The 54,887-nt window shown below is 48.6% G+C and overlaps 2 protein-coding genes across 5 annotated transcripts in view; both read right to left on the minus strand.

Moving 5' to 3' along the window:
• CPEB1 (cytoplasmic polyadenylation element binding protein 1) overlaps window positions 1-8,255 on the minus strand; it is a 95,070-nt gene extending 86,815 nt beyond the window's left edge. For 2 of the 4 annotated variants that reach the window (XM_008582837.1, XM_008582836.1), the window contains exon 1: window positions 8,094-8,206. In XM_008582837.1, the coding sequence (XP_008581059.1) occupies window positions 8,094-8,108 (15 nt within the window). In that variant the 5' untranslated portion in view covers window positions 8,109-8,206. Of the gene's footprint in view, window positions 1-7,599; window positions 7,710-8,093 lie in introns of those variants that run through there. The other 2 variants (XM_008582838.1, XM_008582840.1) reach the window with 2 other exon arrangements.
• A 10,759-nt stretch (window positions 8,256-19,014) lies between these two features.
• AP3B2 (adaptor-related protein complex 3, beta 2 subunit) lies at window positions 19,015-45,701 on the minus strand. The gene is made up of 25 exons (XM_008582841.1): window positions 45,630-45,701; window positions 45,416-45,490; window positions 44,834-44,929; window positions 40,649-40,809; window positions 40,338-40,404; window positions 40,053-40,235; window positions 39,686-39,969; window positions 39,431-39,485; window positions 39,008-39,079; window positions 37,689-37,751; window positions 37,211-37,343; window positions 36,809-36,918; window positions 35,566-35,742; window positions 30,183-30,369; window positions 28,777-28,895; window positions 28,200-28,308; window positions 27,745-27,868; window positions 27,160-27,340; window positions 26,921-26,981; window positions 26,484-26,590; window positions 25,983-26,211; window positions 25,469-25,553; window positions 25,126-25,223; window positions 19,588-19,726; window positions 19,015-19,444 (listed from the first exon to the last, which is right to left on the minus strand). The coding sequence occupies exons 1-25, from the start codon at window positions 45,684-45,686 to the stop codon at window positions 19,294-19,296; spliced, it is 3,123 nt and encodes a 1,040-aa protein (XP_008581063.1). The 5' UTR covers window positions 45,687-45,701; the 3' UTR covers window positions 19,015-19,293.
• Between the last annotated feature and the right edge of the window lie 9,186 nt (window positions 45,702-54,887).

Here is a 54,887-nt window from a genome sequence, read left to right on the forward strand (position 1 = left end):
CGAAGGGAGAGAGAGAGGGAGGGAGAGAGAGGGAGGGGGAGGGAGGGAGGGGAGAGAGAGAGGGAGGGAGACAGACAGACAGAGAGGGAGGGAAGGAGGAGGTGCCAGGGTCCTATATACAACAAGCTCTCGTGGGAATACAGGGAGAACTCACTCACTACCCCCCCTCCCCCAGGGAGAGCATTAATCCATTCATGAGGGATCCGTCCCCATGACTCAATCAGTTTCCAATACTGCCACATTGGGGATCAGATTTCCATGAGTTTTGGAGGGGACAACACATCCAAACTCCATCATACCTGTTTTCCCTAGACTTTGCCCCATGCACCTTTTCCCTTTGATGGTCTTCCTCTGTATCCTTTAACTGTAATAAATTTTAGACATATGTACAACTATATGCCAAGTCCTGGGAATCCTCCTAGTGAATCATCTAACCTGGGCGTGGTCTTTGGCACCCTTGACACAAAGGGTGATTTTTGGTTTTTTTCCCCCAATTTTTAATATTATGAATAAAACTTCTGTAAATGTTCTTGTGCACGCCTTTTTATAGTCATATGTACTTATTTCTGTTGCACATAGCGACACAAGTGCAACTGCTAAGTCAGGATAGTACCCCCTTGCACTTAACGTTCTATCAATATTGTACTTGCGGGTGCCTAAAAGCAGCCCTCTGGTTTATAACTCCTAGTCTTTGTACACGTTGTTCCTTTCCCCTAAAATGCCCTCTCTGCCCTCTACTATGCCTGTTTTGGCAAAACCTTTTAATCTTTTACCTGCCTACTACCCATGTTAACTCTATATATATTTATTGCATGGCTTACAATATAACTTGCTTATGTGCTTGTGTTCCTATTAGACTATTAACTCCTTGGGAGCTGAGACTTTATTCTCAGTCTGCAGAGTGACCACTGGCATATAATTAGAAAATAAATATAAATGTAATATTTGGAACCCCAACATCAGATTATATTGTTCATGGGTTTTTTGTTCATGTAGAATTCTCTCTGGTCCAAACTTAAAATTCCAAATCCTAAAATGACTTTGAATGACCAAGAGCTTTGACAGTGAGAAAAGGTAGAATAATATTCACCTTAACCTTGTGGGGGTGGAGGATAAGAAGGATCCAGGAAAAGGCCCTTTCATCCAGTGCTCACCATCCAGTTTTGGAAATACAACAGCCCATTAACAGCCAAGGACCAAAGAGAGACATATCAGAGGAGACTGAAAATATCCACCCAAGGGGAGACCTGAACTAGTGAACTAGCAGTGAAAACTGAAAAGGAATGAAAGGATTCAGGAGCCAAGGGAGACACAAAATCAGGATCATATTGAGGCTTTATAGTTACAGGGAAGAGGTTTCCAAAGGAAAGCCGAAAGCAGGTACTTACCTAGCATCCCCCTGAACTGGGGCCTCTAGTGGTTAAAAAAAAAAAAAAAAAAAAAAAAAAAAAAACCCCAAAAAAACTACCACCCAAACACAGTTCTTGCCCCCAAGAGGACACTACAGGTTAGTTGGAAAAAATTAGACTGACTAGGTAGAGGGGATAGACTCAGATTAGCCCCAGGAGATGAGGAAAGGAAAGAAATTAGTGCTGTTTTTAGTCCTGCTGGATTTCACATGCCTCAAATACATATATGCATTCAGTGCCTCAATCTGAACTATACATCTTGAGAACAACCAGTGATAAAGACCTCAGTCTAGGGCCGGCCCGGTGGCGCACTGCTACAGTGCGCCGTTTGGGAAGCGCAGCGGCGCTCCCGCCGAGGGTTCGGATCCCACATACAGACCGGCCGCTCACTGGCTGAGCGAGGTGCGGGGGCAACACCGAGGGTTGCGATCCCGTTGCCGGTCCCGGTCCGGTACGGGCGCGACACTGAGGGTTGCGATCCGTTGCCGGTCACAAAAAAAGAGACAAAAAGGGAAAAAAAAAAAAAAAAAAAAAGACCTCAGTCTAAAACTTGGTCACACAGAGAACTTGTGCTCCTCTATGAATACATGGGCCCCTGTATAAAGAGACAAGAATGATGCAACAGACTGAATTGCAGGGAATGTGGCATTCAAGGGGAAAAAGAAGCACATAAATACCAAGACAAGAAAAGACTGATCAGACAGGAAAAAAGAAAAAATAGGAAACCACAGTCTTATGAACCAAATATAAATTTTAAGTAAAATGAGACAATCGGAGACCAAAAAAGCAGGGATCAAGGTATATGAATTCCAGAAATAACAACTAATCTAGAAATGAGGAAACCTGGTTCCAGTTCTGGCTCTATCACTCACTCATTGTATAAAATTACAACAATCACTTCTCATTCTAAACTTAATTCTCCTCGCCCATGAAAGAAACTCCCAGTTAAGAGATTATAATCCGAGTTTGGTGTCAACTCTAAATTATTCGTGGGAGGCAGGTCTCTAATACATTTGGGCTTCAAAACAATTCCAAGATTACAACTTAAAAAAAATAAAAAGTCTCAGGAGAAAGGGGAGACTCAGGAGACAGATGGTGTCAGAGCCAGAACCCAGGAGCATAAAGCCAGAATACAGAGAACACAGGCGTTAAGTAGTAGGAGCTTAAGTGTTCTGTCAAAGGACAAAAAAAAAAAAAAAAAAAAACCCAACCTGCTCTTCAAGGTAACTGCTCTCTTCCAAAGACGACAGCTACTCCCACCTTTATCAAAAGAGACTGCAGGCAGTGGTGCTCAACCCCTCAGGATAGTATATTTCAGCATATTACACTGGCCAAGAATAAAGAAACCATTTACAGTATTAATCAATTTACTCCCAGAATCAACAGCTACTTGCAACTGTGACCCATTTTTAAGCACACAAATCAACCTTTAGACCTGCTCTCTGGGGATTCTCCAATTACCTCAAGGGAAGTTAAAAAAAAAACAAAAACAAAACAAAGAGTGTTAACTCACTATAATCTAGAAGGATGCCCCAAACATACTAAATACTTAAAAAAAAAAAAAAAGTAAAGTAGAATTCAAATATTATTCACGCCTAACTCATGAACTACTCCTGAAAGCAAAGCTCAAACCCATTTAGTTAGGAATCCTCCTGATACCCATGTTATTTAAAAACATACATTATAAATTAAGGCGGCAACATAATCCCTAACAGGAGTCTTTAAAAATCCCAATCACAAAACTCACTGGAAATTACATCTACAATGTAAATTTAACACTTTGAAAATTGGATATGCACTTTTTACAGAAGGTCAGATAATTTTCCTGCAAAAAATATGAGATACTACATACATCATGTACCTTTTAGTTCAATCTTTTCAGCCAATGTGATATAATTGAGAAATGCCCAGTTTTGGGGTCCTAGCTTCAACATAAAAACTTACAGCATTTATAGTCTGTGCTTACACAATGAAAAACTCTCATAAGTAGTTTTAATTAAAAACAGGCTCCAACGAAGGCAGGGAAAAAACAAAGGGCATTTCCAAAGCTGCAATGTGGAGGGCAAAGGATGCAGAATTAGCAGTATCCAAAAAGGGTTAACAAACACTGAAAGGGTGCAATTAGTACTTCTTGGTTTTGGGCTGGCCCAGTGGCGCACCGCTACAGTGCGCCGCTTGGGAGTGCGGTGGCGCTCCCGCCGAGGGTTCGGATCCCACATACAGACCGGCCGCTCACTGGCTGAGCGAGGTGCGGGCGCAACACCGAGGGTTGCGATTCCGTTGCCGGTCCCGGTACGGGCGTGACACTGAGGGTTGCGATCCGTTGCCGGTCACGAAAAGAGACAAAAAAGAAAAAAAAAAAAAAGTACTTCTTGGTTTTAACACAAACAACAGGTAAAAGCAAAATTCACGTAACCTCCTCCATCCCAACCTCTAGGTCCAATCCCCTTTCTACCCTTCCGTCCCAGGGGCTTTCTGGCAATTTCTCCCCAGAATGAGTACAGCTTAGATACCGCCTAGGAAAAGATTTGCAGAACAGGATGAGATTAGCACAGCTCTTTCGTAGCAGGGAAAATAATTTGCTATTTGATCCCATGCTTCTCTTACTAACCTCCACCACTTCTACTGAAGATAACAGTCTAAATATTAATATCTGGGTTTGGCGTACAGTCCTGTCCCAAACTTTAAACCAGAAGTACAAACAAACCCACTAATTAATTTGCCCTTTAAACAAACAATTTTAATGAATGGTGATTTAGGTAATGGACCTGAAACCAATGTTTGAGAAACTTTGCACAGACAATACCTAGCATATAAACAGAAAAATACCAGCAGAGCACTACTTAAGTCAGCTCTCCCTTCAACACCCCACCCCAAATCCATAAATATCGAACTCAGAACAGCACTCAGCTGGTAAAGGTTGCTAGAGAAGTGGCTAGGGACAGGTACCATTTTAAAGTTTCCATCTTTCCAAGAACTTCCCAGGCCACAGGTAAGAAAGCTTTCCAGCTTGTATTTGAGTGTGCATTCTCACAGAAAAATCCGTTTGGCCAAGGCTCTGAAAATGCTCTCTAGTGCTTTAAATCCTTGAGAATAAGCTACAGAAATAAATGCACACACCCCTTTAAATCTACTAGTGTGGCTGTGTATAATACTAGGATTCTTAGTTTTACCCAGAATTGAGACTGCAGCCCCTTATTCCTGGGGCAGGGCCATTTTATGCCCTGGGAGCTCATCCTAGAGAATTTTATCACATATTACTTAAAAAAGTTTAATAATTCTTCCTGGAAATCTAAAAGACAGCATTACGGGAATTTTACCTAAGACAGAAAAGGTGAGATTTAGATGGCTCCATCCTGTCTTTGTACGTTTTAAAACAAATACATAACTTCAAATTTGCCTTGTCTCAGAAGGAAAAAGTTATTGAAATTTTAACTGTCCTGAAATAGGAAAGTCTTTTGTCCAGAGGGTTGGGAGGGTCACCCCCACAGTGGGAGGAGCCTGCTTTCTCCAGACCTCTGGCTCTCTCAGGATCAGCTAACTGCTCTGACACACATCATGGAATGATAGACACAGCACATTCCTCCTGACATCAACACTGGTGCACTAATGCTCAGAAGACCCACACTGACTTTTACAGAAACCAGAGATTCCCGCCAATGCAATTAAGGTTCGCTTTCATCTATAAATATGACCAACCCACAGACCACTACTTTTTTCCTACAATATACACTATTCCTTAACCCTGTGACATACTAGAACACACATGTAATAGATTGGGGGGGGGCTATGGCACCAGAAAGACATAGGTTCACACCTGATTCCATCTCTTAATAAAATTGTGACTTGATTTCTAAGCCTGTTTCCTCACCTGCAACACGGGGGAAAATCTAACAGGGATGTTTTTAGACCCCTAACTAATCCTCAGGTTGAATTCAGTATTAAAGACCCGTTACACTTGGTCCATACAGTGTTTAAAAAATGTTAACTGCTACATTTAAAAGTGAGGAGATGAATCAAAATAGAGATTACCAGCTTAACTAGGAAAAAAGTCGAAGATCCATCAACTCCGGGCCGTATTTTTGTTTGACAACAATCAGCTGGTGGCTGCTCCCCTTAGAGACGCACCTACTCTGTAGTTCAGTATGGCACTAGTTTTCCTTCCTTCCTCTTTATTCATTTGTTACCTCAGGCCCCTGTAGGGTTTGAGTTTGCAACCCATTTTAAGGATCAAGAACAAAATTAATAGCTTGTGCCCAGTGAAAACACTTATTAAGACAGCTATTATCATTAGCTCGCTGTTAACAAGGTTGGTGTTGAGCTCAGAGTCTTACAACTTTATCATCCTCCTCCATTTTCTACCTCATGGACAGTGGTACGTGGACCACAGAACCATTCCTATAGCAAACGCCTATGGGCCAATCCGAACTGCAAACGTTTCCGTGATCATTCACCACACGCATCAGCTCTCTAACCTCCTGTTCGCTGTACAGGCTAACACAACCTCCCTTCTACACATGTGAGCCTAGGCCAAGCAGCTGTTCATAAGACAACCACTGGGACGGGAGAAGGCAAGTATATTTTATATTACAAAAGTTGACTTTCACATAGGGTAGTCAACTTCCAAGTTGTTTCTATAAACTGAGTGTGCACTGCCAAGCCACTCAAGTTTAAGTTAAATCCCTGTGACAAAAACAACAAAAACACAACTCTACAGCAACGTGTTCTGGGAGCATAGTTCTGCTCCAAGCAAGCGCAAAGAGGAACGATGGAAGACCAGCAGTGATCCCCGAACACTACTGTACTTAGGGAATCCCGACAGCCCAGAGCCCCACTGAGCTCCAGAAGCATAACTTCCAGCCCTTTCTACCTATGATAAAAACAAACCAATCATGAAAACATTCACCAATTTGGAGTTTCCAAGGTTTTGTTGTGCCTGTTTGGATTTATTTTTATTTTTTAACCAAGCATGTGTCACTAGCCTCAAAGAGAACCTGAGCCTAAGGTTGAACCTATCCCCAACACTCTTTCAGCTAGCACAATGTCAGCACTGTCATCTGAGGGGCAGCTAAGAGGCAGGCAGTACACCTGTGCCTTCCAAAGAAGCTATTCCGACCCACTTGCCCCTCGTCCCAGCAATGACGCAGGCCAGTGGGTTATTCGGATGCCAGAAGAGAGAGTGCGGAGGTAGAGCGGTAGCCAGGGAGACCAGAGGCAGCAGTTGCGAGAAATGCAGTGTTAATGAGAGCGAGACTGGAACGTGCCAGGTGGGGGAGGAGGGATTCCCGAGGCCGGGCAGCAGGCAACCCCCACTCCTAAAAGCTGATTTAGTGTCTTCTCTGTTTCCAACTTTTTCCCCCAAGAGTCATTCTATCGAGAGCACTATGCAAAGGAACAAGACCTGAAGGAAGCAAATGCCACCGAAAAATAAAGCGCACATCCCCCGAGTAGTACTCCAGAGCCTAGGCGTCCGCTCCATCGATCCCGTTCCCTTGGGCAGCGCGGGGCCAGTTACAGGAACTTTGGCCTTCCTGGGCCCTCTAGCAATGAGGCAACAAACTCACGGTCAACCGCAGAAAAAACCACGAGAGGAGCAGCAGCCCGGGGACTAACGCCAAATGCGAGAACCAACGACCAGGACCCTTTTCTTGCTTGGTATGAGTCGCCACTCTCTCGGGTGACTCCAGCACGGGCCTTCCTAACCAGTTGTTGGTCAGTGAAGCGACCAGTCCTGTTCCCCCGCCACCGCGCCTGAGGCCAGCGTTGGAGGACGCACCGCCCGAGTTTGGGCAACTGGCCTTATCCAGGACTGAGGAAAATGACTGGGCAGCAACGCCAGGCCACACGCACACCTCTCGCCAGGCCGCAGGGTCTGGAAAGCAGACTAACGCGGCCTACGCACGCTCCACGCCTGCGCCACCTCCGCGGCCAGGCTGTCTCCCCGCTCCGCTGCCCATCCTCTCAAGACCCACCTCAAAGCCGCCAGACCTGCAGGTCTCACCTACTTGAAGCCCAGTCGCACGCGACACTACCTGGCCAATCCCTCCCCCACGTCTCCAGGTCCAGTCAAGCGAAGGTGTGAAGCCACGTGATCCCCCCGGGCTAGGGAGGTGCTCAGAAGGCACGAGGGGCCCGATCCCTCCGCCTTAAAGGGGCCATGCCCGCCACCGTCGCTGCGCTTTTCACTGACCGTAGGCCCAGCGCGTCATCGCCGCCAGCCGCCCCGCCCTCCCCGGGCCACCCGCCCCCGCCTCCTGCTGGGGGCGTAAGCTTTCACTGCCAGCGGCTTCGGATCTCACGTGCGACGGCTGCGAGAGAAGGAAATGTTCTGGGCGCCAGTGTTCCCTTCAGTCCCGTCAGCTCCCGTCTAGACATACTCTCAAGCCCACCGGGAGTCTGCACTGCAGATTAGAGGCCCCACCAGCCGCCCCCAGAGGGCCGCGGCGCCTTTAAGCCCAAAGGCCCTGAGTCACGAGGAGGCTCCCTGCCCCCCTCGCCAAACACCCCTCCACGAGGCCCCACGCCCGCGGGCACGTGACCCGCGCCCCGCCCAGGACACGCGCGCTCAGAGCGGGGGAGGAGGTATGGCAGGGCCGGCCGGAGCTGCGCGCGGACCGTTAGCTGCTGCGGCCGGGACCGCGGCCCCGCCCCGACCTGCCCAGGCGGGCGGCTGGTGGCTCTTACCAGTTGGAACGCCATGGGGCTGGCGTGGCCCTGCGGGACTGACGGACCGGCCGGCGGCGGCGGGCCGGCGCGGCGAGGGATGCGCACACACGTGGGCACTATTTTTTGCAGCGAGCCGCGTGCCGCGCCGCACCCCGGGCGGCTTATAAACCTCCGCGGAGCCGCCCCCTCCCCCCCGGCCGGATGCGAAGCACCTGTGTCGGCCCCGCCCGGGCCCCCGCCCTCGCCCCCGCCGCGCCCCGCCCCTTCTAGGAGGCCCGGCCGCCCACCCGAGCGGGGCGCTGGAACCAGAACGTGGGCGGGCTCTGCGGCCGCAGCTGCTGCTGGCCACAGCCACCCCTTGGGAGACCACGGGCTCCAGCCGGTGCTAGCCACTCGTCTAGTGACCCTGGCCAAGTTACTTATGTTCCTTGGGTTTCAGAAACGGGGCGCGGTTTACAAGCCCCTGCGTCGCTGCGCCGATCGAGGTGCTTTGTCAGTGAAGGCCTGTACCCACGCTCCTCCTCCTCTAGTGACCGCTCCAGGGCGAGAGCCAACTCTGCACGCCCGTGTCGGAACCTTAGCCCCCGGGCTCCGGGAGGCACGCTCACTTTAGACCGAGTGTCCCGAGTGCTGGAAAGGAGGGCACGGGCGTCAGGGGATTCCGGAAAGTTCCAAAGACGCCAGTGGTCTTCTTTGGACCACGGTTCCCTGGGGAAACCGCTTCCGACAATCCCTCCAGACTGCGATAGAAAACTTCACAGGGGACAAGGGACAGGGCGGGGGAGACCACCGTGGGCCGGGCTGTTGTCAGGAAAGGCGCCCTGGGGCCAATGGGGCAGGAGCGACCGGAAGCCCTAGGCAAGCGCAGAGGTGGAGATGGCGTTCCAGGCGGGGAGACCGAGAAAGGACGGAGAGGGAGGACTGAACAACACAGCTAACTCTGACCAGGACGGAGGACAATGCGTGCAGATACCGCAGGACCCAGTTTGTGAAGGGCCTTTATTCTGCAGACAGCAGGAACCTAATAAAGAATTGTAAATGGGTTGGCAGTTGTCAGGTCTCTTTTAAGGTGTTACTGGAGACCTAGTAGAGGTTGAACAGAAAGAGAGGAGAAACAACGGAGTGGGGAGGAAAGGGACCAGAGTTTGTTGAGCATTATTAAGTATTTTCCATGTGTTATCATCATAATACTAAGTAGGCACTTATGGTCAAGGCTCCTCCTGAGAGTTGGGGAAGATGGGGCTGCTGCATTTGTGGTAGACTGGTGAGGCTGACCTGAATCTAAGGGCTTAGGGGAGGAGACCAGGTAAGTGTAGGTTTTTGGCGGGGGTGATAGAAGAAGAGGAAGTCGATTGTCTAGCGTAGTGTTTCAGAAGGGTTAATGGGGGGGAGAAGGTGTCAAGGGTAAGGACAGACGTTGGAGCTGAAGTCCACAAAGGAGCTGAGTGACAGAGTTGGTCAATCTCCATCCGCGCACGGGTCCTCATGCAGGAGCTTCCTTGGTTTTTGCTGAGGTCATGGGCAGAGAGAGTAATGGCTGCAGGGACAAGGCGGGAGCAGCTTCTCTGTGACCCTCCTTCCTGGACCCTTCTCCCCTCCAGTAGCCTATCCCCCAAGACTTCCCCCTGCACATACATACAGCTGCTCCCACATGGTATATCTTAACAGTCCTCTCAGGGGGTGCCACATCAAGCTGCCTACAGCACTGGAGCCAAGTGAGGGTGAGGGAGAGCAGTGAAGGCCCAAGTAACATCTAAAAGGGCTATTAGCTAATTGACATTACCTGGGAGCCAGGGGTCCCAGCCCAGCCAGATCTTTCAAGAAAAGATAAGTGCTGGCTGGTTAGCTCAGTTGGTTAGAGCACAGTGTTGATAGCACCAGGGTTAAGGGATTGGATCCCTGTACTGGCCAGCTACAAAAATAAAAAAAAAAAATGCTGGAAATACAATTTTTTAAAATATGCAATCTTTAATATGAGTTTTAATTTGGTTACTAATTCAAATTAAAAGAACCAAGCCCAGGATGTCTAGGGGCCCCATGCTGCTCTCTGGTTGCCAATTTGTGATCCCTTGCATCCTTTCCCCGTTCCTGGAAAGCTGAGCAAGATAAGAATCTGAAACCTGGAATAGTGCCCAAGGGAACGGGTGTCCAGGAGCTCTTTCATATTTCAAAACTCCCAGCCATAAGAAAATGAAGTCATCTTTCAGGTGGCTTAGAACAGGAATGCATGCTGCCTAAAATCCCTATTCCTAAATTTTCTGTTGCAAGTAATAATAACCATACCTCATCCCCACTGAGCACTTTTATGTGCTTGGCACAGTTCTAAGTGCTTTACCTATGTTAACTCATTTTGCAGATGAGGAAACTGAAGCTCAAAGAAGTTAAGTAACTTGTCTGAGAACTCTCAACAAGGAGGCGGAGATCAAGTGGCAGAACAAGGACTCAAGTCCAGGCAGTCTTCTGGTTTCAGAGCCTGAAGTCTTAACCAGATGAGAACAGAGCTTCAGGCACCCTTGTGTGTACATCTCTGTGAATGACCCCAGAGCTCTCTGCAGATAGTGAGGAAAGAGGTGACTGAGTCCAAACACAGTCATGGCCTCAGGTGTGGGGGAGTCCTTGCTCCCTGCCAACACTTGGCTAGGCCTGCAGGTCATACAGGAAGAACAGTTCCTCCAAGTAGAAGGTGTTCACAATCCACAGCGCAGGTTGCAGAAAGCAGCAGAGGTGGAGATACTAAATGACTTGGTCAAGTCCCCACAGCTGGTCACTGGCAGAAGCAGCAGGAACAAACAAGCAGCATTATCCATTCTCCCAGTCAACAAACAGCCTTTGAGCCCAGCTATACCTGGTACCATCTCTTCAGTCAAGCCCCAGATTTTCAATACAGGTTTTAAGTGTAACTGTAATTGGCTGGACTAAGTTTTAAATACATGTACTAGGGAACAGGAGGGGCCTGGTATTCTTTTTTGTGCTCAGTTGTTCAGTGCTTCCACAGCAGGCAAAGAGCTGAAGAAAGGAGACTGCTGGAAGAAAATAATTTCCTGGTTGCAAAAAATCAGAAGGGGGGGCCGGCCCGGTGGCACACTCGGTAGAGTGCGGCGCTTGGGAGCGTGGTGGCGCTCCTGCCGAGGGTTCGGATCCCACATACAGACCAGTTCCCGCTCACTGGCTGAGCAAGGTGCAGTCGCAATACCGAGGGTTGTGATCCCGTTGCCGGTCCCGGTCCGGTACGGGCGCGACACTGAGGGTTGCGATCCGTTGCCGGTCACGAAAAAAAAGACAAAAAGGACAAAAAAAAAAAAAATCAGAAAGGGAATTCACTTAGGAACTCAGGACCATGAGGTAAGATGGACACACAGTCTCTGCTCAAGTTTTGCCAAGTTCTGTACAGAAGAAATCATGTTCTTCGTCTTTTTCATGTCCCTTTAAGTGAGATAAGAGAGTAAATCAGCCTCACCTTAAAAGGGTTAAAGATATAAATGTGGAAAGCTTTACTTGGAATTTTTTAAAGAAGAAAATATAGGAGAATATTTTTATTACCTCAGCCTGTGGACACATTTTGTAAATTAGAAACAAGCAACACAGGATATAAGGGAAGGTAATAAATTCAACCACACTGGAATTAAAAACTTTGGTTTATCAAAAGATGTTATTTAAAACTTTAAAAGACAAGCCATAGACTGAAAGGAGATATTTGCAATATATATATATCCGCAAAGGACTTATTTCCAGAATATATAAGAGCTTTTACAATCAATGAGGTAAAAAAGACTCCACAGAAAAATGGACAAAAGATGAAAACAGACAATTGACAGTGAAAACACAAATAAACATATCAATACATGCCCACCATCACCAGAAACCACACCATTGGATGCCATTTCACACTTGTCAAATGGACAAAGTGAAAAGGTCTCACTATCCCAATAGTGAGATCACTGCCAGTGCGTGTGTAAACTGGTTCAGCCACTTTGGGCTCTTTTTTTTTTTTTTCTTTTTTACATATTTTAAATGGAAGGATGATACAATACAGTACAGTGCATATTAAGTGTATGGCTTGATGATATTTTTACCCACATACTCGTGTTTACTCAGGTAACCACCACTCACATCAAGACAAGAGTCCTCCAGAAGGGTTTTGTCTTTCCCTGTAGGGTTCTATCATGCTCCTTCCCACTTTATACCCCCCTTCTTGAGGTAACCATTATTCTTACTGCTTTCTTTTTTGGGGGGAGGAGATGCTGGCCAGTACGGGGATCTGAACTCCATAGTTTTATAAGTGACTTTAGTGTTATAAGGCTGCGCTCTAGCCAACTGAGCTAACTGGCCACCTGCTTTCATCACAGATTGATTTTGCCTGTTCTAGAACTTCGTATAAGCATTTGCTTCTTTCACTCAACATATATGTGAAATCCATCCATGTTGTTGCATGTAGCAGTAGTTCATTCCTTTGTATTGCTAAGTTGTATTCCATTGGATGGATATCCCATACTTTATTTCTCCATTCTCCTGTTGAATGGAATTTGGTTTCCAGTTTGGGGACTATTATGAATAAAGCTGCTGTAAACTTTCTTGATGTACAGCCACTCTGGTGAGCAATTTGGCATTCTTTAGTGAAGTTGAAGAAGTATATACTCTATGATGCAGCAATTCACTCTTTGGAAAACATATTAGAGAAAATTTCACACATATTAAAAGAGGCATGATGCCAGTAGCTGTCTTGTTCATACTTGCAAAAGCAAGACAAAATAAAATAACAAACATAAACGGCCATACAGTGGAATACTATATATAAGTAAAAGTGAGATAAAGCTAATCCTATCAACTCACAATGTTGAGTTAAAAAAGCAAGATGTAGGAGAATACAAACCTTAAGATGCCATTTATATAAAATTTATTTATTTATTTTTTTATCTTTTTCCGTGTCCGGCAACGGATCGCAACCCTCAGTGTTGCCCCCGTACCGGACTGGGGACCGGCAACGGGATTGCAACCCTCGGCGCTGCACCCGCACCTCGCTCAGCCAGTGAGCGGGAACCGGCCTGTATGTGGGATCCGAACCCTCGGGCGGGAGCGCCGCTGCGCTTCCCAAGCGGCGCACTTATCCAGTGCGCCACCAGGCCGGCCCCATTTATATAAAATTTTAAAACGTGCAGTACACTACTATCACAAAGTACAATATTATATATTGTTTAGGAACACATCTGTATATAGTAAAAGTACAAAAAATGCATGGTATTGATATACAGAAAATTCCAAAAGGTGATTTACATTAGGTGGGAAAGGAAGAGCTTGTGAAATGAGGGATATGAGGGTGGGCATTAACTGAATTGATAAGTGCTTTAGTTCTTAAGTTGGATGTTCAATACACAGGTGGTTATTTTATTCTTTAAATTTGAAATATAATGTTTTAAAGAGATAAGAGATGGGGTAATTAAAGGCACTGATGTGCTGGTAAATGTTTGACAATTGGCTGGGGGAGGGGAGTGAAATTTGTATTATTGACCTGTTTCCATGGTATTAATACTCCCACCATGGGTGATTTCAGACTACCAAGTGATATCATCCAGCTCATGAAATACCAGAAAGTATAATAACCGTCAGCCCTCATGAGCCAGTATGAGCCAGTTTCAGCACACCACTCAGAAACTGAATGTGGGAGCAGAGTGCTCTGAAGAGTCCCCCTGACGACTTCAACACCCTAGGAGATGGATGGAAGGCCTGATTGTATTAGTACTTTATTGCCGTTAAGTTACCCTCAAAACTAAGCCTCTTAAAACAACAAATATATATTATCTCGCACAATTTCTGCAAGTGAGGAATCAGAATGGCTTAGCTGGGCGCTTCTGGCTCAGAATCTCTCATGAGGTCACAGTCATGATGTCAGCCAGAATTGCACTCATTGGAAGTTTTGCCTGGGGCTGGGGGATCTACTTCCAATGCTCACTCAAGTGGGTGCTGGCAAAAGTCTCAGTTCCTTGTCACATGAACATCTCCATTGGGCTACTCAAGATATGGCAGCTGGCTCACTCCAGAGCAAATGATCAGAGAGACACAGAGAGAGAAACCAAGGTGGAGGTGCAATGACTTTTATAACCTAATCTCAGAAATAGTATCACTTGTATCCTATTGTTCATACACATTAACCCTGATAAAATGTGTGAGGAAATGACACAAAGGTGCAAATGTCAGGAAGCAGGGATCGTTGGGGGCCATCTTGGAGGGTTGCTCCCACACTGATCACAGTTGAAGGTGAGTGCTAGTGGTCCTGAGATGTTTGTAAATAGGTTAGTGGATGCCCAGGGACGTGGAAATCTAAGAGGCTGTCTCCTTTGTTTTGCAGCTGAGGAAACTGAGAAGTTTAGGGATTTACTCAAGAGTATGTAGGTCCTTTTGGCAGGAGGGTCAGGAGCCCAGGGTCTCAGTCCTGCCTTGGTCCCCATAAGAAGCACCAATCCCACCTCTCCCTGACTTCCATCTGCAGGTGCAGATGCTGGGGTCCTGGCACATCAAGGACTAGGTCAAGGTCACCTTGCCCAGTCTCTCAAGAGTTCCTGCTTCCCTGGAGCTGTTCTCTCATGTTTTCTCCCAGTCAAAACTGAAGACAATCCCACTTACTAGCCCAGAGAGAAGCATATGCCACTGTGTTGGCATTGCCAGATACAAGTCCATGCTAGCCTTCTACGATCCCACTGCCATTTGGAGTCTGATATTGAACTATTTCAGGGCTCTGTAATCTCTGAGCAAAATGAAACACTACCCCGAACTGGAAGGGGGCATGAGAAGGTGTGCTGTCATGCTGTATCTTTATCTGAATGCTGTTTACATGGGTTATTCATTCTGTGAAAACTCAAGTTGTACACTTGCAATTTATAAAATTTTCTATTGGGATATTATAACTAAATATTCATAAATTCATAAATTATATAAATTTATAAATTCATAAATTTAAATACTAGAACTTAAAAAAGAAATAGTTCCAAAGATAGGAGTATAATATATCCAGGGCCTGGACAGAAGGGAAGCATTCTTTCTGAGCTGTTGCCACCTTCTGTTCTCCAGGTACCATAGGGAAGCAAGGTCCCAGTGACTGCAGCATCCTCTGCAGTAATGGGGCAATAATGGGTATTTTCCACGGTCAGGATCAAACCGTGTGACCCTAAGTGCTTTCTTCTAGTAGACAGTTCACTGGGATGAGGAACAGGGAGAATCAATGGGGTCAAACCAGAACATCAAGTAGAAAATTTAAAAAGGTGCACACTGCTTCTTTTCCTTGAGTGTACCCATGTTTAACCCTTGTTCTCTATACCCCATCCTGGGTTTTACCTGCCCGGGCACCAGTTCACCATCCTTCTTGACCCTGGCAGATAAAATAGACCAGGCAGTGGTGGAAGGAAGACCCAGCTCTCCTCTTGGAGGAGCCCAGTCCATGAGCACCCCCCAGCTCTCCTGCCCACCCTGGAGCTGAGGCTGTCCCAACCAGGCTATCTCTGTAGCAAGTTGTAGGCTGGTGGAATTAGATGGGGCTATTGGGTCTGAGTGGTCCCTCCACACAGTTCACACCCGACTCCTGCATGGTCATCATCCTGTAGCTTTGTGACCACGGTGCCTAGCACATGGCAGTTAATGCCTGATGAAGGAAGGAAGGGCCTCAGGCAGGATTCTTTTTCTTATTTTCCTGTCATGTGGAGTCATAGTAGAAATAGGAGTGACTGAGAGACACAAAAGTAGATGGAGAGTCAGGGAAGAAGTTAGTGGCAAGGATCCTGGCTGTCCAGGGGCCAGGTCCTCTGGTGGGTCAGAATTTTCCTATTTTCCCTTTCCTTTCCCAGCCAGGCCAGGGAAAGTCCTGTCGCACTGAATTACACACTCAACCCATCCCTATGATCTGGAGGCTACACTAGGGGGAAGTGACCCTTGAGATGCGCAGCAGAATGTGTTAAGCTAGCACAGAGGTTTTCCCTAGTAGCTGGATGGATGGGGATTCAGTTGTGGCCACAGCTAATGTTCCAACTCTAGGGTCCTTGCAGTGGCTTTCTTAGTGTTCTTAAATTGATCTGTTCCCCAGGGTCACCAAGCCCACCCAACCATTGCAGCTAGCCTGGTGCTGCAGCCTGGCTAGAAACCGAAGCCATTTCTCTTGCCCATTTGCCAGGGTACTTCTTTGAAGCCATCCTAGACTGGAATCCAGTTCCCAGCCCCTCACTGAGCTCATTGTCCTCTGACCTGTTGAGGCCTGTGATAGGGCTCATACCACACTCAGTACATTGATGCTCCACCCCAGCTTTGCCAGGGCACTTTCTACCTCAGTGCCAGTCCCTGTGCTTCTAACCACTTCCACCTCTCTCTGCATAACCCCTCACGTGCACCAGCAGGGTCCTAAGAGTGCTTCCCAGTCTGCCTGGTGGTCTTGGGCCCCACTGGAGTCCCACAGCCCTGGGCCAGCTCTCTGGCTGCCCTGTTAATGCTGCTCATGAGAAGCATTTCCCCTGCCGGCTGAGATCCAGGCAGCCCCTTAGGCCCTGGGTACACAGTTCACTACAGTGGCAAAGACCTAGGCCAGAGACAAAACGCAGGATGTGATATGGCTAGAAAAGAAAATGCTCTGGGGGGAAGAAGCCCCCTCCTCCCCTCTTCTCTCCACCCCCTGCCCTTCTGCAGCCCCTGCATGTCTGTTCTGCTTCCACCTGCGTGTTCTGGGCTGCCTCTGACTTATCCCTGCATACTCACTCTGGGATGCTGACATGGCAGGGCTGTGGGGGGGATGGCCATGGATCTAGAGTCTTGGAAGAGATGGGCTGGGCTGGCATTACAGCTAGGCAGCCACTCCCTCTTCCTCTCTGAGATTCTCTCCCTCAGAACAATGGGTCCCTTCCCCCTCCTGTGTGGGAGACTGCTGCACCAGCCTGCCCAGCCTCTGCCTCTGCCAGCAGTCACAGCCCTCCCACCTGGACTCCTCCTCCTGACCAGCTGCAGAGTCACACTTTCTCCCCTGCTCACACCTCCCTCTCCTGCTTCCTGCCTCTCCCGAGTAAGCACAAGAACCATTTCCTTATGAAGTTATTGCTAATCCCAAAGGCTGGGACGTTCCAGAGAAACCAACGCAGAGCCATGGCCAAGGTTCCAGCTCCCTGGACTCTCACTCAGGGTTGGAGATCCCGGTGCCCTTTCCAAGAGATTTTGGGAACCGAGGCTGTGAGCTGCCTGAGGAACATTAAGGGACTTGCCTTATGCACTTCTGGTTCCTACAGAATCCACTCTGGGGACTCTGACACAGAATAAAGGCTGGTAAGGAATTCTCTGATGGTCCTTGTTCAAATTTATTAGAAAACTGCCCCCGCCCTTTCTCTCAGTTCTGTGGGAAGTGCTGATTCAGAGGCAAAGGCGAGAATGAGTCTACCCACCATTCAATTGGTGGGTCAGTCCCACTTCAGAACCTGCAGTGACAAAATTCTAGGGAGACTCTGGGGCCCCAAGGCTCACAGAGCAGCAACAGCTCCAGCTGTTCTCTGGTGCCACAGTGCCCAGCAAGTCCCCAGAGACAGAGGCAGGGCTGTCCCCAGGCACTGCCTTTGTTCTCCTCCCCTGAGAAGAGGGCCACACCTGTTCCACTCTGCCTCACCCCTGGACAGACTTGCTCAGGGATGCTTAAGTGACAGGCTGTGGGAAGGTATGGCCAAGAAACTAGATCCTCGCTCATGGAGGATCAGAGGCTCAGGCACATCTCCAGTTACCACTGGAGTCTGGTCCTTGTAACCCAGCCAGTCAGGATGTTTTGTGGGAAAAGCATTCTAAGATCAAAACCAAGTTTGGGTGAAGCCATAAGCTCTGGCACCTCTTGCTGGGAAGGAGTGGTCACAGTGCACATCAGCACAGTAAAGGCTCTGAGAAGCCTTGAGAAAAATAAACGTATTCCACTTAAATCCGTGGATCCTAAACTTATTTGAACAGACTTTTTTTTTTCTTTTTGGCAGAACACATGCTAACGGAACACCTTTTACACCTTTTGGAACCACTGTTAACTCAGCCTCTTTCCTCACCAGGAAAGGTGTCACTGCCCTCACTGTACCAACCAGGACTGTCTCAGGTAATCCTCACTACTCAAGTGTGTCCATGGAGCAGCAGAATCGGCTCCTTATACCTTGTGAGAAATGCAGAATCACAGGCCCCACCCCAGACCTACTGATCAGAATCTGCCTGTTAATAGGATCCCCAGGTGATTAATGCAAGGTTTGAGAAGCATGGTTCTACATCTTCCAGTCTTCCTCCTCTAAGACGGCAAGTTAGGTCATCTCCCCAACCAGGTGGGGCCTCCAGACCCCATATCCAGTTGAAATTTTTTTTTTTTGTCTTTTTTTTTTTGTTTGTGACCGGCAACGGATCGCAACCCTCAGTGTCGCACCCGTACCGGACTGGGACCGGCAACGGGATCGCAACCCTCGGTGTTGCGCCCACACCTCGCTCAGCCAGTGAGCGGCCGGTCTGTATGTGGGATCCGAACCCTTGGCGGGAGCGCCACCGCACTTCCCAAGCGGCGCACTGTAGCAGTGCGCCACCGGGCCGGCCCCAGTTGAAATATTTTGAACTGTGCAACTATGTTTGGAAAATTCCCCATATTATGAGTTCTTCCTTCCCAAGGGTCTATGAGGCGAACCAAGGGGGACCACCAGTCATTGAAAAGGACTTGCTTCTGCAGAGGCTTATAAAAAGGACCAAGGAGTTCTTCTGGCTCAGTCTTCCCATCCCTGCTCAGATGTCTCTTCCACAGAAGTGCCTACAGGAGCCTACACATCTTGACCTCAAGATAATCACGTTGGGGATCCAACCAGAGTTGCCACTGAGAGTCAGTCACAGCCTCCCCTATGAGGTCACAAGAGCCAAACACAGTCACCCTTAGCAGCTCTGCCCCCAACCCCTTAGAAGGAAAGGTGAGCCAGCATCTAGGGAGAAGACATTTTATTGAGACTTTCCTACATAAATAGCTACAGAAAGCTGAGGATTGAAGGGAACAGTGGCTGTCTCCCCCTGCACAGGTCACTAAGGAACGTGTGGGGAGGGGAATGGAGGAGGACCTGGTAATGACCAGAGACAGGACCCCCTGGATGCTAACTGGCATGAGCAATCTGATGGGGGGGGGGAGAAAAAGTGAGAGGGACTAACAGCTCAGGTGTCATGGGGGAAGACAGGTGGGGCCCAAAGAGGTCACAGCACTCGGGAGTCACTGGGTCAGGGCCTGTATTACGTCCTTCACCAACATGGTGCCAATCACCATCTTCTCGCTGTTGATGGTCAACTGGGCAGCTCCAGCTGGCCGGGCGTCCAGGGTCAGCAGGACCAGGCTCCCGCTGGTCAGTGTCCTGCCTGCAAACCTGAGGTGAGAGTAGAGGAGGGGTGGGGGAGAGCTGCTAAAGGTGACTGTTTGGAAGGGGCTCGGCCCCTGAGGCAAAGGGCCTCTCCTTCAAATCAGGCCACCTGAGAACCCATCCCTTCCCCTGTACTGGTGGCCAAGTACCTGTACTCATCAGATGTCCCACAAGGGACACGACCCAGGTTGGCAGTGGTAGTCACTTTCTGCACCACAATGTGGTCGCTCCGACAGGTGTCTGGCAGTGTGAGCTTCTCTGTGATCTCGTTCATGCCCGTCAGCTTTCCTGGGGGCAGAGGTCATAATGAGGGCAGAGGCTAGCGCCTGGGCCTGCTTACTGAATATCTTCATTAAGCTCCCACAGGCTGGGCAGCTCTCATGCTTAGGGCAGGTCGGAATTTCCCTCATTCATCTTGGATGTGGCCCTCACCCAGGAAGCCTCTGTCAGCCTTCCCACCCCACCCACACAAGGGTTCATCCAGTTGTCCAAAAACTGATTTGGCACTTCCCCCTGTTAGACACCTGGGCCACCAGTCCCTTGGCGTGGCCAGTGGACCTAGTGGTCAGTCAGTTCTTAGAGGTTCCCCCACCCGGGACCCCATTCCTTTTGGTCTTGCCTATGTGGCCTTCCAACCCACTTTCAACTCCTTCACAGCTCCCAGAGGTTGAGCCCTCACAAAGAAATCCCAGATGGCTGCTGGAGTCCTGGCCAGAGTCCAGTGGTCACACGTAGCCCTCATGGGCAGACCCCTAGCTGCCCCTAGCAGCAGCAGCTCCAGACCTGGCCAGAGCTCCTGAAGCCTCCAGGCCCTTACAGCATCCCCCAAACCCCTCATTCTACAGGGCTGACCTCTCCTCTCCACTCACCAGCCCCAGGCCAGGCATGTGAGCTCCTTCCTCTGCCCTTCTGCATAACAATGCCTTGTCTTCAGCCTCACTCGTCCCTCTCCCATTCTTCTCCTCCTTTTGAGAACTGACATCCCTTTCCTGTTTCTTCCATCCTCTCCATTCATGACTAATCACATTTTCTTGCCCTTCTACCTTCAGTCTGTTCATGTTCAAGTCTCTCCATTTCTAGAAAGTCCTTTCCAGAAGCAAGATCTTTCAACATGCCCATGGCCTGCCTCCCTACCCATTCGCAGACAAAGTCCTCCAAAGACGACTCAATTCCTCTAGCCCTGGTCACCCTTACCCACTGCAATTGGCCTCTGCCCTCCTTTAGCAATCAAACACTCTCCCTAAGTTTGGCGGTGGCCTTCTACATGCTAAATCTGAAGGTCTTTAGTCACCGTGGCCTGCAGACCACCCCAAGGCACCCTTCTGCCTTGGCATCTCTCCTAATTCTGTTCCTACCTCTCTGCTCCTTTTCTTATCTCTCCCTTCCTGTTACTTCTGCAGAATTCAAGTTTTCCCCAAGGTCCTGTCCTTGGCATTCTTATCCTCCCCACACCCAGGGTGATCTCAGTCATACTCACAGATTCCATTGCCACCTCTAGGCTCATGACTCCAGCCTCAAGGTGTTTCTTGGGCACAGACCCACATTTTCAACTGCATACTAGACACCTTCTCCTGAATTTCCCAAAAGCATTTCAAAATTGGCTTATTCAAAACCTGCATTTCATAGAATGAGTTTGGGAGAATGGCTTCTGTTTCAATTTTTTGGAATAGTGTGAAGAGAATTGGTATTACTTCATTTTTAAAGGTTTGGTAGAATTCAGAAGTAAAGCCATTCAGTCCTGGGCTTTTCTTTGTTGGGAGATTGCTGATTACTACTTCAGTCTCATTGCTTGTTATTGGTCTATTCAGGTTTTCTATGTCTTCTTGCTTCAGTTATGGTAGTTTGTATGTATCCAGAAATTTATCCATCTCCTCGAGGTTTTCAAATTTGTTGGCCTAGGGCCGGCCCGTGGCTCACTCTGGAGAGTGCGGTGCTGATAACACCAAGGCCCCGGGTTCGGATCCCATATAGGGATGGCTGGTTTGCTCACTGGCTGAGCGTGGTGCTGACAACACCAAGCCAAGGGTTGAGATCCCCTTACCGGTCATCTTTAAAAAAAAAAAAAAAATTTGTTGGCCTATAGTTGTTAATAATAGTCTCTAGTGATTCTTTGTATTTTTGTGCTATCAGTTGTAATGTTTCCTTGATTTTTGTTATTTGGGTCTTCTCTTTTCTTTTTTTAGTTAGCCTAGCTAATGGCTTAGGCCATTTGTCAATTTTGTTTATCTTCTCAAAAAACAACTTTTTGTTTCATTGATCTTTTTTATCATTTTTGGGGTCTCTAATTCATTTAGTTCTGCTCTGATCTTAATTATTTCTTTCCATTTACTAATTTTGGAGCTGGATTGTTCTTGTTTTTCTAGTTCTTTGAGGTGTAGTGTTAGGTTGTTTATCTGAAAACTTTCTATTTTGATTCTTTCTATACTTTCTAGGCATTTATTGCAATAAAATTCCCCCTTAGTACTGCTTTTTCTGTATCCCACAGGTTTTGTTATGATAGGTTTTATTTTCATTAGTTTCAAGAAATTTTTTGATTTCCTGTTTAATTTTTTCTTGGACCTATACGTCTTTCAGAAGGGTGTTGTTTAATTTCCAAGGAGGCCATTCTCCCAAATTCATTCTACGATGCCAGCATCATCCTGATAGCAAAATCAGACAGAGATACAATGAAAAAAGAAAACTACAGGCCAGTATCTCTGATGAATGTAGATGCAAAAATATTCAACAAAGTATTAGCAAACAGAATACAGCAACACAACAAAAAAATAAACCCCACGATAACCAGGGATGCAAGGATGGTTCAACATACACAAATCAATCAATATGATACACCACATCAAAAAAAAAAAAAAAAAGAACAGAAACCACAATTATCTCAATAGATGCAGAAAAAGCATTTGACAAAATTCAACATCCCTTCATGATAAAGTCTCTCAGCAAATTAAGCATAGAAGGAAGGTATCTCAACACAATAAAAGCCATATATGACAAACCTACTGACAATATCCTGAATGTGGAAAAGCTGAAAGCTTTTCCCTTAAGAACACGGACAAGACAAGGATGTCCACTCTCACCACTCCTATTTAACATAGTTTTGGAAGTACTAGCCATCGCAATCTGGCAAGAGAAAGAAATAAAGGGCATCCAGATTAGAAAAGATGAAGTCAAACTGTACCTGTTTGCAGATGACATGATCCTATATAGTGAAAAACCTAAAGACTCTACCAAGAAACTTTTAGAGCTCATAAACGAATTCAGGAAAGCTGCAGGATACAAAATCAACACACAGTTTTTATACTCCAATAACAAACTAGCAGAAAAAGAAATCAAGAGAGCAAGCTCATTTACAATAGTCACCAAAAAAAATAAAATACCTCGGAATCAACTTAACCAAGGAGGTGAAAGAACTCTACAATGAGAACTGCAAATCATTGCTGAAAGAAATTAAAGAGGACACAAAAGGATGGAAAGATATTACATGCTCTTGGATTGGAAGAATTAACATTATGAAAATGTCCATACTACCCCAAACAATCTACAGATTCAATGTAATCTCCATCAAAATACCAATGACTTTCTTCGCATGGAAAAATAATCCTAATATTCACATGGAACAACATAAAACCATGAATAGCCAAAGAAATTCTCAGCAAAAAAAATAAAGCCGGAGACATTACACTACCTGACTTTACATTATACTATAAAGCTATAATAACCAAAACAGCATGGTACTGACATAGAAACAGACACTCAGACTAATGGAACAGAACAGAGAACCCAGAAATCAATCCACATACTTACAGCCAACTGATCTTTGACAAAAGCAACAAGAACATACACTGGGGAAAAGACTGCCTCTTCAATAAATGGTGCTGGGAAAACTGGATATCCATATGTAGAAGAATGAAACTAGATCCATACCTCTCACCATATACCAAAATCAACTCAAAATGGATTAAAAACTTACATAATAATACCCTAAACTATAAATCTACTAAAAAAAAACATAAGGGAAACACTTCAGGAAGTAGGACTGGGCAAAGACTATGAATAATACCCAAGAGCACAAGCAACAAAAGAAAAAATAAACAAATGGGATTATATCACACTAAAAAGCTTCTGCACAGCAAAAGAAACTATTAATGGAGCAAAAAGACAACTACAGAATGGGAGAAAATATTCACAAACTATGCAGCCAACAAGGGGTTAATATCTAGAATATACAAGGAACTCAAACAACTCAAGAGTAAAACAAGTCACCTGATTTAAAAAATGGGCAAAGGAGTTGAATAGGCATTTCTCAAAGGAAGATACACAAATGGCCCAACAGACACATGAAAAAATGCTCAACATCACTAATCATCAGTGAAATGCAAATCAAAACCACTTTGAGATACCATCTCACCAGAGTTAGACTGGCCATTATCAAAAAGACAGAGAATAACAGATGCTGGTGAAGAGGCAGAGATAAGGGGAACCCTCCTACACTATTGGTGGGACTGTAAATTAGTGCAGCCATTAAAGAATATGGAGGTTCCTGAGACAACTACAGATAGAACTGCCATAAGATGCAGCAATTCCACTGCTGGGTATATACCCAATGGAATGGGAATCATTACGTCAAAGGAATAACTGGACTCCCATGTTTACTGCAGTTCTATTTACAATAGCCAAGATATGGAACCAACCTAAATGTCCATTGATGGACAACTGGATAAGGAAAATGTGGTATATATATATATATACAATGGCATACTACTCAGCCATGAAAAAGAATGACATTCTGCCATTTGCAGTAACATGGATGAACTTAGAAAAATTATGTTAAGTGAAATAAGCCAGACAGAAAGAGAAATACCACATGTCCTCACAAGTGAGAATTAAAAAATAAATTTAAAAAGGAAGAAAGAAAGGTATAACAATCACAATAATTCATTGAACTTTCAAAAGGAGAAAACAGAACCGAGGCCACCAGAGGTTGGGGTGGAGAGGGTTAGCAATAAATTGGTAATGGACCACAAAAGATGATTACATTGTGTAATGTTGAACATACTTATTATCCTGATTTGATCATCACATAATGGACACAGGTACCAATATTCAATGCTGTACCCCACAGATACATACAGTTCATTACTTTTCAATAAAAAAGAATTAAATAAAACTTGTATTTCAAAATTGACTTATCCAAAACTAAATGTGATCTTCTCTCTTTCCCTTCCCCAACCTGTTCTTTCTTCTAGATCAGGGAAGAGTTTTGCAAATTACAGCCTGTAGGGCAAAGCCAGTCCACTACCTATATGGCCCACAATGTTTTTTACATTTTGAAAGTGTTGGGGAAAAAATCACAAGAAGATTAATATTTCACGGCACATGAAAATTATGTGAAATTTAAACTAGTGTTTATAAATAAAATTGGAACACAGCCACACTCATTCACTTACATTCTGTCTATGGCTATATTTGTGTTACAACAGCAGAGGTGAGTAAGAGCAACAGAGGCCACATGACCCTCAAAGCATAAAACGTTTACTTTATGGCCCTTTACAGAAAAATGTTTGCCAACCCCTGGTCTAGATGAAGGGCACCACCATTCTCCCTACCAACCAAGCCAGAAATTCTAGCACTAGCTTGTATACCTCTCTCTCCCTGAGCACTCTCCCTGCCCACCCCCAGGGGGCACTCACCCTGTTCCTTTTTGAACTCATTCTCACTCATGAACACAGGGGCCATCAGCTCCCCAACAGGTGGCTGAATGGAGACGTAGAACTGTCGGGTTTGAGTGCTGGAAAGGGTGGAAGGAGATGGAGAGAGAGAAGTGAGGCCAGCATCTCTCCCCTCACCTCCACCTTGTCTAGAAGCAAGGCTTGGATGCAGCAGGACAGTGAGGTAGGACCCGAGGGCTTGGGATGGCTCCCAGACCCACCCAATCTCAATGTATCCCCACCTACCACCACCTCCAGCTTTGGTTCATTCTGGCCCTGCCTCTCTCCAGCCTACCCTCCACCCCACCATGAGGTGGACACATACCACAGCTGGAAGTTGGCTGCCTGGGTTGAGTCACAGAAATTAATGCCCATTACAGCAGTGGCAGATTCTCCAGGTGCCAGAGACTCTGAAGCAGTGTGAGGCAGGGCAAAAGGGAGAGAGAGACACCATAACCTGGCAGTTCTGGAGCACAGTCTAGCCCCATCCTCCCCTCCACTGTCAGAGCTGACCAGCCATCTTTGGAATCCTGGCTTTCTGGGCCCCTGGAGACTGTTCCTGGTTTCCGCCTGCAATCTAAGTATCCTTCCCCCACCCACCCTTGCCCCACTTAAGTCAGTCCTGAAAGAACCAAGGCCCAGATCTGCTGCTGCAAGAATCTCCTGCCCTGATACAAACTTGCTTGTGTTCTAATCTATCTTGCCCACCATGTTAGATGTCATCTGTGTGCCCCCATGGCCTAGTCCCTGGCCTGGCACAAAGAGGGTATCAGTAACCACAGAAGGACTGACTCTGCCCAGGAGCCTCTTCCTCTACCCTGTTCAAGGCCTTTCCATACCGATTTCAGGAAATTCTTGGATGCTGATGCCAGCAGGCAGTTTGGGGGTGCCTATATGCAGGCCATTGATGGGGGTATCAGAATTATTGGAGAAGTAGACGTGCACAGACACCATGTGGGGGCCACCAGAGAAAGGCTGGCGGCTGAAGGCATAGTCCACGGCTAGCCCCTCGCCAGCTACCCGGTGCAGCAGCTCCTGCCTCCCAACACCTGACATTGGACTCAGCAGCTAAAGCAGAGGAGTAGGGGAAATACGGAAATAAACACAAAGTAGAGTCTGTCCCAGCTTTGTCCCCACCTAGGGCCATCCAGCAACTGGAACTCACAGCTACCCTCTTTATCACTCCTCCTGTACACACACACGCACACACACACACACACACACACACACACACTCTCTCTCTCTCTCTCTCTCCCTCTCTCTCTCTCTCTCAAATCCACACCATAGGATGCAGCAGAGATGTGTCCCTGCCCCAGCCCAGTCCCTCCCATCCCACTCACCGAGGGCACCAGCGAGGAATCTGTGAGTGTCAGACCCTCCAGGTCAGCAGCCAGACTGGTGGACACAACCATGGAGGGAGACACAGGCTGGACACTGGGAGGGGTGACTGTGGGAATAGATAAGAAAGACTACGATGAAGGAGAGGGAAAGTGGAGTTGGCTCAGGTTGAGCAGGAAGCCCAGGGCTCAAGAGGCAACCAGTTCAGCACCACGGACAGCAAGGCACATGGCAGTCTGGAGGCTTTCAGTGATACACCCACCCTGGACCCCAACCCCACATGTGCAGAGGTCATCCTGCTGTCCTGTTAGGCCTGAAGATGTGTTCTGTCTATTTCTCTGCCCCAAGACCTGAGGAACCTGATCCAGAGCCCCCACGTACCCTCCTAAGTTGTTCCCCAGGGCTCCTTCCCTCTGTGATTTGTATCACCCAAACTCACAGTCCTCCAGATCAAGCAGAGAGATTTCCTTGGTGGCCGGGGCACTTTTGCTGCTGGGAGGCTGAAAGAGAAAAATGTGGAATGTGGGAGTGGGGAAGGCAAGCGCCCTGGGTTGTTCTGGGTTTGGTGGAATATTCCATGGGCTGTTCTGGATGGTGGGGAGATGTCTGTGCCTGGCCCAGAGGGTCAGAAGGGCCCTAGCCCATAAGCCCACCTCTTCTCTACCCCAAGCCCCTCACTGTTTTCCTCCTCCAGGAGGCAGGTTCCACTTGCTCCTCCTCAGACTCTGATGTCATCTCGGACTCTGATGAGCTACTGCTGGAATCACTGCCCTCATCTGAGGACGAGCCTTCTCCTTGTCCCTCTGGCACCTTCTTCTTCTTCATTTTCCTCTTCTCACCTTCCTCCTCACTCTGTTCACTGGGGGAGAGTGGGAAGGCAGGGCTCAGGCCTGGCCTGGACACCCCCTCCTTTCCTCACAGAAGAACAGGGGAAGGCTTGAAAAGCGGGGGTGGGGAGCATGGGCCCGCAGATTCCATACCTGGATTCCCATGCCTGAGGCCTGATGAGAGCTTTGAACCAGCTTGTGCCAGCTTAGGCTTCAGGCCCTATTACTTCTTCATGCCACCCTCCTGAGGACTGAGACCTTCTGCAGCCAGCAAAGGCAACTACCTGAGCTGACCATGGGTCTGCCAGCCCCCACCAGCTCATGAGAAGCTCAGGGACTCTTAGGACCCAGAACACTGGCTAAGGCTCAGTGTTAGCCCTTCTTTTCCAAGGGAGACCCCTGAACCCCATCAGCCATCTATCTGGCTCCCCCTTACCTCTCGCTGCCTCTCCCTTTCTCCTCATCCTCATCTTGATCTTCATTATCAGACTCACTGCTGGACTCCCCAGAGCCACTCTCGCTGCTGCTATTACTGTCCGACTCACTCTCAGACTCAGGATCTACGGGGGAACTGTGTCAGACTTCCTGCGGTCTGGAGCAGATGCCTGGGGTTCCTGGCTTCAGATTCAGCACTGAAGCTGCAAACCCCTCTGACCTGCTCCCAGCCCCAGATGCCAACTGGAACGGACTGGGACACAGAGGGACTCATAGGGATAGAGACTGCACAGGCACACACACACCTGGGATATGCAGTCCCTCAAGTGCACAAACACACATACAGCAGCTCACAAGCAGGTGCCCACTCCCTTTGACACACCCCTCAGAGGTCAGTCACACAGGCACACATGTGGACAGGAGCACAGAGGGCCCCAGCTCCGCCTGTCTCCTCACCACTGTCTGCAGACTCCGTGGGGCCTGACTCCCCCTCAGAGTCTGAGTAGAAGGGTTTTTCCTTCTCCTTCCTCTTCTCCCGGTTTGAGCATTTCGTCCATTCAGGTACCTGGAGATGAGGGTAGGTGGGGGGGTCCACATCATCATGGTTGGAGAGGGGGGAAGGAAAGAAGGCCCTTCTTACCCTTCACCCCACCTCTTCTTGGGGCCCTACCTGGTCCTGTCCCCAAAAGGGAATAATGGGGGAAGAGGGAAGGGGAACTGTCCACGGAGAGGAGGGGATGCTGCTCAGAGGGGGCCCTGCCAAACCACAGAGGAAACAGATTAAGGAGGGCACAGGAGCCCAGCACCCGGGGGAAGGGGAGGGTGCAGCACAGGGTGGGGAGAGAGCACACGGCACACGGGGAGGGGAGACCTCAGTGTATTCGCCCAACAGGCCCACGTGGGTCTCAATAAGGGAGAGGTCTTCTTCCTGTGTGGGGAGGGTGTCAGGAGGGCTGGGCCAGCACTGCCAGGGCACCCTGCTGTCTGTCCCTCTCAGTCCCCACACACAATTCAACCCTCCACCCATGCTGACCTCCACGTTGCGCACAGATGGGTCTGGGGCTTCCTCTGGCCAGTCTGGGAGCTCCTGGTAGCCAGTGGCCTTGGCATTGAGAAGGTGGGACAGTGAGCCCAGCTGGAAGTGATCCCGGTCTGGGGACAGGTTCAGAGATCAGGCAAGTAATGGCAGTGAGGAAATGCCCAGGGAGTTGTTCCCTAGGTGGGGCTGGGTGGTGATTCTTCCCCTCCCTGGCTGGGTACAGGAAGGAAATGGATGTGTCCCCTAACGGCTTTTCACCCTGACTGCAACTTCAGGCTCACATGATGGAAGAAAAGGTTGTCCTGCTAGGCAAGAGGAGGGACTGAGGGGACAGCAGGGGCAGGCAGGAGGGCACTGTGAGCACAGAGGTGCTGCCACCTGTCTGCTCGGATCTCCTGAGTGACGCAGAAGCATGAGTGGGCTTCTCTTCCAGGGAAGCAGGGCCATGCGCTAGTGCACGGTCAGGCTTGAGGGAGGCCTAAGTGAGCTGAGGATGGCAGCTGGGAATGAGAGGCTGGCCGGGCTGGATAAGGGGAAGGAGGCTGTCTGGCCCGGCTCTGGACTCAGCGGGAAGGGTGAGCAGTCAGAATGGGAGCAGGAGGGAGTCAGGGACAGAGGTCGGGCACATGATACAGGAGGGCAGCAGAGACCTGTGAGTGAGGATGGTGTCATGGAGAAAGGGACTGCTGCCCTTCCTCCTGGGAGATTTTCAAAGCTGCCCTGACCCGTCAGAATCTCCCTATTCCTGAGGTCCAGGGAAGCGAAGAATGAAAAGATACCCAGGAGAACCAAGCTTTGTGAAAGAGGCTCCTTTCCTATGTGGGTTTTTGGATTTGGTTCCTGGGGTCCAGAGAGTCAGCTGGAGGCCGCTCCCCACCAGGCCCCTCTCAGAGCCCTTCCCACAGGAGGGGAGGCTGTCAGGGCCAAGCCCGACAGAGGAATGGCTGAAAGCCTGGGGCCCGGGCTGTGGGCTGACCTCTAGTCACTCAGCCCACAGTGCTGGCACCCACTTTCTCAGGACTTTTATAAATGTGCACCTCTCCTTTGCATGTTGTTTTACTTCCTGCCCTCCTGGGTCCTTGAGATTTCTTGATACAGATTTCCAAGCCTAGTGCTTGCTCAGGGAGGGAGATGGAAAGGGGACCTGAGAGGAGCCAGGAGCCAGCAACCCATCCTGGCAGATACCCAGGTGAGACGATACAGGTGGTGGGCATGGCTAGGTAAGAGAGTAGGCCCTGGGGCTACAGGAGGGGCAAAAGGGGTGAGCTGGGGGGTGGGGAGGGCAGGACCAACTTTCTCCAGAAGTCCCGCCACAGAAGCCTGGTGCCCAGCTACGGCTGGGGCCCTGGCCAGTGCCCACCCCTGCCCCCAGGGAGATTACTCTAGATTCCAGCCCTCACCTTTGAAGGATGACTCCAAGACTGGGGCTGGTTTGGGTGCCAGGAAGAGCTTCTTGGCATGGCGACTGAGGGCCCCGCCCTGCTCAGAAGGGACAATGAGCTGCCGGGTGAAGCGCGCTCGGTCACGGATATCATAGTTCTGGTCGTACTTGGCCAGACTCAGCACATACTGGGTGAGCAACTTGGTCTGGGGAACAAGAGGTGGGTCGGCAGCTGACAGGGAGGCTGGGGACACAGGAGACTCTGCACCAGACCCTACGTCAAGCTTCTCATCTCCCCGCTTACAACTTTCCCTCCCTGCCCAGCTGGTGCATTTTCTCTCATCTCTCTGGCCCTGACTCCTGACCCTGACTCTGACAACTGCCTCAGGCCAGCAAAAGAGACTGCTCTTTTGGACTGTCCTCCCTCTTGGCCCTAGACTCCACTCTTCCTCAGGTTTTTGGTTCCCAACGCCCCGGGCCCAGACAACCTCTTCACTCTGGGATGACAAGGCAAGTGGAAGTCTGTAACATTCTGCTAGATCTCACAATTTCTATGCTCCGCCACCCGGGGAGAAACTAGTAACAAAAAGAGAGGGGAAATAAACAGGAATCCCTTTGGCGGGAGCTGCCCTCATGCCCTCATCAACCCACATAGCAGATTCTGAGCAACCCTGGGGTCTCGAAGGTCCCAACCTTTCCCTGGAAGGTTCTAATGAGATCAGAACAAACCGTAGCTGCCCATGGGTTTTTGCAAAGGTCATGTAGGGTTCATAGTCTGCAGTCAAGGCAACTACATCCAAGGACCTAAAGTCTGAATTTCTGTCCTCATCATGGCCTAGTCTCACCTGCCTTAACGACGACGGTGGTAGCAGCCATCACTGATGGGGTGCCTTCCAGCACTGAGTACTGTGCTAGGTGCTCCACACTGCCTTACTTAATCTCCACAACTTTCTGAAAGGTAGGTGTGATTGCCCCATTTTACAGAGAAGCTGAGTCAGTAAGTCTCTTCTCCGAGGCTGAGGAGCGCTTTGTGCTGCATTCAGGCTTGGACCTGCCAGAGCCGCACCCTGTTCACTTCCCCTCACTGTCTACTTGCTGACATGAAGGTGCTACCCTGACCCAGGTCTCCATGTCTCCATCTCTTGGGACCAAGATCAAAACCACCAAGTAATCTATAGCTAGAGTGCCCAGAAGCAGTGGGGACAAGTAGGAGGGAGCCTGGAACCAAGTCTGGTCTCCTAAGGTTTATGGTGATATACTGTCACATCCAGCCTCAGACATGGCTGGCCCAGCTAATTTGGCAGGAACATCAGGCAGATATCCGTGAGGGACAGACCCCCAGAAGCAGACCCAGAATCAGAGCAGCTATACAATTGTCCCACTTTACTCAAGAAAGCCACTGTGACTCCATTCCTACCTACAACATGGCCCAAGGGACTTTGGTGGCTTCATGTTCAACTCAGTCCCTTCCAGCGTCGCGGCACCTGAAATACTGTTCACAGATAAGTACTCCCAACCACATACTCCCCTAATACAATGGGTTAAAAAATAGGAAAATAGGATGCCATTGCAATGAACTTCATTACAGACCAGGCTCTGCCTTGGCCAGTCACCTTCTAACCGGCCAAGGCTGGTGGATGCCCTTATCAACATGGTCCACTATCAAGATGCTGCTGCTCCCCCTTTTGGTTTGAACAGTGTCCTCCTCCACAGACTTCCACCTGGCTGACCACAGATTCCCCCTCCTCCTAAAGTCCTTGCCTGATTCTAGAAAGAACTGTTCACGATTTGACCCATCTGTCCACTGCCTTAACTGCATGTCAACAACCAATGTAAGAAGCAGCCAGTCCATCCACCTCACACCTCAACATTGCAGGATTCACCCATAATAATTCGCTACCCTTCTTCACCCCATGGCCCCATTCCCCTCAGATCATGGCATCTAGTCCTTACTACCAGGACCCCTACCTCACCTAACCAAGAAGCACAGTAATTATGGGCTGCTGAAGAGGGCCTATGAGACACACTTCAGTGCAACGAGAACAGAACAAGGCTCCAACTGACCGGTGGGCTCCATCTGCCAGGGAAGAATTTTAGGTGGGAAACACTGACTCCCTTTCAGTAACCTATGCCAATATACCTGCTACCTTGCAACCACCTCTTAAATCATGCTCAGAAAACTGGCTACTAAAAGAATTAAAATACATCCTCCCCTACCACACTACCCATAAATAAGGTCTAGGTGGATGTGGCAGACAGACTCTAAGGTCCTCCTTGCCAACCCCTGCCTCCTGGTGTTTGTGCCTTTGTGTAATCCCATGCTTATGTGTCATTACAGAAGACTCCCTCTTGCTCGTAAACTGGCTCGAGAGACTTTCTCCCTTGTGGCTTTGAAGAAATAAGTGGCCATGTTGGGAGGCCCATGTGGCAAGGAGCTAAGGGCAGCCTCTAGAAACTGAGGGTCATCTCCAGCTGACAGCCAGCAGAAGCCAGGGCCTCAGCCTACAACCACAATGAACAGAATCCTGTAACCATGTGAGGTTACCAAGTGAACCCTTCCCCAGCAGAGCCTCTAGATGAAAACCCAGCCTTGGCTGATTGTAGTCTTTCCTAAGACCTAACTAAGCCATATCTGGACTCTCACCCATAGAAACTGTGAGAAAATAAGCATGTGTTGTTTTAATAAGTTTATGGTAATTTATTATGCAGCAGTAGAAAACTAATACAACGGACTAAAAATGTGAAAATAGAAAAAAATCTGGAGGAAATTGCAAGTTAAAAACTTAATTGATATATGAACAGGAAAAAAACCTTCAAATATGAAAGCATTGGAAGGAAACAGAAATGAAAAGATTAAAATATTGGATAATACACAAATGTACAACTTCTGGAGGACTATATATAGGCATAACAAAAATTTTTTTTAAAGCTAAGGAAATATAAGATTAACGGTGGTCTTTTCTAAGTGGTAGGCTTATGGATAATTTAAACTTAGCAATTTTTTTTATTGTATGAGTGTTCTATGATGAGCATGCATTATCTTCATTATATAAAAATGTTTTTTTTTACTTCTCCAGAATTTATCAGAATCTTCCAACTACTGTAGAGGGAGCCAGATGGAATGACTGTATCTCCTTCTGTGCCACTGGCAGACCCTCCTCCCACACATTTCATTTCCCAAAAGCCTTCTAGGCTGTTGCCTCAGGTGCCATACCCAGGCAGTTGTAATAACTACCTTCACTACCAACCCCCCCACTGCCCCCCGCAAGCCCTCTGTCTCCGCATCTATTGAGCCTTTGTGGCCTTTGGTCTAGAATCTGATTATCTGCTGATAATAGAAGGACAGAGGCCTCATCACGGTTATCTCCTTGGCCTCAGCCTGGGCCAGGAACTGGCACGCAGTGGGGTCAGGAAGTTGGGAGGAATGACAGGGATCACTGTGCCCTTTTAGCCAGTCCAGACTGTCACACATGGTACCAGCATGGGTGGAAGCATCACTGCTGTTTTGCAAGGACAGTCATATGCATATCCAAATCACCTCCCTCCACCACTCCCAGAAGAGGCTAGGAAGAAGGGAGAAAGAAAGGGAGGACAAAATTTCTCTTTATTGAATCAAAGAACCATTCTAAGGGGCCTGTGCCTCCAATGGCCCACCTTCAGGTGAAGGAGAGCCTGCAGGGCAGTGTCCATTTGCCTGAATAGCCTATGCTGGTTGCCCTATGGGGGGTTAGGACCCCTTATGTCCTGCCTAAGAAGGGGGTTCAGTTACATATACCCACAGCTCTCTGTGATAACCCTGACGCAGCTCTTTCTGCTGTGTTTAAGATGTTTATTATTGTCCTTTTTCTCCTACTTGGCTACTACTTGGCTATGAGCATTTGGAAGCCAGTAAACATTCTCACTATCATATCCCTAGGACATGGCTCAGTGCCAGCCAAATAGCAAGCACTCAGGAAATGTATGTTAAATAAATGAACAAATGCACATGTAGGTAACAGTGACAACTAGGGGAAATGCCATGAGGACAGGCCCGGGCTTATGAAAACATGCCATCTTTGCCATCCAGGGGCTCGGGATCCTCCCATCAGAACAAAGGAGGCACACAAATATCTGTCCAATGATTGAACGCTTCCCCATGGTTCACTCCCTACCTTCTCTCTCTCCAATCTGTTTCCCCCACAATACCAATACCCACAGACCCAGTACCTTATGGCCTGCACACACAGATGCTGTCCTTTCTCACTCCTCACAAGAGTCCCAGAACTTGGTGGCCCTGACTACCCCATCTTGAGTCCCTGGGGCTCACTCTAGCCACCATGGATCAAAGGAGCCACTAAAGAAGCACAAGTGCCACCATACAAAGAGTCCCATGGAATGGCAGAGAGACTACCTTCAGGCCTGGCAGGGATGTCATAATTTCCAGGGTACAGCCCTGCTGCAGATCCCAGCCATGCACCCAGATGTTTTGCTTCAAGGGTTGGCAAACTTTTTCTATAAAGGGCCAGAGAGTGACTATTTCAGGCTTTCGTGTGCTGTAGAGACTGTTGCAACTAGGCAACCCAGCTGTTGTAGCACAAAAGCAGCCACAGACATTATATAAATGAATGAGCATGGATATATTCCAATAAAACTTTATTTACAAAAACAGCAGCAGCAGGCTAGATTTGGCCCATGGGCAGTACTTTGCTAACACCTGTCTTATTTACCTGAGTGGGATAGTGAGTGTGGGAACTGTCATGGTGTTTGGTGTCCCCAACAACTTGAAAAACTCAGTGCATAATGCTTTATTCTTAGGAGAATCTCCTGGGGCCATCTCAGGGAATGCTGGACATCCAAAAGGCTATTAACACCCTGATATTCTAGCTTAGTTGAGCCTCATCCTTGGCTGTGGTATCTTTTGTAAGCACTACCTTGGGAATAACAATGGCCATTCCCAATGGCACCACCTAAGCCTGAGCAGAAACCCACCCCCTTAATCCTGTCACAGACTGGCCAAGCATCATCAAGATTTGAGAGGAAGCACAGACCACACCTCCCAGGATTCATGTTCTCCCATCAGTGCCTGTCCCTACTGGCCCCTTCCCTCAGCCCTGCTCAACTCTGGTTCTTCACAGCCCATGTTCCAAAGGCAGCAGATAGGCATGCTCCTACTTGCAGACTGGAGGTCACGGCCTCAAAGGAGAAACTCTTCAACAGTGACCACCAGCCCAAACAGGCTCCTGAGTCCCCATATCTGTGGACACTGGGGTAGCATTGGTTACCTGGGAAGATCAGCCACCTGCCCTGATTCCCCTCTTCAGAAAGGGGAGCTGGAGTTTAGGCTTCCCTGGGGAGGGCAAAAGAATATTGCCTAGACAGTTTCTGGGGATCAAAGTGTTTGGGGAGCATCTCTCAATCTTTACCTGCTTAGAGTTGGTCAGGTAGAGCTTGGCTGCCAGATTGATGACCTGCAGCTTGACAATATCTTCCTCTGCTGTGAATGACTTGGCCATTTTTCTCAGGACATCAGGTGCAATCTTGGGGACATGCTCACAGTACTCTCCAATGAGCCACAGGATGCTGGCTCGGGCCATAGGCACCTGTGGGCATGGGAGAGGAGTTAGGACTGGAGTAAATGTGGGAACATGGACAGCTAAGGAAATGGCACTCCCTGATCTGTGCTGGCCTTCTGCATTATGGGTTTTCTGGAAATGAGAGTGTGGGGTGGTCAGAGGAGATTAGAAGGTGGGCATTTCTGGAGAACATCTCCCCTCTGCCCCAGAATTTCATTAGCATGGGCACAGCCTTGAAGCCCCACAGTCAGTCATGGTTTAAAGGACTGATTTTCTGGATTCACTGTACCCTCAATGCTTTACTGCCATTCTTTCTTTTTTTTTAAAAGATGACCGGTAAGGGGATCTTAACCCTTGACTTGGTGTTGTCAGCACCACGCTCTCCCAAGTGAGCGAACCGGCCATCCCTATATAGGGATCGAACCCGTGGCCTTGGTGTTATCAGCACCGCACTCTCCCAAGTGAGCCAGAGGCCAGCCCCTTGCCATTCTATTCTTCCTGAATCTTCAGGAATGCCTTGTTTGGCTGTTGCAACTCAGCAGTGCAACAGAAAAACACAGGATTTGTCCATCAGTTATCCTTGGCCAGAGCTTTAGAGAGAAAACAAGTGTGGTGGTAAAGACCAGGGAGCTCAGTGAGGGATCCCCCCAGGAAAGGCAAATCTTGGGCAACAAGGTCAGGGTCACATGGTCCAGTTGCTCTCCTCCTTCCACCTGAAGACCTTTCAGAGCCAATGAAGAAGGTGTGGAAGTTGACTTTGATACCACGAGAGTATTTAATTACAGGGTCTTTTTTTTTTTTTTCCTTTTTGTCTTTTTTCGTGTCCGGCAATGGATCGCAACCCTCAGTGTTGCGCCTGCACCGGACCGGGACCGGCAACGGAATCGCAACCCTCGGTGTCGCGCCCACACCTCGCCCAGCCAGTGAGCGGGAACCGGTCTGTATGTGGGATCCGAACCCTTGGCGGGAGTGCCGCCGCGCTCCCAAGCGGCGCACTGTAGCAGTGTGCCACCGGGCCGGCCCTAATTACAGGGTCTTAAGATCATGGGGAAGATGTCAGGGTGGGGAGAGAAACATGGGGCTACTCCCTCACCTGGATGTTGTCTGTGAGCTTTGCCAAGTGTTTGATGATCTCCCCATGCTGTGCTGGCTGCATCTGCAGCAATTTCTTAATGACGACCACCGACTCTGCAACCACAAGCTCTATGGAAGGAGAATGTGTGTATGGACCCTGGGATAGGAAGAGGGGCACAACCAGGTGGACAGACACACCTGCAATGCCCCCAGGCCTTTGACTCTCTTGCTCAATGCCCTGCCTTTCTCTAGTGGCCTTCAGGGGTACAGAAGCATGTGAACACTAACTAAGGCAGACAGACCAAGGAACACTTATTGTGCCTAGTCAAACAGGTGTATACCCATTGGCCAGCAGAGTCATACATACAGGCAGACACCCACCGGTCACCAAGGTTAGTCAATCAGACAGGCAAACACTGACCATCACGGTTGGATAGCAGCTGTACCAGGCCGTTGAGGCAAGTGTCACGGACCCGTCCTATGTTAGTTGCACAGCGTCCAATGGCCTGGATTGTGGCTGCCACAAAATCCTTGTCCATGCTGCGAATGTAGGTCTGCAGGACACCACAACAGAGTAACCTCCAGCAGGTAGCAGCCCCTCAGTGATTCTGCAGGCTTGAGGGTGACCTCTGGGAAGGCTCTGACCCCCTCATTTTATGACTTATCAAGCCAGACACTAAATCTTGGGAGAAGGAGTGAAACCCTATCTCCCACCCAGTGATTACTCAGTTCAAAGCCAGCAGAAGGCATTTTTGAAGGGGGACCTAAAATAGCAGTTTCTCCAGTTTTGGGCTCTTAAGAGACAGTTTGGCCCACCAAAGAAATGCTCAATGAGCACAAGGATCTGAAGGGCACCTCTCTTGGGCCCCTCTGGCTGGGAGCTTCCCCCTGACCTGTACCTGGAATTCCCGTAGGACAGTAGGGATGTTGGTCTCATTGGCCAAGTTGGTCAGCACTTCCAGCTGCGGGAGGGGTGGAGAGACAGGAAATGGGCAGGATGGCCAGTGGGCTTTGTGGGCTTTCATTCAAAATACACTTCACAGACCAGAAAACAATCGTCAGGATAGCCCTGCATCATCTTTAGACTGATGAGGGCACTGACAGATCACGAAACTTGTCCAAAATGCAAGAGGACTAATTTGATTCTAAAATAGATTCCCTGAGAGAATATGCTTGTAATATAATCATGTCACCTCCCCACCCCTACTGAAAACTTAAAACTTCTTATTGCTTTTAGGATAGAGGCCAACGTCTTTACCATGGTCTGTAAGCCCCTGAATGATCTGTTGTCCACTTCTCATCCCCACCACTCTCCCCCTGGCCCTCTCTGCCCCAGCCACACATCCCTGCCTGCCTCAGGGTCTTCGTACATACTGGAGTTCTTCCTATTTCTGTCCCTGCATTTACCTAAATAAGTCACATCCATTCTTCAGGGCTCAGCTCAAGCCTCATCTCCTCAAGGAAAACTTTCCTGACCCCAGACTAGATGAGGTCCCCCTATTTTATGCTCTTATAGCTCTCTGTACTCTTCTTTCTTCCCTTATATCATGAACGGATTTTTACACTTGTCTCCTGCTTAGCTGTTTAATGTCTGCTCCTCCGCAGCGTAGAGTGTAAGCTCCACAAGGGTCAGGGTCCCTGATTAGTTTGCTCCATCCTTTACTCCTAGATCTAGCAATGTGACTGACAGATGTTCAGAAGGGTTAGAAGGATTAACTACTGCTGAATGAAATCACTGAATGTTGAGGCAGCAGAGCGGGAATGGAAGAGGTATGGGCTCCTGCCACTTTTCTGTTCATGTATATTTGCACAAAAGCCTGAGAAAGCTGCTATGGGGGCCAGGACACTGTGGTGGGAGACAAAAAACTGCAGTGGGAAAAGCATGTACCTTGAAGTTAGCAGAATTATGTGACCTTGGTGAAGTTATCTCACCTCCCTGTGACTACATTTTTACAAAATGGAGCTAATGTACACTTCCTAGGGTTATTATGAAAATCAATTACTTCATATACAGAGTGGCAAGTGTATACCAGACAAAGGGCAGTTCCCTTCTCCCTGGCCCCCCACTCTCATTATCCTTGCTTGCTGAGCAAACAGCTCCAGCTGGGGCTTGCCTAGAACTAGGCAGGCATCCAGGTGGCCACTGTGAGTTATGTGAGTGGGTATGTGGGTGCTGGGAGGGGAGGGAGAGGCTGCAGGCACGTCCTGCATCACTCACCTTCAGGATCTTGATCTGGGTAGGGTCGGTGGACCTGATGTAGAAGCTCTTCAAGTAGGGCTCAAACATACCCTAGCACAAGAGAGGCAGCCCGGGAGAGCTCCACCGCAGCCCCAGGCCTGCCTCTCTTCCAGAGCCACCCACCTCCTGACCCAGGGCCCAGGACCCTGCCGGCCTCATCACTGTCCTCCATTTCTCACGTCTTCCCTCCTCTATCTCAGATCTGACTGGCCCTTTCCTCACTGGCCACCCCTACCCCCCAGAACCCCCTCAGGATCCAGGCCCCGCTCCTCGCCTGCATTTGGGGTCTCCCCTTCCCCATGCTCTGCACAGCCAGGACATTCCCCTTACTTCCCGTCCCCACCCCCGGTCCCAACAGAGTCCCCAGAGCCCGCAGGAGCCGGCCCTTGGTCGCATGCTCACCCGGCGCTTGATGGACATGGTGGCCACATTCTGGAGCACAACGTACTGCACCTCACTGCGGACAGGACGGGTCGGTAGGGGTAAGGGGCAGCGGGGAGTGGGGAAGGGAGTGGGGCCAAATAGCTTGGCGGAGAGGATCAGTGGGAGGAGGGCGAGAGTGAGGTCAGCCTGGCAGGTGGTGGGCGGAGGGTGAGCACGGCGGTGAGGCGTGGGGGCGCGGCCCAGGGGTGGGGGCGCGGCGGGGGCGGGGCGCACCTGTGGCTGCGCAGCAGGCGCACTAGCGCCTTGGCGATGACGCCCACCTCCGCCTTGGGCGCCAGGTGGAAGTAGAGCTGCGCCACCGCCATGACCACCGCGGCGCTGCGGCTCTGCAGCAGCGGCTTGGTGTTGCGCAGCAGCAGCCGGTGGTCCGGGTCCATGACGTAGGGCTTTCGGGCGGGTAGCGCCGCAGCGGCCGCCTCCTCCGACCCCGGGCCCTTGGCCTCGTCTTCCTCCGAGCCGTAGAAGGCTTTCTCGGGGTTCTCCTCTAGCAGGGATTCCTGGAGGGGAGACGGCTGGGCCTGTGGGCGCCTTCCCTGGGCGCCCTCCTGCCCGCCCTGCCTGGGGCCCTGGGCCCACTCACGTTCTGGGTGGGGCTCAGGAACTGCGTGCGGGCGTAGCGAGTGAGCATGCTGATGATGACCACCTGCCCCCACTCCTCCACGTCGATGAGCAGGTTACAGAGTTTCCGGTAGTTTTTGTGGATCAGGTCTATGCGTTCCGGGCACACCTCCTCGAAGGCCATCACCACGCTGCCTGCCACCAGCTGGGGAAGGGAGAAAGGCAAGAGAGGATGACCAGGAAGCACAGAAGGCCCACTGTCCGCTACCTTTCCACCACCCACCCCTCTGTGCCAGTATACACTCACTGTCGTCTTGTCGGCCAGAAGCTTCTCAATGACTTCTATCAGCTGGTCCTTCTGGTCAGAGTCCAAACTGAGGGAGAAGTTGAGAGGAATTTGCCCCCTTCCCCCGTAGCCTTCCCAATATCTGCCCAAGCCACGCTCACCTCCTGTACCCCAGCCCTGTTCACAAAGAGGTGCGAGCCCTCACCTCTATTGTCTTCCACCTCTGTCAGTTCCCCTCTGAGAAACAGCCTGCAAGACTTGGGAGAGGCCAGGGTGGACTGGGAGCTTAGGAACCAGTCCCCTGAGGAGCGAAGGGCAGGGCTGAGGCGTACCTATAGAGTTTAGGGATGGCATGGGCAGCTGTTTTCCGCACGTAGGGTGACATGTCTGAGGCGGCTTCCTTGATGGCTAGCATCATGATGGGCACTATGATGGGCACACGGATGCTAGAGAGGACGCGGAGGGCACTGGCACGAATCAGCTGGTTGGGGTCCTAAGGACAGAGGTGGAGACAGAGCCATGAGAGGGCACCAGGTACCCCGATGGGATAAGCCACACTTTTGGACGTCACTGTCCCTAGCTACCACCAGCTCTTGCTTCCCTACCTCCTGACCTGAGGCTGGATGATGTGTCATGTTTGGGGGCACTGCCTCTTGACTCTGGCTGCAGAAATCTGACACCTGAACAGGTGTGGCAATGGGCAGCTTCACTTTCAGAAACAGTGAAAAACTTTCAGAACACCTAAAATTTCTGAAACACTTCCTGTTCCTTAGGAGTGGTGGTGGTGGTGGGGGGGGGTTCTTTGTATTTATGCTTGAGGTGATCTCCAGCACATGCAAGCTGGTCTCCCTTCCAAAGGGTTCATCCTTACATTTCTCTCTCCCAGCAACTTCTCAAAAGCTGCTCTTCTTCCAGTGTTTAAAACAGAACAGGTGTGTAGGCCCCACCTCTTTGCAGCTATTGCATCCTATATACATCTGATGAGTATTAGACACCATTGTAATCACAGGGCTTAGGGCTGTCTTCCCACTAGCAGCAGCAGCAGCTATAAACTACTATTTATCTTGGAGAATGACGGACAATGGGAGAGGTGCTAGAACACTAAAGGATAGGTGTTTCCTTGATTTTCTAAAATGTGGAAAGAGAAGATCCACAATACTATAGGTGAAATTGATGGTAATTCCTAGAAAAATTCTGGAATTAATTTTTAAACATGTTTTTCTAAAGCCATCTTATTAGAAAAGCAGGAGTCTTTTCTTAGAGACAAATCATATCATATCAACTGCTGAAACCCATTTTCCTTTTTTTAAAAAACATTTTTTGGAAATGATTATAGATTCACAGGAAATTACAAAAAAAATCTGTTTTCCTTTTTGATAGGCTAACTAGGTTGGTAGGTATTCGCACTATGTATCTTGATTTCAGCCAAGTGTGTGTGTATGAGTCTCTCATAGCCCTTCCTGCATTGTCATTTTTGATGTTTCACCTTTTAAATAAGCATTTTAAGAGCAGAATTCATGTCTGTTTTCTCTCTGTATCACTCACAGCCCTTTGCACATGAAAGGTGTTCAATTGTTTTGCCATTGAATAAGATCCCTTCAAATAACACAGGAAAATGCTGGCTGTTAGTTGGACTCACAACTTGGTAAAATATTATACTTGGGGAAGGTTTATTAATAGATCAGTGTCAAGGGCTGGCCCGTGGCTCACTTGGGAGAGTGTGGTGCTGATAACAACAACGCCACAGGTTCAGATCCCTATACAGGGATGGCCAGTTAACTCACTTCGGAAAGTGTGGTGCTGACACCACCAACTCAGGGGTTCAGATCCCCTTACCGGTCATCTTTTAGAGAAAAGGAAAAAAAAAATAGATCAGTGTCAACCTGGAAACATGATATGCCACAGGACTCAAAGTCTGTTGCCCCAGTCCGAATAGTTTATTAATATCTTGGAGGAAGACACAATAGCAGGAGGGACAAAATTAATATTCAGAATCATCTTGGCTTAGACCTGATACTGAACCAATAAAATGAAATATAGTTGGGTTCATAGGGGATTCAGGCATCAACTGCACAAAGACAGGATGTAGGGAGACCTAGATTCTCTGCTTGCCAACGAGAGGTTTGACTCCATGAGTGTTCAGCTAAAAAAGTAAATATGGCCTTAGCCTGGGCTGATAAAAAGAAGGAAGAACACTGGACAGATATAACTGGTTTCAGTGTGCAGGAGAGGCCAAGAACCAGTAACAACAACAAAAAAGGAAACAAGTTGTTGAGGAATACAGGTATGATACCATTTACAGAAAAATATTCTATATTTAGGAATATGTAAATAAGCTGTAAAAGAAAAATGCACATGAATGATAAATGGGAAGATACATAGGAGGTTTTGGCTATTTGATAAATGTTTCATTTCTTGTGCTGGATATGTTCATTATACTTTATGCCTTTTGTGAGTCGGGAGTAAATTTTTAAAAATTATAGCTACGGAAGTTTCAACACAATGTAATGAGTAAAAAACAAAAACAGAGGGCTGGCCAGTTAGCTCAGTTGGTTACAGTGTGGTGCCGATAACACCAAGGTCCAGGGTTCAATCCCTGTACTGGCCAGTGCCAAAAATAACTCCAAAAAACAAACAAACAAACAAAAAACAGGTGTAGTTAGTTGCCTTAAGATAAAGCATTGCTTTATGAAGGAGTGAGGTCTCTATCCCCCTATCCCTGGGACCTCACTGAGTTGACCTGTCAAGAGATGTTCTAGAGCAAAAATTGGCACACTACAGACCTTAGGCCAAATCTGTCTGCTGCCTAATTTTTATAAAGATTTATTGGAACCTAGCAATGCGCACTCGCTTATGGCTTCTTTGCAGCACAAGGACAAAATTGAGTTGTTGCCTGCAAAACCTAAAATACTATTTGGCACTTTATAGAAAGTTTGCTAACCCCTGTTGTAGAGAAATCATTGCATTGAGTTGGACTAAATGAGCTCTGGTATTCTAGAAGGGGAAAGGGGCAGATTGTAGAAACTACAGGTGAATGCAAAATCTGTGCAAAAATTCCAGAATAGTTTTTATAAAATGATTTAACGCTGATACAAACCAAAAGATTACTTGCCAATCTGAGATTGAGCCCATGGTTTTGACTTGTAAAAAGAACCTAGCACAATGCATGGTGTAGTCACTCAAGTGTTTGCTAAATGAATGAATCATATATGCAAATGACCATGCTTTCTACCACATCCCAAAGAAGCAGACTGTCAATCCCTCCTGCTGGCCATAGCAGATTAAACCAGGGCTGAGCCCTGGATTTGGGCAGTCAATTCTCAGTCTGCCAAGCAACCTACAGAATTGCTGGATATGAAAACATGAGCTAGGCCTCTCAGAGTCCCTCTCATAGGAATTTGAACTGTAAGTGTGGAAAGAATAGGAGAGTTAATGGTTGTAAACAGAGCTAAAAATCTAATATGGAGAGTAGAATTGCCTTGATATGGCTGTCTTTACCCTTGAGGTATCTTAGAGGAACTAGGAAAGCACCCAGTGGAGACTTATGCATACATTTAACATATGTGAACTCAACTAGTATAGTCCTGGGTAAGACAAAAGGTGAGAATATTTGCAATTTAAATAGTGTAGGGATTCAGCACACCACTCTAGTCTAATGGACTTGAATTTCCCCATTGTCCCTCCCTTTAGGTGATTTCAATAAATGCTTGCCTCAAATTGCATTTCACCATAACAGATGTGTTCCCTGTATTTAAAGATGGATATTTTGCATACACTGGGGCATCTAAGACCAGCCAACTACTGCTTCTGGTGCTAAACAGAAGAAAGACTGATTTGTTCCAACTCTAAAGGAATAATTGGCTATACTGAATTTATTCAGAATAGAATTCTCCTGGTTAGTTTTGTCGTCTGTGCTGATCTTAGAACCCAAGTCAGAGGCAACTCTCCTGCATGGTCACCTGTGTTGTTTTCTTCTCAGTGGCTCTTTTGTTCTCAGTAAACCCATCTGTCCTCCTTACCAAGTTCCAGGTGAAGAGGTTATAATAGTCATTGTTCTTTACAGATACCTGGACAAGGTGAGCCTGTCAGTACCAAGGCTCTAATGCCCAGAGGTGAGGAATCCAGGTCAGCAGCTCCCCTCACAGAATCCTTTCCTTGAGGAGGATGACTTCTGCCTGGCTATGGGCCACAACTCACATCTTTATACCAATGGAGGTGAGAGCTGAGGGGCTTTCCACTGGGGGAAAAAGTGGTTCATACTTCAGGCAGCCATTACCACAGGCTTCTCAGCAGAGAGACACGCGCCCTGGGCACCCACTTCATCTCTCATGCCCTTTCTATGCCTGGCCTCTACTCTCTGAGGGTCTGGCTGGTCCTCTCCTCTGACTCTTACCCTCCCAACTTTAGGCAGGTAGGTAGGGGCCTCCAGAGCCTGCTCTGATGTTTATGGCTACTCCATGGGCCCACTCTCAATACAATGCCAATGAGGCCCAGGCCCCAAGAAGGCAAGCTCTGACCTTCAGGCCACGCTGGAAGGTGGAGATGGACAGCAGGGCCAGGTCTTGCTGTTCCTCAGCATAGCGCACCAGGTACACGTAGACAAGCTTCTTCACCTGGCAGACAGGACGTTTCTTAGCAGGGGCTAGTGCCTCCACCCCTGAGATGTCATCACCCCAACCAGCTGCAGTCCATGGGGACAAATTTTTCCAGTGGGGGAGAATCCCCATGTGTATCCTAGGTCTTTTACCCTGATCCACACCCAGTTGAGGGACATGTAGACAATGTCTTCTCCTGGATCAGGGACATTTCTTTTTTTTTTTTTTCCTTTTTGTCTTTTTTCATAACGGGATCGCAACCCTCGGTGTCGTGCCCGCACCGCGCTCAACCAGTGAGCAGACCGGTCTCTATATGGGATCCGAACCCTCGGTGGGAGCGCCGCCGCACTCTACCAAGTGCGCCACCGGGCTGGCCCGATCAGGGACATTTCTGAGCAGGTTGGGCCCCTGGGGCTGAATTGTTTCCGTCCTCACTCCCCACCCAACTTGGGTTTAGTCCTGGCAAAGGTGGGAATGAGAGATCCCTCACTGGGTAGTGCTCACCTCTATGTTCTTACAGGCCACGTTCTTCACCACTGCAGGAAACAGGTCTGAGGCATTCTTTCCACGGGCAATCATCTGGGTGGTGGGGTCAAGGTAGGAAAGGAGAAGGAGGAGGCACAGCACTGATTAGGGGAAGGTCCACAAGGAGCCAAGGAGAGCTGCTCTTGGGCATCCAGGCCCCTCCCCATGGGAGGCTCCCTCCTTCCCCTCTCACCGCCACAATCCTCTTCATGGCCTCCAGCTTGAGGGAATCCTTATTTGTGTCCAGCATCTCCTTCAGGTCATCATGCCTGGTGGGAGGCACAAGAGGTCAGCTGAGGGCACTAAGGTGGGGGTGGGGATATCAGGAGGGTCCAGGCGGAAAGAAGGGACACAGGCAGGGAAGGCTAAGGCAGGCAGAGGGGAGGGACCAGAGCCAGTAGGGAAAGGAATAAAATAAAGATCAGGGGACTTGAGGTTGGGAGAAACATGTGGGCCAGCCAGTGTTATGGGTTCAATTGTGTCTCCCCGCAAAAAGACATGTTGAAGTCTTAACCCCTAGTACTCTCAGAATGTGACCTTATTTGGAAATAGGGTTGTTGCAGATGTAATTAGTTAAGTTAAATGAGGTGATAATGGAGTAAGCTGGGTCCCTAATCCAGTAGGTCTGGTGTTCTTATAGGACAGCCATGTGAAAAGACAGAGACACAGGGAGAACCCCATGTGAAGACGGAGGATTGGAGAGATGCTGCTGCAAGCCAAAGAATGCCAAAGATTGGCAGCAAACCACCAGAAGCTAGGAAGGGGCAAGGAAGCATTTCCCTACAGGTTTCAGAGGGAGCATGGCACTGTCAACACCTTGATTTCAGACTTTTGGCCTCCAGAGCTATAAGGCAATTTCTATTGTTCTAAGCAACCCAATTGGTGATACTTTCGTTATAGCAGCTGTAGGAAATGAATATAGCCAGGGACCGAGAGCCAGGAGACAAGAGGAGGTGTTTGGGGTGGGAAGGTATGGGCCCTGCTCAGGACACAGGGCCAGCTGGATGGAGAGGAGGACAAGTGGAAAAAAGAAAGAAGGTGGGTGACAAAATGAGAGCAGGAAACATTTCCCCGCACCAAGTGTGTTTCCAGGTCCTGACCCACAGACCAAACATTCTAAGGACTGGACAGGCCCCAGAGACTCCAGAGATGGCCTCACAATGAAGGCCAAACCCATCACTCAACATTCGACAGTCATTCAAGAAAGTTATGAAGCCTGAGAAATAAAGATTTGAATAACTGACCCCTTGCACTTGGCAGAGGGGAATAACAGTAGTGCCCAAGCCAATACGTAGATTGTATGCAGTGTCCATTGAAATTTTGAAAGGAGCACTCTGTCAAACTTCTAGAAGTGACAGCAAAATTTATCTGGGAAAAAGAAAAATCAATAGGTAAGAATTCCAAAAAATAATTGTGGGAAAAGAGGAGAATGATGACAGACAACTCACCCTACTGGACTTCAAAACATAAAACAACATGACCGTGAGAAAAACTGTATGGTTCCTGGTTAAAAACAGAAGGTCAAAGGTCACGGGGAATGTCAGAAAGGGTCTAGGTTGATACATTAGGAACAAGTAGCTCACCAATGGAAGAAAGAACTCTTTTTTTCCCTTAAATAAATACTGTTGGGACAAATGCTGTGCTATAAAAAATTTAACTTATGCACATATTTCACACCAAAATAAATCCCACATTTATTCAATAGTTAAATTATTTTTAAATATGGAAGAAGGAAGGGGAAATTTTTTTTTTTTAGTTATAAAATTATCAGTAACAGGATGGCTAGGTTTTTGGTTTTTTTTTTAACTTTGGTATATAAAAATTAAGAAAAAAATCAACTATATGAGTTTTCTACAGCTACCATAACAAAGTACCACAGATGGTGGCTTAAACAACATAAATTACTTTTCTCACAATTGTGGAGGCTAGTAGTCAAAGATCAAGGCGTCAGCAGGGTTGGTTTCTTCTGAGGACTCTCGCCTTGGCTTGTAGGTGGACATTGTGAAATTGTGAAGAAATATGTGTGTGGTCTCTGCACCCAGTTCCTGAGACAGAGCTCCTAAAACCCTTTTAATTTCCTGAGTGATAGGAGCAGCCAACAGATCTCCAGAATCACGTGGAACTTCCTGGGTGATAGGAGCATCTTTTATTATTAGAGGGTTGGAACTTTCAGTCCTACCTACCACCTGACTGCCAGGGAGGGAAGAGGACTGAAGGCTGAATTGATAACCAATGGCCAATGACATAATCAGTCACACCTACATAATGAAGCCTCCATAAAAACCCAAAGACAGGGTTCAGAGAGCTTCCCGATGGCTGAACATATGGAGGTGCCTGGGAGGTGGTGTGCCTGGAGAGGGCACAGAAGTTCCATGCCCCTTCCCACATAATTTTCCCTGTCCATCTCCTCTGTTTGGCTGTTCGTCTGTATCTTTCATAATATCCTTTTTATAATAAATGGGTAAACATAAGTTTCCCTGAGTTCTGTGAACCACTCATAGTTGAACCCGAGGAGGGAGTTATGGGAACCCCCATTTTATAGCCAGTTGGTCAGAAATATAGGTGATGATCTATACTACTTGCAATTGGCATCTGAAGTGGGGGTGGGGGCAATCTTGTGGGGCTCAGCCCTCAACCTGTGGAATCTGACACTATCTCTAGGTAGATAGTGTCAAAATTGAATTGAATTGACTTATAGGACACCCAGTTAGTGTCTGCCAGAGAATTGGTTGTTGGTAGGGAGAAATCCCCACATATTTTAGTGACCAGAGGTGAAATGTTTTCTGGTGAGAGTGGTGTGTGTGAGTGTTGGAAAAACACACTTTGTTTTTTTCTGTTTCTTACAACTGCCTTCTCCCTGTGTCTTCCCATGGTCTTCCTTCTGTGTGTGCCTATGTCCAAATCTCCTCTTCTTTGAGGGACACCAGTCACATTGGATTAGGGCCCCCCCAATGACCTCATTTTAACTTAATCATCTCTTTAAAGACCATATATCCAAAGACGGTCACATTCTGAGGCATTGGGGTTAGAACTTCAACATAAGAAATGCGGGGGACACAATTCAGCCCATCACAGCAACAAAAGGGAAAATATTGGGGATATGGTGAATAAAAATTTAATATTCAAAATAGATTTTAAAAACTGATATAAATTTATAAGATCCGTGTCCAACATTCACTGTCAAGGGCTACAGCAAGCCCCTCTGCCATCTGCTTGTCCCTGTCGGTAGACACAGCCCTGAGCTGTTGCTCCTCTTTCGAAGAGTAGAGAGTGGGCTAGTATTGCTCAGCTTGGTGCTCTTGTGTGATAAACAACCTGCTCTGCCATACTGAGAGGGACTGGTGGTCAAGAAGTGAACAGAGAATCGTGGATAAACCCATGAAGAAATGTGTGTATTACAGCTGACAGAGTGGTGTGACAACTGATGCACTCATATGTTGCCAAGACCATTACAAAGTATGGTGAGCAGCTGTGTTTGGGGACACTCAATCCACATTTTATGACCCAGGCACAAGAATCCAGCCTGGAGAAGAATTTCCAATGGTAGAAATTAAAAAGCAGTGTGTGAAAAGTTATTCACAGAAGTGAAATATTTAGAAACAACAGAAAATCAGAAATTGGGGGTAGCAATATTAGGAGAGGAAAGAGCATGGTAATAATCATAAAGAGGCAAATGTGGCTGCTGCTGATACTGAGAAATGAGTAAGTGACAAATGCTGAGAGAAAGAGAAGAACCTGACATAATTCACACCATAGTCACAGGGCTGCAGAAATGCAGGGGCACCTAACAGATCAAGTGAGAAAGGACAGATGGGGCACTGTGAAGTTGATGTCCCCAAAACTGTCTCCCAAAAAGAGAGAATGTCTTTCCCAAAGAGATTTTTGATGGAAAGCAACATAGAAAGATGACACCTTCTAGAACACAGAGGCCCTTGCTCACTGTCTGGCAGGGGCTGAAAAAGATATGCAGCACCAGTCATGTTAATCTAAAACTCCCCCACCTGGGGGATGCTCCCCCAAACCTTCTACTCTCTCATGGCCAAGCCAGGGCCAGAAGACAACCACCTTGTCACCCTCCCAGACACAGACTAGGCTGTCAGTTCCTCGGGGGGCTAGGTGTAAGACAGCTGGGGTGTGGACAGGGGTACAGACCATTCAGCCAGGCCTGGGCAGCACTGAGGTATAGGAAGAATGACAGAGCTGGGCACCAGGTTCCCCATCACACAAATGTGCACCATTGCACCCGCAGGATCCTCCATACAGACACCCCAGGGTCAACTCACCCCACACACACCCATACACTGGTACCACCCACATGTACCACCAACACTTCCATATCCCCCCAACCAGACACACAATCCATAAACAAACCCATACACACCCACAAGAAAACCCTGCAGACATACACTCACAGACCCCCCCCCCCAAACACCACCCACATAAACATACTCTCCACAAAAAAACAAAAAAAAATCAAAAAAAAAAAAAACCAAACCAAACCAAACAAAACAAAACAAAAAAAAAAGGGGCCGGCCCAGTGGTGCACTGGATGGTGCGCCGCTTGGGAGGCGTGGCGGCGCTCCCGCCCGAGGGTTCGGATCCCACATGCGGACCGGTTCCTGCTCACTGGCTGAGCGGGGCGTGGGAGCGGCGCCGAGGGTTGCGGTCCCGTTGCCGGTCCCCGGTCCGGTGCGGGGGCAACACTGAGGGTTGCGATCCGTTGCCGGACACGGAAAAAGAAAAAGACAAAAAAAAAAAAAAAAACATACTCTCCACACATAAGCCCCCACACCCAGACACTCACACAGCTCACCTACATACCCACAAACACACCCCACATCCCCACAGACATATACCATCCTGAGACCTCTCCACACTCCCCCACACCCTCTTACAGACATACACGTCCCACACAGACACACGTGCCACAGTCACACCTAACATACATACAACTTTGACAAAACTTGGCCACTCCAGTCTCATTCACCAAAATGGCCAGTGGACTCCTATTTGAGATTTTTTTTTTTACGATAAATTTAGGTTTCCAAGATCAAATACATCCAGCCTCAGGGATCCTCTGGCCTCTTTTGAGGGGCTGTCCTGGGGTGACTCTTCACTGGGCTTCAGTGGGAAGTAGTCAGAGTTTACCCAGTCTCCTTTAGTTAACTCTGGGTGTTCCCTACAGCTGACTTCCTCACACCCAGGTGTCCTCATCACACCCACAAATGCCACAGGCCCAGACTACTTCAACCCCTAACCCAGTGCATACATTCCAGGCCCCTGAAGAAGTGGAATTGAGAGGGGGAGGGAGCACTGGGTGCAAAGCAGAAAGCACAGGAAGATTCATTGTCACATGCACACTGACACAGACTGCAGCCACCTCCTCGGGTGAAACCACCCTGGGTCCCCCATCCTCACTCCCACCAGCTTATGTGCCCATGAGGCAGAGGAAGGGAGAGAGGACATGAGACATTAATCTCCCATGTCAGATCCCCTTATACTGCACTCACTCTGACCTGACCCCTGGGCTGACCTGTCCTGAGGGACTCTCCTGGGGGTGGCTGGAGCCAGCCAGGGGGTCAAACATGGCATTTGAGGCCAATCAGGCCCACCTCCCCTGATATACACCTCCCTCCCTCATTTCCTCCCCTTGCCACCCAAGTTCCATTCCACTAGCTAGAGAGAGGCTGGCCAAACTGTCTGTGCTTTATTGTGTCCCCAAGCCTCGCCCAAAGTCCACTTCACCCAGGGCCTATGGGAAGGAAAAGATCAAGGTGAGACCTCGTCCATCAAATATTTCACTATCCTTCTCCCCTCAGAGCCTCCAGGGAGTTAAGCTCCTCATCTCCCCCTACTCATACTCAGACCCCATAATGTGCCCCCTGACCACTCTCCTCTCCAGCCTGGACCTTAAGTGCCAGCTCAGTCTTTCTCTGCCTGAGGTGGGACTTATAGGAGTATGGGCTGAGAGTGGCAGCTGCCCATCCCTGGCCTTCCTGGCTTCCTACGTGGGGGCATTCCCTGGGGGTCTCACTGTACCGTAGTGGCTGGCTCTGGCTCTGGCCTTGGCCAACTTCTGGGCAAGGTCCTTCCAGGGATGCTTCTGGGGTTGTGCTTTCTTCTGGGGCCTGTAGACACCGAAGCTCCTCGGGCTGCAGGGCCTGGTACCAGGGCGGGGGCCCACCTTCGGGGACCAGCACAGGGCTGGCAGCCTCTTGATCAGCCCCGCAGGCTCCTCTGACCCCTGGCCTCACCACAGCCCCGGGGAGCTGCAGGAATCGCTGCATTGGGCATCAGGTCCTGCTCTAGGATGGGACTAAGCTGGCCAGGGAGCTGGGGCTGCCTGTCACTGTCACCAGATGTCCTGCCCCCGAAACTCAGTAACCAGACACTGGCAGGGAGGGAGGCTCTGGTTTCCTTTTCACTGGTCAGAGACAAGGCCTCAGAAGGGACAGAAGCGTGGCAACAGGGGACTAAGCCTGCCTCCAATCTCAAGGGCAGGGATCAAGGGGATCAAGGGAGTTGATTCAGACACAGGCAAGGGATGCCTCTTTACCTCCAATCCCACAGCCACAACTGGACTAGCTTCCACAGAACTGCTCCTCCCCAGAAATCTTATATACCCCTTCTCACTCTGACCCCAAGTTTCTTGGACCTCACCTGCCTTTCCAGAGCCAGTTCCTTGATTTCTTCCTTCCTATCAGACTTCTCTTATCTCTACCTCCTCCCTACTGGGTCTATGCCCCCAGTTCTATCACCCCAGATGCTCTCTCACTCACAGCCTTGGCCCTCTTGTCCACTGCCCTCCACTGCCCTTGCCCTGCCAGTGGTGGTTAGCTTTATTCACTGTAAGTATTTCAAACCCCTTGGACCCTCAAGTCCCCACCACCCACAGCCTCGCCCTTGCTCTTATAGCATCACTACCTGCCTCTCACAGAAAATGAAAGGCTTTAGATAAAATCCCTGCAGCCCATTGCCCCAGACTCACACACGTCTGCATCTATCCTCTCCTCCTCCCTCTGGGCAGAGCTGATCCTCCTTGCACCCAGGGTAGTCCTCCCACCCAGATCGGTGAGCCTCCCCTCTCCCATCACTCAGGGATATGCACGTCTTTTATTTCCTTCAGCTTCTTCCACACTACTGTCTCCTTTCCATCAGCAGGTAAACTTGCTCTGGGTTTTCCCATCTGAATAATAAGCAAACAAAAATAACAACAAATAAGCCTCCTTGAGTCCATGTTCTCCTCCAACAACTTTGTCTCTCCCCTTTAGAAAATTCTTGAAAGTAAAATTTCTGTTCACAGTGTTTTATTTATTCACCTCCTTTATTCACTTCAATCTGGTTATAGATGCTGATTTAGAATTCAAGGCTGAAGGATCATGATCTCTGCAACTGACATGGTTCAGCCAAAAATATGGATAGGTGGTTAAATAAAGCAGATATGGCACAATGTCAATGATGGTTCAATCAAGGTGGATGATATACATGTATAAATTCTATTATTTATTCAATTTTTCTATGTTTAAAATTGTTCATAATACAATATTGGGGAAAAAACAATCTAGTTCCTGTTTCTCCTCACTTTACCAGAACTGGTCTCCCAGGGCAGGAGGTGGAGAGTGGAATGAGAAGTTGACATCTCTTTGTCAACAAATGGTCACAAATTTCTTTCTTTGCTTGACTTGACCTTAACTAACACTGATACTACTGACCACTCCCTCCTTCTTGAAATCACATTTTATTTTCTTCCTGCCTTTTGGTTCACTTCTTCTCAGTTACCTTGAAGCACTTTCCCCCCTGGCCACCCCTAATGTTGGTATCTTCAGGTTCAGACTTGTGCCCTGTCTGAATTCATTTTAGTCACTCTACCTGGGTTATCTGCACTTCCTTCTGTGGCCTTAATAAACATATATATGTTAACAATTCCCTAACCTCTCTCCTGGAATCCAAATCTTAGTATGCAGCTACCTATTAGACTTGAATGTGCCTCAGAGTTTACAATCTCAACATGTCCAAAACTGGGCTCAACACCATTTTCCACAAATTTGCTTATAACATCTTTATCTCCAATTACTGAATAGGACCACCAATCTATCCAGCTGCAAGACAGTGTAATCTGAGTGTCATCCTTATCTTCTCCAAGCCCCTCCCTATTATCCTCACCCCCATATCCAATTAACCATCAGGTCTATGGCTTCCACCTACTCAATAACCCTCAAATCTTCTGCCCCTGCCCAAGCTAGACCACCAGCATGCCCTGCCTGTCAATTTCATCACCCCCTCCATTGTCTCTTGCTCAGTCCAGCTCACCTGCAATCCTGCTAAAATACGTATCTGATGATATCACCTGCTTATAACTCTTCAGTAGCCTTCCCCACCCCCCTCCATTGGCATTTCCCCATGCTCATTTCTGGTCACTGCAGGAGCTCGCACGGTGATTCTGCCACACTGTACTTGCACCTGGAAAACCTGTGGCTGGCCCGTGGCTCACTCGGGAGAGTGTGGAGCTGATAACACCAAGGCCACCGGTTCGGATCCCTATATAGGGATGGCCAGTTAGCTCATTTGGGAGAGCGTGGTGCTGACAACACCAAGTCAAGGGTTAAGATCCCCTTACCGGTCATCTTAAAAAAAAAAAAAAAACCAAAACACCTGTGGCCTGGCTCTCCATCTCTCAACCTTCATGCAAGCTCTTTCCTCCACCTGGAACATCCTCCACTCTCCCTCTGCCTTCTCTCCGGTGCCAGGGACCAGGTCCTCTCTACCCTCCCACTGTTCCCACTACACTGAATTGTCGCTGACCGTCTCTTTATCATTGTTCCCCTCTAGAGCAACTCGAGGAGAAGGACAGTTCATGTTCACAGGTGTATTCGATGACTGGCACAGGACTCAACACAGTGGGCCTTTAAAAAACGCTTGTTGCAGCATTTACGAATAAACAATTGAAGGAATGAAGAATCGAATCAAAGGCAGGGGGGAATTAAGGTAGGCTTGAACTGTAGGGGCAATGTGGGAAGCAGGAGTGTGAGGGCCAGATGAGACAGGGGGACCAAAACCAGGGGAAATTAATTTGTAAGAGGGGCCAGGCCTGGGAGATTCTGCGTCTACATCCAGAGCCCGCCTTCCTGGAGAGGCCGCAGGCTCAAACTCAAGTTCGCTGACCCAGACCCTTCCCCCACCTTTTTGTTGTTGTTGTTGTTTGGAGCCAACCCGCCTAGCACGAAAAAGGCGGGGAACCTGTAGTCCAGCGCGGCAAACAGGAGAAACACCCGGGACTGGAGGGTTGGTCCTCTCGAAAACCGAGCCGGCTGGCCCATCCCCCCGAGCCTCCAACCCCACCCCGCCCGGGTTCCAGGTCGCCCCTCGGGGCTGGGTGCGGGCGGGCGTGGGGGCCCGGGGCCGCGAGGCTGGGAGCTGGGCGGGCTTCCGGCCTGCGGAGCCGGGGCGGGGC

The sequence above is a fragment of the Galeopterus variegatus genome, unplaced genomic scaffold, assembly GCF_000696425.1.
Source record: "Galeopterus variegatus unplaced genomic scaffold, G_variegatus-3.0.2 Scaffold2733, whole genome shotgun sequence".
In the NCBI taxonomy this organism is placed as follows: domain Eukaryota; kingdom Metazoa; phylum Chordata; class Mammalia; order Dermoptera; family Cynocephalidae; genus Galeopterus; species Galeopterus variegatus.

Bases quoted from the DNA above. Each gene is read 5' to 3' on its own strand.
- AP3B2 (XM_008582841.1), bottom strand. From the start codon at position 45,686: ATGCTGGACACAAATAAGGATTCCCTCAAGCTGGAGGCCATGAAGAGG. The intron at 39,486-39,685 runs GTGCGCCCCGCC...TCCTGTCCGCAG, and splicing joins CGCCTGCTGCGCAGCCACAG to TGAGGTGCAGTACGTTGTGC. The intron at 30,370-35,565 runs GTAAAGATTGAG...CTTGTTCCCCAG, and splicing joins ACCTGACCAACTCTAAGCAG to ACCAAGTTGCTCACCCAGTA.